Source organism: Notechis scutatus, chromosome 1 (assembly GCF_049901735.1).
Source record: "Notechis scutatus isolate UNSWTSFEM ecotype Mainland chromosome 1, rNotScu1.2, whole genome shotgun sequence".
NCBI lineage: Eukaryota > Metazoa > Chordata > Lepidosauria > Squamata > Elapidae > Notechis > Notechis scutatus.
The window spans coordinates 97,606,501-97,678,589 of NC_142009.1; the positions used below are offsets into that span (position 1 = coordinate 97,606,501).

At 35.4% G+C, this 72,089-nt stretch overlaps 1 protein-coding gene across 3 annotated transcripts; it reads right to left on the reverse strand.

Annotated features, from left to right (window-relative positions):
- Positions 1–5,479: 5,479 nt before the first annotated feature.
- Positions 5,480–51,669, reverse strand: RNF217 (ring finger protein 217). 3 transcript variants are annotated; one of them, XM_026666062.2, is made up of 6 exons: positions 50,820–51,669; positions 33,942–34,175; positions 27,332–27,496; positions 24,021–24,222; positions 13,673–13,744; positions 5,480–10,667 (listed from the first exon to the last, which is right to left on the reverse strand). In XM_026666062.2, the coding sequence occupies exons 1-6, from the start codon at positions 51,402–51,404 to the stop codon at positions 10,588–10,590; spliced, it is 1,338 nt and encodes a 445-aa protein (XP_026521847.1). In that variant the 5' UTR covers positions 51,405–51,669; the 3' UTR covers positions 5,480–10,587. The 3 variants fall into 3 exon arrangements, with proteins under 3 accessions (XP_026521847.1, XP_026521848.1, XP_087828639.1); XM_026666063.2 differs by having other exon boundaries at positions 13,660–13,744; positions 50,820–51,632; XM_087972513.1 differs by lacking the exon at positions 13,673–13,744 and having other exon boundaries at positions 50,820–51,626.
- Positions 51,670–72,089: the final 20,420 nt, after the last annotated feature.

Consider the following 72,089-nt stretch of genomic DNA (forward strand, 5'->3'; position numbering starts at 1 on the left):
AAGTCACTTTTTTCAGTGCCATTGTAACTTTGAACAGTCACTAAATGAACTGTTGTTAGGTGAAGACTACCTTTACGAACTGAATGCAAGCAATCCAAATGTTTCATCTGACAGTCTGGTCATGCTTTGCTTTGTCTTTACAGCGGATAAAACAACCTGAAAGACATTGTTTAAACTCAAACTCCTTGAGCCAGACTGAATAAACTGGGCAAAGGAGAAGGGTGCGAGCAACTGGCTCGCATTGTTGAAGCAGGTAAGAGTAAAAGGCATCCTTGCAAAGGAACACTCATTCAATTGCCTGTTTTAAGTTTGATGAAATCAACATACACAATCTGGTTAACGTAAAAAATGTTGCCAAAGTACCAGGTCACTCAGAAGGATCTTTAAAATATGCCTGGAACTCCAGGTTGTAGCTTAGATTTTTTTTTTTCTGCAGATCAAAGCTATGGCCTGTTTCAATGTTAATACTGCAGGCTTTTCTAAAGCCAGCTCAACTCAGACGTTAAGTGGAAAAGCCACAAGATTTGAAGGTTGAATTGATTCCAATTATTAGCTCATTAAATGTATTTTTAGTGTAATTAAATAGTGGAGTTAAAGCAACTGAATTGCTTTCTTCAGTTAATATGCTGTGTGCTAAACCGTGTAGCTCCTTGGATTCAATGACAAAAAGATGCTTGGGAGTATCTAGAATTGCCCACAATTCTTATAGCAACTATTGTACACAGAGAGAAATCATACCACTCCAAATCTGCAGACTGATTCCCAAAAGAGATACACCTTGTAGATAATAGAATAGAATAGAATAGAATAGAATAGAATACTTTATTGGCCAAGTGTGATTGGACACACAAGGAATTTGTCTTGGTGTAAATACTCTCAATATACATAAAGGAAAAGATACATTCATCAAGAGTCAAGAATCATACCTACAACGCTAAATGATAGTCATAGGGTACAATACGCAAACAAAACATACTAGGAAACAGTATATCAAAGTATACAAGCGACAAAGTTACAATCATACAGTCATAAGTGGGAGGGGATGGGTGATAAGGAGTGATGACAAGATTAACAGGAATAGTAGTGCAGACTTTGTAATAGTTGAACAGGGTTGAGGGAATTATTTGTTTAGCAGAGTGATGGCGTTTGGGAAAAAACTGTCCTTGTGTCCAGTTGTTCTGGAGTGCAATGCTCTATAGCGTTGTTTTGAGGGAAGGAGTTGAAACAGTTTATGTCTGGGTTGTGAGGAGTTTCTAAATATTTTCAAAGCCCTCTTTTTGACTCGTGTAGTATACAGGTCCTCGATTGAAGGCAGGTTGGTAGTAATTGTTTTTTCTGCAGTCCTAATTACTCTCTGAAGTCTGTGTCTGTCCTGTTGGGTTGCAGAACCAAAACAGACAGTTATAGAGATGCAGATGATAAGACTCAATGATTCCTCTGTAGAACTGTATCAGTAGCTCCTGAGGCAGTTTGAGCTTTCTGAGTTGGTGCTATATGCATGCTTCCACGCAGCTTTTTCTCTTTGAATCCAAAATACAGCTTTAATAAATCACTGCATCAAGAAGTCATTAAAGTAAAAATAAAATAGGTGGTTTTATCAAATCCTGAAGACTTCTCATGAATAATTTGGATTGTTTTGGAAAGCATTTTTTTTGGTTATAGATCTTGAAGTGCTGTAAATGCTGATGAAATGAGGACGGGACACAGAAATATTGCCGCTTTAAGACTGAGCATGCGTCCACAGGGTTTTAGCACTTTAAGAAGTTTTCTATATAAAGGCGGCCATGAGAGGGTGTATCTCTTTCTCCTTGTGTTCTGTCTCCATTGTGGTTCTCCGTGTAGAGTAAAGAAGATTGATTCATTGCCAGGTATTTGCCTATGTATATAGCTGTCTTGTATATAAACCATGGTTAAAAGACAAAGCCTCTGTGTGCTGTGTTTTGCTCCTGGTTGTCTCACAATAGTAGTCATGTTGCAATTATTTTACATATAATTGTTTGAGGTCAGCACTCTACTTGGCACCACCAATTCCACTTGTATTTAGCTGAATGTTACTAGAATGTTATTGCAATAAGGTTCTGCAAAGCATTCAAGAGAAGTGCTCTGCAAAATGTGTTGGCGCAAGTGAAACATACTCTTTAAGTATTAAAGCAGCTGCATCCTTTGTATAGAATACATAGCTACTTAACTGCAAGTCCAAAGTGCATGCATGAATACTTTCACTGGCTGTACCCATGCACAGAAAACTATGGACAGCCTTCAAAAGGTTGCAGCTGCCTTATAGCTTTCTGATTCTTCATTCATTTTTGCATGGTCCAACTACCCTTGTCAAAGAATTATTGGAAAGGGTTACACACAGAAAAATATAAGCAGAAGATAAAAAAATATGGTTCTATACTTGTTTCAGATTGCACCACCAAAACATTTTATATGAATGCATCCACATTTATGTATTTCTTTGACTCTGTGCAGTTTTTGTGAGAAAGGAAAATACATTTTTAGAATGCTTATAGATTTGTAGTATATAAAGTAGAAATATTTACTTAACTTCATATGCATATTAGGCTTTTTAACAATTGAGATTACAATGTGTGATGAACTTAACTCATGATAATTTCTTATTAAAAATGATGAAAACTAAATCAATTTAATGAAACAGGCATCCAATCAGTGGTTTCTTTTAAAAAGTTTATTAGGCTAATATTGCTATGAAAGTTAATGTGCAATTTAAAAAATACTTAATATTTCTGCATATAAATATCTATGTGTTGCTTGCCCAATATACAGTTTTTAGATCAAATTAATATGGACTATACATATTTATTGTGATTGAACTTTCTCATCTTAAGCACAAATAGACTTGAAGATCAATGGAAAACAAAAACAAAAGTATTCTTTAGGCTTCTGACCATTAATCAGCTGTTACTGATAACACTAATTACTGGAGTTGCTTTACACCATAAATAGCATTCAGTTTTCAAAACAGAAAATGAAAGACACAATTGTAACTGAACAGTTTTATGGTAACCAATTTTTTTAAAAAAAGTTAAACCTTCATTTTGTGTTAAAAAGTCCTGTCCAGCAGGACATACATTAGCAGCAGAATACTTTCCTTTTGTGTCTTGAATATTATATATATGTGCATGCACGGTCTGTTCAATTAAGGTATGATCTACATTCATCAGGACATGTTTATTTCAATACATGTAGTACATATGCAATATAGAAAAGAAACTGTACAGGCCACTTTTAAACCAAAAGGCACTTACTTAGAACAATATAAAACATTTTGGATGGAGCTTCAACCAACAACAACAACAATTAACAGCCATTGGCATTCCAATGTGAATGTTCAGAAATATACTGGGAAAATATTGCCTCAAATTCGTTAGTGAAATACATTACAAAGCTGTAACACAGTTGAGCCTAGAAAATATATTGCTTATTAATATGCTAAATCTGTATCTAAAACACTATAGATGAATCATCATAAAAGTTGAATGGCTATTATCCATTGATAATAGCACAAATTTCTAAATGGAACCCTTCCTGTAAAGAAGCAGTTTCCTAATATGCTGGGGACGAGTAATAATTATTGTGTTTATGTTCTTTCTTGTATTTCAAAAGTATTAAATGTTATTGGAAAACAACTCTTGGATGAAATGGAACTTCAGCCTCAGTCATCAAGTTAATTTTTATAAATAAAAATGACATAGGCAAAGATTAATGTCAATAAATACAAATATAGTATATGGCTGCTAGTACTTAGTGGATTTGCAAACTCTAGATCTTGGATTATGAGTAATTATCATGCTTTAGAAGGACAAGTTTTTCTTCATGTACAACTATTATGAAAAAGTAATCGATATAATGCAGGGGTGTCAAATTCACAGCCCACAGGGTGGATGCATCACGCGCTGGCCACCCCCACCCCGGTTTAGCGAAGGAGGAAAAAGCCACAATACATCCCATGACGATGACGTAACGATGTGAGTTTGACACCCCTGGGATAGTGGGATCATGGGTGGAAATGATGCTGAAAAAGGCCAGTGCAATGCTACAATTTCATTTTATCGTTTTATGAAGCATTTACTCCATTAACTGGCTTAATGGACGATTGGAAGTAATTTTGTAGTATACAATGCACACTATATTATTGATAAGTTGCTTACTTTTAAAAGTTCCATGCAAAGAAGTGATTTTATGCTAAAAGTGATAGTCGTTTAATTTGGATTAACAGGATATAAAAAGGAAGAGGAAAAGTAATACTTATCTAATTTACTTTTGTCCATGTTCTTTAGTATTATGAAAATACAGATGGAATATTTTGACAGTTTTCAGAACAATTACCAGCCTTAGGAATGATTTCATATGAAAGTCTCAAATTCAAAGTAATGGAAATTTATGGGATCACATAAAACATCTTACTGAATATTTCTAGTTAAATATTCAAATATACACAGTACCAAGATATTCAGAAGATGGAAAGGAATAATCCTATGCTCTTAGGATACAAAATATTTTTTAAGCAGCATGTGGATATACCTACTTTTTAAAAATCTATCTTCCATTATCTAGTGGCTACTTGTAATATTTTTTCAACTCAACATATGCATACCCATGCAGAAAAAAATGTAATATATGATTATCTATCTATCTATCTATCTATCTATCTATCTATCTATCTATCTATCTATCTATCCTAATTGATGAGATATCCCTACCAAAGAGAGGCACTCATACAAAGAGGGCTCATCCATTGAAAAAAACAAAATATCCCACTGGTTTAATTATATTGCCTTCTATTCATACTTTTTTAAAATCAGGAAATGGCAACTTATGACTGGGAACTTTTAAAATTTCCTGGCAACATAGCCGATTGTATCACTTAAGACTCCAAAATCTTGGCTCTTTGTGGGACATAGAGTGTTTTAAATCTCTCTCTCTCTCTCTCTCTCTCTCTCTCTCTCTCTCACCTCTCTCCTCTCTCTCTCTCTCTCTCATATATAATGGGGAAAGGGTCAGTGTGTGTGTGGGGGTGTTAAATGGTCTTATCCCAATGGGTTTTACTGAATACATTTTCACCTTTATTTTACCTCAAATTGCATTAAAGATCAAGAATTTTCACTCAAGGTTGCAAAATCTTTGCTTCATTCTCCATGGTTTTAAATCACTTTAATGGAATTACTGCATGTCTCTAATAATCCCCAGCATTATTAAAAATGTTCTTCACATCCACTTCATACAGAAAATATGGGTTAGAGGTAAAAATTGCAGGTGTATCCAGCTTTCCTCCCATTTCTCAGTAAAAATTCTATCATTGTATTCGCGAAAGCTGATCCTGACATGAGAGATTCCCTCCAGTTATTGGGAACTATAGAAGGGGCAGGAAAGATTAACTGCCACTAAATTAAAGTCTTTAATACAAACTTTTATAGAAAATTACAGAAAAAGAAAAATAGAGACACTGATTCTGAAACCAGAGGAGAACATAGATGTTTTTATTTTATTTTTACCATGGGAAGTGTACTGTTTCAGATTTACTTTGTGTCAATTAGTCCACCACTTCCTTTCAGAAATAATCTTTATGATTTTTATAATCAAATAAAGTCTATTACAACACAAATGTACATATAGGTCCAAGTGTAATTTTAACACATACTAGGTTATTTAAATAAACAAACAAATCACCTTGCCTTCTCACAGGATTTCATATACAACTTATTTGGAAATGTTACACAAAGAGAGAAGCTATGAAATTAGCACATAATATTGGCAATGCATTAAAAAGATTATGGGTGCCATAATCCTTTGCCCTTGAAACTTCTGTATATGACTGCAAGTGTAAATTAATGTTCTATGTACTCAGTAATAATTAGTATTCTACAGTTTGCAACATTCTGTATTCAGATCCTACTGCCATACACCTCAGAGAAGCAAATGAGTAAAGCAACAACTTACATAGCTGACATCTGTTGATGGAAAATGCAGTGATCTCCTCCCACGAGACAGAGCTGATTAGAATTACTATGCATTGTAACGGAGGATTTTCTTCTCTAGCATATTTTGCTAATACTAAGACACATCCAGAAAGACAACACAATTACATAAGCCCTTTAAAGGCATAAATCAGCACTCCTGAAGGGAAGTATAAATGGATGGGATACAACTATATATTTTAATAAAAGGTTACCTGACATATTTTCATAGATTAACATCAGTAAAACAACGTGTTCAATAATTCACTGCTTTTGTTGGATCCATCAAATTACAGGGCAGCTTTCTCTGTTTTTAACAAAAACTTTGTCATATTTAGAAAAAAAGCAGGCAAGCATCAATACAGATATCAACCATAATGCTACCTAAACCAAGATCATATTTCTTATAATTCGCTGAATGTCTTAGTAAAGACTGTACCAGAAATGGCAGTAGTGTTACATGACTACATCATCTTATTTTTTCATCTATTCATTACTTTAACATAGACAACATATTAAATGAATAGTTCTAAAGAAAGTGCTCTAGAAATAATATATATGTAGCCAAGAACTGCACTGCATTGTGATTATGGTTTTTATAAGGTAACTTCATTTACTGAAAATATCCAAATGCAGCACAATAGTTTGTTAGAATCAGAGAAAGCCTATTTGCGGAAACCAAACACAAGCTAAATATCAAATGGAGCCAGAATGTTAGTAATTTCTCCATTAAGATGAAATCCTCATGCAATTTTGTATTTTACTTTATATGCAAATACAATTCTATTTGGCAAATATATATTTGAAAAAGCGCTGGATAATCTAAGCTTCCTGGGGTTGACATATTTAGTTATATAGCAATCAGGACCTTAGAATAAATACTTGAGTGGCACAATATCATTCAAGCTTTTCTGATTGTTCACTGTCAAACTAAAGAAGAGTTGTATCCTAAAAAGGAAACTTTTAAATAATTTAAATATTTCAAGTCTTTTGCTCTGATAAAGTTACATTATATAAATAAAAATATTAAAGATGACTTCGTTACTATAAATAAGGAAAGGCTAGAAATATAGAGGACAAAAGTAATTTAAACTGGAATAACTTTTCTCAGAAAAGCACCAAAGAACAAGTCAGAAATTTTGAAAGAGAAACACAATATTTATCAGTCAAAAAACAATTCAGAAAAATAGAATTTTCTCCCAGAAACAATCCATAATTATTCAATGATTGTTAAACTGAACATGTTCACAGATATGTAGTTAAGGCTGACTGAAGTACAATTTGCAAAGATTAATCTTTAATCAACACTTTATAGAAAGCTTCTAATGCATATGTTTTTTTATGGGACAGTATAATCTCATTTTGGGGTGAATTCACTAAAGAATAACTACAGGATTTGACTGAAATATTTCTTCAAGCAGTATGTTTTGTGTTAAAAGAATTAGAATGAGAATAAAGCTTCAATTTTAATTTTTTACAGGCGTAATACGCATACATATTTGTGTCTTTTGTTTATTTTAATATATCAACTTTTTCAGTACCACCCAATTTATATCCAGGATGCCATTTTTAAAAAAGCAAAACAGACATGCATTTTGTCCAGCAAAAGTAATCCACTTATAGAACATTTGGCTTCCATAAATGAGATTATTTTATGTGGTCCCAAATGTGCCAAGATGAATGAAAAAGATCGCAGCATTTCATAAGGGTCCACTCTGATAGCTCAAATGCAGAATATGTACACAAAATCATTGATTGTTATCTCTATCAAGACCTGACATTGTATTCTAGCCAAATGGGCTATAGCTAATAAGCCAATTGTCTTTGCACATAATTTGCTCTTACATATGAAGGTTTCTAGACAAAATCCAAGAATTACTATACAGTAGGCTTTTATGTTTCACAAGGATAAAAGAAGGGGGAAAATATGAAGCATTGCAGGAAAAGATAATTCTTAAATCAAATGGAAGCCTTGGCGTTGCTTTAATGTATTCCACACTATAAACATCAAATCCAATCATAACTTGGATGTCTGAATGTTAGTAATACAAAAATGTTTTCACAAAAACATCTGACATTATAAGGAAGGACTAAAATCCCTGAGTAAATCAAAGACAATAGATATGTTTGGCCTGAGAAAACAATTATTTGGGATTAAGTATACAATCTTTTAAAAAAAGTTTAAGGCAACATTCAACTTTGAGAAACACTATTAAAGAAAAACATATTAAGCTAAAAATATATCAATAGTATATAGTTGAATGCAGATTTGCTTTGACAGCGGACCCATTGAAATCAAATTATCTAAGGTAGTCCTAACTAATTTAAAGACTGTTAATTTCAACAGATCTAAATCTATTCTTTTAATAAATAAAAATTATGTTAAAATGCAATGTCTCATTAGGGACTTCCCAAAATCAGTTTAATTTTAATGGATGAAAAGGCAGTAGTAAATTTGGGTATTATTTGCGGTTAATAGAAAATGACTGATGGCCATACAGAATTTAATGTGAACATATTTAACAAATTAGGGACATCAGTTTACTTCAGCTGACGCCAGGCAATGAATCCAGATTATATACTACAGTTGATTTTGTACTGATTAACAAACTGCTCCAAGTTTTGCTAAAATGTGTACATCTTCCCTTTCAGTATAATGGAGCCTATTAGCATTATTATAGACTGAATTCAAGAACAATTTACAAAATAGCCATTTTCGGTAATACTGTCTTACTTTTTTTTAAGGATGTCCAATAGTGACAAGAAGTATTAATACCTCAGACTGAATGGTGTTGTCCATAGAATGCAAATGAACATCTCAACACTGACTCATGGAAATGGAAAAGGTGATTTGGCCTCTCTCACTCAAGCCAAAACAACATGAGAGAGAGAGAGAGAGAGATTGCACTTGAGCTGCAGGTCTTCAATGAGGGAAAGATCTTTCATCTCACTGTAGAACTGCTTCAGTGACTTAAAGGCCACTTTTAAAATTAAGTTCCTAAGAACTGCATACCATGTTCTCCTTTCCCCCAACATTCTCTTCTATTTTACCTTGGACAAAACAGAAACACTTAAAAAATATATCCGTGATTGTTTTTATTTCTAAACCTGTTAACCTATTCTCATTTTTAAATTTTAAATCCAACATAAATGGTTATTATTTTAAAAGCAGACCAACAAGAAAAACACAATGTTATTTGGCTAACTGCTCTTGAAGTCAAACAAATGTATCATTCAATTTTGTTGTAATAGCTTTTAAGAAACTTAGAATTTTACTGGTAATCTTGGAATTCAATCACTTATATTCAGTATGTGTATATGGGCCAATTTAGGTATATAATAACCTACTTTATGACACTTGGTGCACACCAGAGAACTGTACAGAAGCATGAGCATGCTGAGTCCATACAAAAGCACAGAGATGTCACCCAATAGTCATTATCCTTCCCAACTTTTAGGGATAAGTCATGATATGGCAGACTAATCAGTAAGGTCCACATCTTCTTCCTCACCTTATGAAGAACCAGACCAACTGGCACTGTGTTTTAATTGGCCTTATATTAAGAACCTTTTCTGGAACTACAACATTTCTAGATGTTCCTAGGGAAGAACTGGAAACACAGTTTTAGACAAACTGATACAGTTTGGTGGAAATGTAATATATGTTGATTTCTTCAGAGCAAAGTGTTACTTTCTATAATGGACTTTGCTGAACACTGTGAAGAACTATCTGAAGGAAGATTATTTCTTTTCCTAGCTCTTCAAAACATCTTGATTTCTGTGGCATATTAGATTATGATCACTCTACTGTCTTCTGGTGCGGATATGTATGAAAAGCTTGCATTGCATCAGACACTACCGAACAACCACAAAGAGCAGGCTTTTTGTCTTTCTCTAATTAGGTTAGACACAGTGAATTCCTTATACAATTCAAAACACGATAAATGGATGACATTATCTCCCAAACATCCAAGCTAATTCTGCCAACTTTTTAAACAGTAGTAAAGTATGAGATATTGATGCTGTTCTAATCATTTCTCATTTCTATTCTGGATATCTGTCAACAGCTAATATTATGGTTCATTATTAGGCAAAATTTCACATCTAAGACAATTACTCCATTCAGTACCAGATGGATCCAATCATCATAGTGTTGATGACCATAAAAATCATTTAACATAATACTTTTAATCAACTGCCCACATGAAACCAACCTCTGAAGAGAAGTCACCTTCATTCGAATTGCTTCTGTAAAAGTTCCAGAATTATTATCAATAACTGGAGAAAATGTTGCTGAATTATATACTCCTTTCATGAGCTCATCAGTAGATAGGCATTTACAGTGCAGATATAAGCTGTTCAAGAAAGAAGAGCTGAACTAAACCTTAGGCAGTTGGCTTGGGAATTAAAAAAAAAACTTCTGAGGCCCCAGGTCTGAGCAAAATTCTGACTTGTCTTCAGTAGTGTACAGTGCAATAAGAATATGGCAGATGGCCCCCTAATCTCTGCCAGGGCTGTGATATCAAGATAGTTAACAAACACAATATTGCTGGTTGCTGTTATTTTGCATAAGCCTTGCAGGATCAGCTCCATTCAGATGCACAACTCTTCACTCGTACCAAGGCATTTCAGTTTGTGGTCTTTTCTTCTTCTTTTTACAAAGGCAATAGATGGGGAACACAAATAAACCTATTAAAAACAAGAGAAATCATTGCATTTTAAACATATGCCCACAATACCACTGTACACAAGTGTATTTTGAACTGGGATAAATGTATTCTGGTAAAGTAAAGAAAAATTCAGTAAGTGCACATAACTGTTATTCTCCAGAATCCTCATCTGGCACAGACCAAAATTATCCTACTTTGGGCATATTATGTGAAGATTCAGCTCTCTGGAAAAGGCTCTGAGGATGGGGAAAGTGAAAGGAAAGAGAAAATGATGACAAGGTGGCATGGCAGGGTGAATGGACTCAATTATAGGGACAATTATAGGGACAACACCATTGGGAAACTTGAAAAAACAAGTTATGGAAAGATCATCATTGAGAAAAAATATCAAGGTGATTGACTAAGAGCCGAAAACAACTTGATGTCACAAAATAAGAGTTGTGTGGAAAGAGTTCATAGTTTTAAATTTCTAGGAACTCATATTTCCGACAACCTTACTTGGTCGGTCCACACTATGGCCACTGCAAAGAAGGCCCAACAGCACCTGCACTTTCTGAGGCTGCTGAAAAAGAGTGGTCTGGGTGAGAAGTTGCTGGTTACTTTTTACCGTTCTACCATCGAGAGCATTTTGGCATACTGTGTAATGGTGTGGTATGCTGGATGCTCTGTAGTGGATAAGAAGATGCTCCAAAGTTATAAACACAGCACAAAAAATCATCAGTTGCTCTCTTTCTTCTTTGGAAGAGATTGCGAAGACCAGACTCCTCTCTATAGCACTAAAAATCTCCACAGACCATTCTCATCCTGGACATTCATATTTTGAACTGTTACCATCAGGGAGACGTTATAGGTGTCTTAAAATGAAGACTAATAGACTGAGAAACAGTTTCTTTTCCAAGGCAATAATTGTCTTGAATCAAATAGTACATTTGTGATTTAGTTCTATGTATAAAGTAGCATTTTAAAACTATCTAACTTAATATATGTTTTAAATAGGTTTTAGACTAGGTTTTTAATTATTATTATTATTATTACTTTAATTATTTTACTTTTTAAATAGTGTGATTGTGATGTGGTGTTTGGGGCACTGTGCTGGAGTAGCTTTCAAATTTCATCGTATTTTGAATGCAATGACAATAAAGGTTTTCTATTCTATTCTATAAGAAAATGCCTGCTTCAGAATACAGAATTTTAGAGCAACATTCTTTATTCAGATTACTATTGCTTTTCTTTCAAGAGCTCAGGATCATTATGCAGCACATTTTCCTGCAAAGTCTTCCCATAACCACAGGTGACTTAAACTGGCCCAGCCTAAAATCATCCAGTGGGTATCTACATGGCTGACGGGAAGATGGATTCATGAAATCATGAATAAAAATGATGATTCAGAAATAGCACCGAAAATATTAAAAGTAATTACTTTATAAAATATAAATATTATAACATTATAAAAATAAAAAGTTGTTATAGGATAACCAATACCTTTAATCTGTCTAAGAACAGTATTTGTTGACAAAGATACTTAGAAATGAATAATATTGGGTATTTGAAAACAATTGTAAACATTTCAGAAATTTTACTCTTGGAGTATAATTTCCAATTTCCAATCAGCTGAATGGCACTGGAAATTATGCAAATGAAGGCATTTGAAGACAGTTAATAACCAAGGTATTGCCTATATTCCCAAAAGATGAATTTACAGAATGTACAAAAAAATCACTCAGCTTTCCCTTCATGACTGAAGACATCTTTTTTTAAGTTTTGTCCTAAGAGATCTAGCAATATCTTTTTTAAATACATGAAGTGCAAGGGTTTTTTTTAACAGTGTAACAATCATATTTTACTTTATCTCTGACTTGGCATATAGAGGTGAAATTTATCCACAGATCACCATTAACATCCACCAATCCCACAGTTTTATCTTAAAATAAAAACAATCTAGAGAGAGCAAAACTCTCATTCTGCAAAGCAAGTGCCAGCCTCCAGCATCATCTATATTTCCAAGAAAGTAAAAATGATTAAGGAAAGTACTCCTGCCCTGCAGGCCAGATGCATCATGCGCTGCCCACGCCCAGTTTAGCAAAGGGGGAAAAAGTCCCGATATGTCACATGATGCCACCGTGACGTGAGTTTGACACCCCTGTCTAAATGGTTAGGGAAAGTACTTTGCCTGGAAGCATGCCCATCTACTCAGAAAATGAATACAAATCAGAGCAACAGGCTTTATTGGCATGATAGGTAGATTCTGAAATGGGGTTATAGCATGCATGGTAATCATTGTGGGTGGACAAAGCCACCATTTCATTTCAAGATTTATAAGGCTGCCCAACTCAGACAATGTGACTCCGAGTGACATACAACATTTATAACAGGTTCTTAATTCCAAATGTATCTTCTCACTATGACTTTTAGTTTTGGAAGAGAATTTTAAAATGTGCTGTTCATTAGTTTTTCAATGATTCGTGCTGAAATTACTTATTCTAATCTAACTCATGACTTTTTAAAAAATTATCTTCATATAATGATAGGAAGAAGATAGCAGTTTCAACTATATCTGTTGGGAAACAGAGTCAAGGTAAGTTGAAAAAGGAAGATGAATCAGAAAAAAAGTCATTATCTACCTATACTATTGAGATGTTACACTGGATCCGAATTCTTTCAATTCATGAAAACCTAATGTAACCTAAACTAATACAATCAGTGTTAAAGTGCAATTATGTGAACTGTTACTTCAAATATTAAATATAATCATTATCTGTCTTCCAGATGTGCAGTTACTGAATTGTATGGTGTGATTTATAGATAAATAAAAAGTTGAATTTCAGGAGATAGAGATAGAGATAGAGATAGATAGATAGATAGATAGATAGAGACAGTTAATTGTGATTTTAATTGAGTTTCCAATTCGATATCCAATTCCATATCTCTGAAACCTTTTTTCTTTCCCCATTTATAATTTCTTTGAATTCGATATGTTCCTGAGTTTGAAAATTATGTAATTCAAAACATACCTTTTTCTCTTACCTATTAGAACAACTACAGCTCCTACTACCAGTCCCAAAACCAATATTACTGGTGCAATAAGTAACTTCCCACCTGAAAAATAGAATTTTTTAAACATATTGTGAGATATTTCAAACTATGTTATTTTAATTTCTGCTGGGAACAAACTAATAAAAATAAGTGAACTAACATTAAAAATTTAAGGAATATGCATACCATTTACTTACATGAGAAAATGCTAAAATGTTTTGCCTTTTAATAATTACCCTTAATGAAAAAATATCATTTAATTTATGCAACTTATAGGCCATCCAACTCCAAAGACTGGAGATCATTGTTTCGTAAATCTAACTGCAGTTGCACACACTTCCTTGGGAATAACCAGGCTATGAGGATAAAACTGAACTTCCCTTATCTTCTCAATGGAAACTATCTTTTTTCTAGGATTAAATTTCAAAATTACTCATCAAAAACCACACTATTAATTCAATGTGTAATTGGCTCCTTACAAAACACCTTACAAAACCCAAAGGTAATTATCTTTTGAAATCATGGAATCTTCCACTTTGGGGTTTCTTTTCTCTCCAAAGAAAAGAGGCTAATAAAGGGTAAAAGTGAACAATCAGAATCTACTTTGTTTTTTTCTAAGAGTAGTTTAGAAATACAGTACGTATGAAATAGATGATCATTAGCACCTGCTTGTTATAATTGGTTAATCATATACCTGATTCCAATCCTACAAAATCCCTGACTTTGTGCAAGTGTAAGAATTGATGCTGTTTTAAAAGCAAGGGTGGTCCACACCAAATATTCATTTAATATGGATTTGTCTTTTCATTTACCTTACATTTTGTTAATCGATAAAAATTAACACTTGTTTCTGAAAGCATTCTTAATTTATAGCATTTTTGCACAAGTGCCTAAGACTGTTGCACAAGACAGTACATCCAAGGTATTTGCACTTTGCAGAACAAATCTACTGCTTGTCAAATATGAGCTATGCATATTTATTCTAGGTATCAGTCAAAAATCAAACACTGATTTCAAGGAAGCACATTCAAAAATTGAGCAAGTCACTGGCAGCTGTTTTTTTTTTAAGTAATGAAGAACATTTTCTGACACTTGTGAATAAAACTGATCTATATATCCAACACATTTTTGTCATAAATGTAAGCATTCTAATTGAATTTTAGTATATTAACTCATTGCACTTATTTTTAAAAAATGTGATGTTTCTCTTCCGCTGTTTGTTATTATTTTTACAATACAAATGTATACCCTTTATTCTAAATAGATGAAATTGCAAATATAACCATGTATTACTAGTATCTTTAATTTAGTTACAAAATACATTTAATCTACCAAATATTAAAGTTCCACAAAAAATATTGTCCTCAGAGAATGTGTGTGTGTGTGTGTGTGTGTGTGTGTGTATTTATTAATGGTAACATTACAACAATGGATTCCATCTCTCTATCTATCTATCTATCTATCTATCTATCTATCTATCTATCTATCTATCTATCTATCTATCTCTTAAGTTTTCGCAGGTACTTACATGTATGGTATTCAGCTTTGTTCGGGTATTTTCCCACGTCATTATATCATGCTTTGCTTGCACAAGTGCAAAGCCAAAAGCACCAGCCTGAAGATGGCAAGTGGGACCTCGTCGAAACATTGCCAAGATGCTCTCAATCTTACACGTGAAAAGACCCGAACATGCCAAAACCTGCATACCTGTACCCGTGAAAATCTACGAAAACAAATTATATATGTGTGTGTGTGTGTGTGTGTGTGTGTGTGTATGTATATGTATATGTGTGTATGTATATATATATATATATATATATATATATATATATATATATATATATATATATATATATATATATATAAATTTGTTTTCGTAGATTTTCATGGGTACAGGTATGCAAGTCTTGGCATGTTCGGGTCTTTTCACTTGTAAGATTGAGAGCATCTTGGAATGTTTGACGAGTCCCACTGCATCTTCAGGCTGGTGCTTTCAGCTTTGTACTTGTGCAGAGCAAAGCATGATCGAGCTGCCCTATATATACTGGTGGGGAGGTTGGCTATGTTGTCATTTGTTGATTGGTTGATGGATTTGATGTTTGCAGATTGGCTGGCTTTTTCATAAGAACATGTGTGGCTAAGGTATTGGCTGTGTGTCTATCAGCCTCCTTACAACACAGCCACACATGTTCTTACGAAAAAGCCAGCCAATCTGCAAACATCAACTCCATCAACCAATCAAGAAATGACAATACAGCCAACCTCCCCACCAGTATAAAAAGGGAGACAGCAGCTCCAATCACGCTTTGCTCACACAAGCACAAAGCCGAAAACACCAGCCTGAAGATGGTGAGTGGAACCTCGTCGAAATGTTGCCAAGATGCTCTCAATCTTACACGGGAAAAGACCCGAACATGCCAAGACCTGCGTGTGTCTGTCTGTCTGTCTGTCTGTCTGTCTGTCTGTCTGTCTGTCTGTCTGTCTGTCTGTCTGTCTGTCTGTCTGTCTGTCTATCTATCTATCTATCTATCTATCTATCTATCTATCTATCTATCTATCTATCTTTGGAATCCACTGCTGTAATATTACCGTTAAAATATTCGATGTTATTATTTTTGAAAAGTGCATAAATCCAAATACACAGAATCAATCCAGGGCTACAAAATATTGAAACTATTTCCAGAACCCCACATCTATTAGTCTTTTACTGCAAACAGAAGCCTTGCAACATTTTTCAGGGTCGCACATTTATTCTTGCACAAAGTGAAGTCAGCTCCACATCTTGGCATTCAACCAAGAGTTGGCTGTTCCAGAAAGTCTTTGGGGATTGATTATATGGATCCTGCCCTTGCAGTAGGCAATTGCTGTTGTAGGACTCTTCCTCTATGACTCAATGGCTAGAACAGAGATGAGCAATTAATTTTTCCATGGGTCCAGAACTAGGACTATTCTAGAAGGCCCCTGGCACCCTGCCCTACTCAGATGGTCAGTCTGGGACCATTTGTGGCCTGGATGTGGCCCATGGACTGTAAAAGGAACAGATCTGGACTAGAAAATGAACTCACTAGGTTCTGGCAGTGTTGTTTTGTTTCCCCAACTTAATTATTTCAATTTTACTTTTCTATTATGGGACACTAGTCAGTTTGTGCAATAAATGAACTTGTAGTGTTTTAATTATCATCTGATTTTAATGAATATTGTCAAGTACAATATTGTACTTCCTAACTTTAAACTATAAACTAACAATGGAAATGTCTGAAGGTGTATGAGTTAAAAATAAAAGGGCAGTTTTTGTTTGTTCAACACACTCTAAGTATAGAGGTAAAAGTATATAAATTTAAAACAGAAAATTTAAAATTCTATAAACATCTACCTTGATGGCCAACTATGGCCCGAATTTCCAACATGGTGCTTCCCTTGGTGACAGACAAGTTTCACTTGATTTACTCATTTATTTTACATCCACTTAATTGAAAAATAATAATTAGTGGAATGTTGGCATGTTATTACAAAAGTACCAATTTCAGGCAGAAATGAAGGCTTATTGGGCTCTGCATAGACCCCAGAAATATTCTTAGAAAGTAAAAACTGAGTTTTGTTTGAAAGTATGTTAACCTACAAATTTATTATTTAAATCTACTGAGACACAGAATATAAGTTATCCAGATAAAAAAGACATAACTCATAGCATAGTGAGTTATTTTGAAAGAGGAAAGAATCAGTTGGTAAAATGTAAATTAATTAATTACATACTATACACAAATCCTTTCTGTTACCTTTTTCTTTATCCTTTTATATATAAGGTGTAAATAGGATTTAAAAATACTTCCGTATGAGGTGTGGAAACAAAATACCATTCCTTCCACATTTTGTAATGCTTACTTTTGGATAAGAGGTTTTACTCCATTTCTATTGGTGATGACAGCTTTGTTTGTTTGTTTTTTAAATTAAAGTTAAGCTTATATTGCAAAAAATTTGATGACATTTAGCATCCTGAATTTCTCCCAACATTTATCTTAAATGCTCATTGCCATTTTAAATGTTCACTGAATATTCTGCTATATGCTGTTCTATGATTAATTTCATTTCAATTGTTTTATGTAAAAAGTTATTATCTTTTCTTTCCTGAGATCCTGTAGGGCAGACACTGTGTTGTAGAAAAAGCAGACAGCACCATTCTTGTTAAGCAAACAAGCCAGCAGACAGCACAGTGTACAGACAACACTACAGTAGGCAACAAAGAACAAAGCTGTTAAGAGATAAAGTAAACTTCCCCAATGGCTATTATCAGACTGCATTCCATCTATTGTACCATAAATGCCCAGGTCTTATAACATATTATATAACATGTTATCCAGTTGGTAAGTAGTGCAAGTCAGTTTGTATTGTATATATGTAAACAGTTAATAAAAGACTCTGTTTTCTGAGACATTGTCATCTGATCATGTGAGACAGATGCATTGGTGGTTGTTGAAGAAGATGCAATATAATCTTTTTTCTTTACAGCATTTTTGGTAAAAAAATAAATTTACCATAATAATTTGGTTCAAGTAGAATTGGAAGGTGTTGACTGGTGGTCAAAAATTATTCCGACAAATGACTTTATCCTTGCCCTCACTCCTCTCAATTTCCCTCTGCAATTCAAACTTGGTAAAGATAAAAAAATGAATAAGCTGACAAAAACAAAAGACCCAACATCCTGGATGATTCCTGTGGCATCTGCTCAGAGATTGGTCTTTAGACCATCATCAATATCTTAAATTCTATCCCTGAATGAGGGATCAGAAAGACTGAAACACTTGAATCACTGATTCAGCTAATGCAAAATAATTAAGGGAGTGAGAGGGTGAACTATGGACACTGATGGAATGGATGGACATCTAATAATCCTTAATATAATTATTGGGCATAAATAAATACCTGTGAATCAGATAAATATTTTTTTATTTTAAAAGATCAACAATATATAAAGGTAGGTAGAAGTATGATGAAGACTTATAAGCAGAAAGGAAAAAAAGGTGAAAACATGAGACCAATTAAAAGCCTACATGAAATAAATAGCTGATTGAAAAGCAAACATTCCCAGTTGATTAAAACAAAATATACTAACAGAGATTAATATGCACATGCCCATCCTGAGTATACTTTATATACTATAGTTTAGCCACCCCTGGCTCAAAAGGAAGTACTTGTGGCAATGTTAACAGAGCTATAACTTTATTTACCTGTTCAGAGGAAGTGATTATGCCACTAACTCAAGACATACAATTTCTATTCAGATTTGGTAAATACCACATCCTTCCCAAAAGTATGAAGAGAGATGTGGGGTACCAAAATGTATCTTTAAAAGCAGCCTGGGACTGGATAATTAGGTCCATTTGTATCTATATAGTCTGGATTCCAAACAATCTGTACAATATGATTTTACAATTTCTTAAAACCAATGCAGTCCTCAGAAATTTAAGTCATAATTTCTATATGACCATATTAGCTGACGCTAATCAGTTGTCATAACTACTTTAGCTCAATACCAATAAAACATTGGGGTCCTTGGGGTCCCAACTCCCATGAGGTACAGGAAATTTGTGTGCTGTTGGTTAAAGCTACTAGTGAAATGTTTTACATTTCATCTAACTGCATCAAAATTAATTCTTGTGATGAATTTTTTTCTGAATCTGCTACTCAGTTTATTACAGATATTAAACCAATATGCCAATATTAATAACCCTGCTCAAGCTTTTCCTTGGGATCTAAGTGTGGCTTTTAATAATGGACTTTTGCTATGTGTTTTAATCTAGGTAAAATTAATTCAATTTAGAAATAACTCCTTGAAGACACGGGGAGCACAACTACTCATTACAGTCACATGAAAATTGTCTTCAATGCTTATGACAGCACCACCCATGGGTAAAAATCAGAGAAATGTGCATTTGACACATCAAGGTTGAATTCCTAGATTACTCTACTATTCTGTCATTTGATGTCTGCAAACAATAAGGGAGATGACCTTGAGACAAATATGCAAGACTATTATATAAACAGAAACAGCTGATACATTCTTTAAATTCTGGGAAGCAAAGTATTATCTGGAAGATATTCAGGCGGGGATCTCTCTGATTCACTAAGAAGGAAGGGAGACAAAGCACTATGAGGCTTGCAAGATTCTGTTACTTTAGCCAGTCTCAATCTAGTTCTGATTTTCTTGTGGAACTGTTTTTCTGGTCTAGTTTGCCTAGTGTACCTACTCTAGAAAGTTGGGGAGATGGCTCTGATGGAAATATGAAATAACTGTTTCCTATATACAAAGGGTGCTGAACCATCTTTTAAGATCTAACAAATGAGAGTGCTCAGAAGTAGGTCAGATGTTAAAGTATGTGTGTGAGAGAGAGGGGAGGAGAAGGGAGGGAGGGAGAGAAGGTACAGCACAATCAGACTTGCACTATTCTGCTACTATGGACAATTTCAATAAAAGTAGTTCTAGTCAACCATGTCAGCTGACATTTACCTGCATCCTGCATTCTAGTGGGCTGACCTCTACCTATCTATTCTACCTACTTAGCCTGATCCACCTTCTTTATCTATCCAAATAAATATTTTCTGTGCTAATAATTCTAGATGCAAATCACCATCTCCTTTCTTTCTCTTCATGTTTACCACTCCATGTGCAAATACACTCACAAAATTTGCCTGTCTATCACACCTTATACTAGCAGTTTAAAGTGCAAATGCATGTATCATGCTTGCTTATCCCTTGCTTTCCTTGCCAGTGACTCTGTATACAAGTATATAGGATGCACCAATTTCTCCTTAACAGTTATGTAGTGAAAAGTGATAATCAAGACAGTGGATAAAGTGCTTCAAAAGAGAATTTGAACAAAGATACAAAACTAAGGATGTGTGCATACATGCATTTGCATGTGCACAGTAATATATTTAGATACTCCTCAACTTACAACCACAATTAGGACCAGAATCTCAGTTGTTGAGTGCAGTGGTACTTAAATTAGATACTATGTGACTGCTTTGTTCAATGACCGCAATCTTGGCACTTCCAGTTGCAGTAATTAAACAATTTCCTGGTCATTAAGTGGCCAGAGCAAAAGAGCTGCCTGCTAAAGCATTTCAGCTCTGCGCAGAGCTGAAATCCTCCTGACAGGCAGTTCCTTGGGAGTGAAAGGGCTGCTTGCCAGAGGGTTTCAGTTCTGTGTGGAGCTGAAATCCTCCTGGCAGGAAGCCCTTTCAAACTCAAATGTTTCAACTCTATTCCTGCAGCCCCACAAGGATTTTCCTCTCTTCTCCATCTCCTCCACTTGCAACCTTCCCCATGAACTTTCCAATTGGCTTTCAGCAGAAGCTGGCAGAGAAGATTGCAAATGGCAATTACATGATTGTACAATGCTTGGCAACCAGTCACGAATACTAGCCAGTTGTCAAATTCCCAAAATATGGTCATTTGACTGTGGAGGGAGGATACAGTGGACGTTTTGCAATGAATGTGCTTTATGGGCAGAAAAGCATCTTTCTGAGGTCCTTGTAACTTTGGTCATTAAATGATATTCCTATCTGCAATGACAAAATCAACAACACAACTGCAGAAGCAAGTCTATTTTCAGTTTGCAAATTATTCATCTATTGTCAGCATTAAATGGACTTTTCTGATATTTAAGAGACGGTTGGCTTATCTGGTTTATAAATAATATTTAATGAACAAAAAAACTTGCCCAAGAATCAACTGGGGATTCTTCACTGGACCAGAAATTTACAATAGCAGAAACAGGCAAATTATGAAATGTCTCTAATGCTTTTCTTTGTCAGAAACAGACTGTTGTGCAGTGTCACTATGAGCAGCTCACAAGCATGAAATGTACATAGTGGTGAAATAATGTGGGAGAAGTTGAGGGGTGGGGGGAAGCAAGATCTAAAAATCTTGCCTACACATTGCATGTCGAAGTGTAGTATGTCCACCTGGCCACCTAGAAGTTCGAAAACCTGCAAATGCTATTAAGATAAAGAGGTATCACTAAGACTGGCATATTAACAAGGACTTGAAAGGAGACCCCAAGTGGTAATCCCCAGGCATTGGTGATGTCACCAGCTAATCCTTTCAACCCGAAGTGTCTCAGTGCTTCCAACATAAATGTGATGCGAGTGTAGATTTTTAAAGCACTCTTATGAAGTATTTTTTACAACCCTCCTTTATCCAAACCCAGTACAACAAATGTAATTCCAGATCAAAATTCCAGCAATGTATCATATATAAATATACTTCATATACACAATACTTCAACAAGCATTGGAAATGTGCTCTCAGAATGCTTAATTTGTTAATTGTCCTAGCTCTGCCTAGACAGATGTATGCATATCTTGTTAATTAGAGAAATTAAATTTAGTCCTGGACTTATTTAAGAGTACATATTTCCTACTGATTACAGAGAGGATTATGCATGGACAAGGACTCAAGATCATTTAGTAATCTGTACATCTTTGTATCTCCTCTGAAGTTAAATCAATTGAAATCTGTTGAATGCCAAGTAGCTCCGTCCCCCACTATAAAGAAATGAATTCCGTGGTTTGTTTTACCTCTGAGTACAATACATAAGCAGTAATGCATCATCTGATCTATTATTTAATTCACTTAATTGGATTCAGATTCTGCAGAGCTTTAATATCTTAATACATTTGAAAGCACTGCATTTTACTAATTTCCAAAGCATCACTGGGATATGCAGTCTTGGCCAAAACATCAGCAAGTTTGGAACAGCATTTTGATTTTCAAAGCAGCTGGGCAAAAAGAAATTAGTTAACATTTCACCTTGCTCTTTGCCAGATAGTTTTAAAAAAGATGTTTCTTCTTGATGTTCCCCATGCTATAGTTTAGCAGACGAAGATACAGAAAAGGGAACAATACATGATAGAAATGCATTTTTTGGTAACTTGTCAATAAACTTGTTCTTTTGGTAACTTGTCAATAAATTCCCCCCTCCCCCCTTCAATTTATAAGGCAAGCTACATCATACCTAAGAACGATAGCTTCCACTGACAATTCACTTAATATTGCAGTAATTGTTTAATGGAATGGTCAGTACATTTATTTCATATTTCATTGAGTTACATTGGCAAGATCAAATGTACTACTGTTCCAGCTACTAGTATTATTATTAATGTGTCTCCTTAACACATTTTCTTTTCTACCCATTTCTCAATATTAGTACTGATTAGCATGTCTATAAAATCAAAGCACAAAAAGCAAGGTCCTTCCAACAATGCAGTAAAATTGTCAAGAAATTCCCCCTTAAATTTTCTTTTTAATAACTTTGAACCATAGGCAATCATCACTTAAGTTTAGACAAATATTTCAAAAACATCCAGTGTATTTTTTTAAAATTTATTTTAAACTCTGCTGCTAGGTTGTTATGTTTGCTGCTCCATCATGATCTTGTAAAGGCAAGCTACATCATACCTAAGAACCTGGCAAAAGAAATAAAAAGTTCTAACAGAGCTATTCTGCTACGCTACCCTGTATCACTGATTCTGATACGTATTATGAAAGTTCCATTAAAACACTAAAAAAATCAATACATCATATAACCATTCTATTTTTCTAACAGGGGGGCATCATGATCTGGACAAAACCCCTGTAGCTTGAAACTCATTATTTGTAATAGGAACACAACGTTTGGCAAGTATGAGACCCCCCTTAAGGTTATTTAATTATTCAATTTATTTTAACTTCTCCTGGAAGTCAAGGGGACTGTATGGGAGCATCTCCCATATAGAAACAGAGACGAGGGGCTGGCATAAATTAAGGAGGCAATGGGGTCAGAAAAATAGAAAATGGGTAAGCCTAGTTGTTTATTATTTTCTATAGATGCAATATGATTTTCATTTTTAAAAAAATTAAATCTGAAATGCATAGAAAATATTAGGATAAATCCATCATTATGTTAGCAGATCTAATTTCTCCATTCTATTGTGGAGGAAATCTGGGAGTTAAAGCCCATTATTCTTAAAGTTGCTAAGGTTGGATACCCCTGTTCTAGATTGTCAGATTCTCAAAATATATAACTGGCATCTAATTATGTATCTGTTAAGAAGTTCAAATCACATTTGTGCAATTCCTTATGCAACCTCAAGATGCACAGAATTAGAAAACCTGACAAACATACTTTAGGAAGAGATTCCCATGGTAATGAATCTTATGTTCGGAACAAAAATTTATAGTTAGAGGAAGTATGTTTATTATTCTACATGTAAATGAGCAATAAGCATCAGAGTTCCTATCAATGGCAATTACTTCATAGATGATATAATTTTCCAAAAGGTTTTATTACCCACTTACCACAGACAGAGCCTCTCACAAATCTCCTTAAATGTGGATTTCCAGGGAGGTAGCGGTATTTGCATCCAAAAACACTGAGGTTTGATGTGTGATCTCCAAAGAAACGAAGCTGGCGATATCTCTCCCCACAGCGGTAACAGAAGTTAGTGTTGCATTGTGAGCAAGTCATATGATCACAGCCTTCTGTTCTCTGAATATGAATCTAAAAGTAAAACAGGTGGGAGGGAAGGATAAAAATAATTGCTTTAAAAAAAGAAAGATTCCACCCAACATTAATTACGTCAATGGTTTTATGACAAATCATCCAACAAATTCTGAAGAAAGCTACTGTTGTATTAATAGGAGAAGCTAAAAGGCTGCTGCAATTAAGGTTTTTAAAATACTGCTGAAAGCCACAAAAAATCATAAACTTAAGAGACTGGTTATTTGCTCTACAACAATGACACAACTATAAGTTAAATCTAAGAAAAAACAAAATGCTGCAAAGTTAAGACATTCAAGAAAATTGACAAGACTTTTCAGCAATTCCCAAGCATTCAAAGCCTCTCATTCCCAGCCAAGGAGGAAAATTATTATCCCATAGACTACCAAACAGTTGCTAGAGAAACTTTCTGCCTAAATCTTTGGATCAAGTCATAGGTTTACATTTATACAGTGCCATTGGTATGTTTTGGAAGGTAATTTACAGTATGAGTCTATGCCCATATATACAGTACATAAACATCAACAAAGACTCTATGATGCACACAACTGATTTTAGAAAGGTTGAAATTTTGGATATTAAAATAAATATATTTAATACACATATACATATATGTCCCCAGCAAATTCAATGAAAACTTGGTTCTATTTTTTTTCTTAATTGATTGTATTTCTAGTTTATTAATGTTTGATTATTGAGCAAATCTATTTAGCTGTTTATCTATTTATCTATTATTTGGTCTGTTGTCCCAACTGGAAACCTGAGTGGCTCACAATAATAAAACAGAAAACAAATGGGCTAATTAGATTCAAAAAAATAAAATATATAAAGTCATAATTATTTATTTTAATCATTTTAAATCAACAAAACATAATCACTTAGTTTATACAAAAAGTCATAAAGAATATCTTAAAGTGTCGATGTTATCCTTTTAGAAGCAAATCAAGATTCTAGGTATTTTATTTTTTATTTTAAAATATTTCCTATCAGTACAGCAAAAATATTTTAAATTATGCCGAAAGTTAGCAAAGCAGTATTTTTGCACAACGTATTAAAAATTTAAACTACTAAAGCACATGACTAGTTGTATAACTTAACCAGGAATTAAAAATAAAATAATTCAACTGTTAAAATCCATCTCCTTAAAATTGTAGTATCTTCAAAGAATTTTTAAATTGCACTTGAAAGTTATGATCAAATTGATACAACTTCTGGTAAACTATTTATTTTGATCAAAAGCCTTTGAGGAAATTTGGTAAATAGCATGTGATAATTAATTCTAGTGCCACTTTATTGTGAATTTCCCCTTCCAGATAACAAAAATAAATTCAATATCTTTTGTTAGCTACCATATTTACTGTAGCAAATCACTGGAAAGCTAAGGTACTTCCTTTTTATGTAGCAGTATTTAAAACTTTGAGAAATGGTATCACAGTCCTGAATAACCCTTTATTTGAATTATGTACTGTACTCAATTTCATAACTTACAATTTTAAAACAGTAACCTTACCTTGACATTAAAAATAAAAATTGCAGACTAAATACAAATTGCTAACTAACCTAAGGAAGTAATCATTTGATATAATTTATAGCTTCTTCTGCAGTAACCCAATAGATTAATTTAGTTATAATAAACACTAGGAATGCATAGGAAAACAATGCTGAAAATTTGAAATGTCATGTTCAAATCAGGACAAAGTGTTTCCAAAATGTATTCCACTTTGATTTTATATAATGAATATGCAGTTTGTAAAAACAAGCAGAACCAGTTGGTAGAAACATGCAGCATATTATCACCGTTAGAACATAAAGCACAAGTTTGCTCAATAAAAATTCTTGTGTGTAGAAAGTTCATTTTCACTGAGTTTCAAATGAAGAAACTTGAGATACATTTTATTCCTGCAGACAGATTTTGAGTTCTGTATTCGTAAATGAATGAAATAATAGCTGTTTAGCATACAGGCTGCATTATCAGAATGTTTTATTTTCAGACTAGTATTTAATGACAGTATTTTTCTATTTACTGCCTAAAAGCTATTTATGCACTTTGTTGCAAACATTTTGCATTAATTTTACTTAAATTAATGCAAGAGTCTCACTGTTTCATTAACTTTCGGACAGCTCCTGAAAAATAAATTTTCATGTTCCAACTTTTCAATATATCTTACTTATTTAAGAGCCACAGTGGTGCATTGGTTAGAATGTAGTACTGCAGGATACTTCTGCTGACTACTGGCTGCTTGAAATTTTGCAATTTCAATCTCATCAGGCTCAAGGTTGACTCAGCCTTCCATGGGAAAGAAAGCAACCATCAAACAGTGATTTCCTCAAAATTTGGGGGGTTAAAATTTTGCAAGATTTGTTCATTTTATTTCAAGATGTTGAGTAATAAAAGGAAGCTCCAAATTGGTAAAGTCATGGGATGATGTTCATTTCTGAAAATATCATTGACACTTCATGTACAGTACGGAAACTAAACTACACTGTAATTCACCTGTTAAAAGCAAACTTTTTTTTTTTTTTTAAAAAAGAATGCTGTCATGAAAAAAATTTAAAAAATTATACAAAAGTGTTAAATGATTTTAATTAAAAAACATTTTCACATAACACTGTATTGCACTGGTCTTTAAGAAACATGGGACCAACCTTGGCAATTCAGTTCAGCTTTCATAATAACATTAATATTTTTTTAAAAAAACAACTGTTTTTCAATATTGCTAAATATAGATTTCATCAAAGAAGTTCAGTTGAAATTTCTTTCTCCAACTTCCAATCAGTAATATCTTGAAACAGAGAAATATTTTATCAAATATTATTACCCAGAATAGTGTATCCTCAGAACTTACCATTTAAATGTATCTTAGATTATTCTAAAAAAAACTTTGGGAAATGAAGGAAGGAAAGGTTATTTGGTTTCTTTTCCTGAGAAACAGAATGTTCACAGTTCTAAAAGGCATTGGTTCAATAAAAAAGGGTGATAAGAACTGTAATGTCAACAGATGAAAGGGATTGGTTTTCTCAGTTTGTTTCCTAGTAGGTGTTAGTTCTACTAATTGACTTTGCCCAGGCACCTCAAAGGGTACTGCAAGAACATGCACTGTCTTCTTACCTTGCATTTTGGACATTTTTGAGCATTTCTTTGCCCATGTTCAATTTCACTGGCCCAGTGACGTAGCAGTTTGTCTCCCTTTTTGAACTCTTTGCAGTTGACACCTTCGTGCCAAGGAGAGTGGCACTTAAAACACCACACAAATTGGCAGGTTGGACACTGGATCTGTTTAAGTAAAGAGCATAAAGCAATAAACATCTAAATAAATGGCCATTGAATGAGGCTGGGAAAGCATAACTCAGCTCCCCCTTGCACAAAAATGACAAAGAGGTAGATGGTGAAGGCATGTATCAGAAAAACCACCTAATACAGGTAGACCACAATTGAGCTCAAAATTTTTGTTGTTAAGTGAGCTTTGCCCCATTTTACAACCTTTTTGCCATGGTTATTAAATGAATCACTGCAGTTAATAACTTAATAACCCAGTTGTTAAATGAATCTGGCTTCCCCATAGACTTTGCTTATGAGAAGGTAACAAAAGATGATGACATGACCTTGGGACACAGCAATGGTGATAAATATGAACCACCTGCCAGGCATCTGAATTTTGATCACATGGCCAAGGGGATGCTGCACAGGTCATAACTGTAAAAAACAGTCATAAGGTACATTTTTCAGTGCCATTGTAACTTTGAATAGTCAATAAATGAACTGCTGTAAGTCAAGGACTACCTATAATACTGCAACTTCTCATTTACTCACACATTAAGATGAAGCTCTTAAGAAGCCTTACCGATTAGAGAAAAAGACATTTCATAAGGAATTAACTTTGCCGACAGCTTAAACCAATAAAATTCTCTTGAAATCAGAGTGTGGTCACTGGAAGCTGATTTATATAATTTATCTCCCTACCACATACTAATTCCAACTACTGTCGTACAAAACCTATTCTTATCACTAATATTAGTGCTCTAACCAAACTTGGAAGACAAAAAATAAAATATCTGTTTATTATTATTAGCCGATGGTGTTCATTTTATTTATCTTTCCATTGAGCACCAGCTTTTCTTAGGAAATTGAACAAATATACAAAAAGTTGGAAATTCTCATTATCAATCAATTGAACAATGATATCAGAAAACACTAATCAATATTCAAGCTTCAGTAGATATAGAAGACAGGCTTTCTTCCAAGTTAATTAAAAAAACTAAATTGTAATGTTTACATTAATTTACAGTTGTCGTGGTGATGCCCACTGTCTTTTTGGAATCTTGCACCCCTTGGCCCCAATGCCTGCCAATCAAAGGCTATGATCTTCAGTTTATCTATTATACCCCTAATAGATAGGATTGTCATCAAAGCCTATTTAATGAAAGAACATGCCTTCAATCTTACAACAAATGGGACAACAAATGTTACAACAAATCTTAAACAGTAAGAAGAATGCACTTGTTCATTGGCTGATAATAGACATCTGGGAATTTTGTTCACGCTTTATATCATATGTAAATCTTCCTCAAAACATATTTTCATCATGAAAACGTAATAGTGTTAAATACTATTCTTACAATATTTTGGTGGTAATCTTTAAAGAATACAGGAATCTGAGTTTTCAATAAGCACTATGGACCAAATACAATTACATAGTAATCTTTGTATGTGTATGTTTACTTTTCCTCTAAGGGAAGCAAATCTCATAAAATGAATAATAGAGACCGTCTGTTGAATGCTTTAGGTGTTTTGCTCCTAGGCAAAATAGGCAAACACATTCAGTCTTGCCTCTATTTCTCACCTGTTTTATGCCTTTATTTATTTATGTGCTGCCATCTTGTCCAGTGACGACTCTCCAACAGGTTTTAACTTTCATAAAAATTCAGAAAGTCAGCTCTGTTACATTGTATTGTAACATGCAAATAAAAAACTGGTGTCACATGTTTATCTTTCCTATCAAGATAATAAATTTATTTTCATATCGGAAGGCATTTTAATAGAACCCTATAGCTATTTGTCTGCAACAATCTGAGTATGATAAGGATTGTGGATTTGTTGCAATGGAACAAGTGTCTTGGTAAGATTCCATTAAGATTTCAGCAAGCATCCTATTATGACCTCTGATCAAAGCCAGTTCTCTTGCATGAGGTTTTGTATGCATAAGAATTTATACAGCTCTATATAGGCTTTAAAAATATTATATAGCAAAGCTGTTAGCAGAATATTAATGAAGCAGAGGTCAAGTTCATTATGTCTTGCTGGTCAAGATACAGATCTATTTTAATTTTTGAAACACATTTTAATGTATAATAGATGAGTGCTATGTGGCCAAGTCCTACTACTGCTTGAAATAATAGGCAAAATGTATGACACACAAAGAATAACCTCATAACTACAGTTCTTTTGTTCTAGTTCCTTCCCATAGCTATTGACGATGTCAGCATTGCGAGTTATATTTGTTTGAGTTTATGTTGCCTTTCATTCAGGAGTTCAAGGAGGCATAGATAAATCCCTATTTTCCTCTTACATAAATGAACCCCAGTGAAATGTTGTGTTTAAATTGTAACAGCATTGGGATTTCCATGTGCAAGACCCTCCCAGCCACCAAAGCTCACTGGAACAAGTTGCTATCTCTTAGCCCAATAATCCCAGATTTGAAAGAAAAAGAAAAATGGAATGCTTTCTGTGTTGACATGAATTTCTAGAGAAAAGACACAATAAATCAAATGAATGTTCCTCCTGGTAACATATATATGAGCAAATACACTATTCCTATATCATATTTTCAACAGAATATGTTATACAGTAGTTTTAAAAATTCGTAATATTGTTTGAATCAAGTCATGACATTTTCTTTTGCACTAATCAATAATGGAAATGCTTTGATTAGGCCTCTTGTTAGAAATTAGGTAACCAACTGGGTAATTATCCTTTCAACCTTGTCTTCTGCTTTTCCAAAATGCAATATTCTATCCTTGGTGGGAGCTGTTCAGCTGTACTCTGCTTCACATGCAGCAACTTAAAAAAAGCAGCTGACCTTTGAAATATTAATAATCATATGTAAATATGACCTAGTTGAGCAAGTTGTGCTCTTAATGTTCAACCAAAACCTACTTTTGCAACAGAGATATTTGGTCACTTGAACAATATGAGATAAATTTTAATATCAAATTAAACTTAGTCAGACATAAGCTGCTTGTAGAGCTATACCTGATAGTTCTTTATTATCATTAAACTGGCCAAGTATTTTTTAATGAATTGGCAATGTGCATTTGCATAGAAAAAGTGCAAAATATATAACCAATAAAACATTGAAGTAAAAGGAAATAACACTTACAGATTTATACTGCAAGCTTAACATGTACTATGTACTACAAAGTATTCTCCTTTTGGCTGTGTAGGAAACAGCTGGTATAATCTTACAAGATCAGCCATTGCAGAAATCTCTATATGCAAAGAATGGTAAAGCGTTTCAAAGAAAAATAGTAAATGGCTGTTATTTTTGATGTCAGCAAAACTGAATCCTTAAAAAATCTTTCTGCAGAAGAAAAGCAAATCATATATATCAGTATAAAATAGAGATGTTTAAATCTGTGCAAACGTTTATATTTTATATTGATATATATGATTTGCTTTTCTTCTGCAGAGATTTTTTAAGGATTCAGTTTTGCTGACATCAAAAATAAAAGCCATTTACTATCTTTCATTTCAACTGAAGGTTTAAATTAGGTGTAGATACTGTGCCTTAGCATATGAAAGACCACTATTCAAAGTACCAAGTATCAACATCTTCTGGAAGACTCAGCAAAGATGTCGTAAGTTCTATTCCAGATTGTTTCAGTAAGTGTCTGCAAGCCAAGCAACTTTGCTAGTATACTCTATGGAACAGATGCCTATGCATGCACACACACACACACAGCCTAGGAAAACCACTGAATCAAACACTTGATCCTTTGTAAGGCTACAAATACTTTATAGTGCTATATAGAGTGCTTTATAAAGTGTATAAAGTGCCTTGTACAACCTTACAGTTTATCTAATAGGATACAAAATCTAACTCAAAATATAACTTCTTGAATTGCTTATACCTTACAAAACTGACCAATGCAATCTTCATTGTATGTGTATCATATTATAATGTGTTCCTTCTCTACATCCTTACTACTGCTATCCATGTATTCCATGTCATACTCAATAAACCTAAGATTTAGCTTGGCTCCTCCAGATGATTTAGATTTAATTTTCCTCAACTCAATCAGCACAGTTAGTGATTAGGGAAACAAGTCTTGCAATATACAATATCCAGAGGGCACCAGATTGCCTATCCCCAAGGTTTTATGTGTGAAGACTTTCTTTTCCAACTGTGTTTCACATTGCTTTTTAACCTAGTATATCTGACAGGGTTGATGTTGTGTGTAAAAATGGGGGGAGAGGATGCTATTATATGCTGACATGAGGACTGCACAGAAATCTACAAATTGTAATTCAAGCATACACCCAAACTCTCTGTAAATTTCAAGCCTTATTTTAGGAAAACAAGATACACCCACCCTAATGTCATACTGACCGATTTTTTCCACTGGATGTCGTTCACGAACAACTGACATGCAAATTTAATTTTGATTTTCTTAAAATATAATGGATTTCCAAAGGATAATTCCACAAAATAGTTCAGGTATCATGAGCTGAATAAATTATGGTCCAAAGCTCACAAGCATTTGTAGATTTTCTTAAATCAGAGTTGGTCATTATGTCCATAGTAACAAGTTACATATTTGCAAGGCATAGCAACTATTAGGAAGTTAAGTGGGGGGGAAGCCTTTAAAGCAGCATTACTCAATGTGCTTGCCATATTGTCTAGACAACAACAGAATACAGAAGATTAGTTTAAGAAATGAAGGCGAGGGATGAGTAAGGATACAAGTCAATAACACATTCCTTTGAATCTGCTTTGTAATCCTTTCAATGTGATTTAAGAAAAACATTAATTCAAGAGAGAATGTAGAATATAAAGTACATTAGTCCTAAAACAAAAATTAAGAATACAAAAAAGATACATTCATTAAATGCCCTGTATTATAAAAATATTTTCAAAAAGTGTGCTTTTCCCAAGAACACTGAGCTTTTATCTAATTAATTACTAATTTTATATTATCGATATGATGAAATACTAAGATTATAAAATACAACCTAATAAATATTATATTAAAATGTAAACATTAGGGTTGTACAGAGTTTCCAATTCAGTTCCAAAAAATCCTTTTAGCGAATATGAGAACATTGTCTGAAACTTTTTAAAGCAGAGGCATCTTTTCCAAGGATCATGTGAATGTCTTGTACAGCTGCTATATATTTCTGTAAATAGAGTCAGTTGCTTTAAAGAGGGCTACATTTGTATTCCTGCACTTTTTGAAAAACATTTTTGGAATATAAGGAATTATTTCCAGGTGATTTATATAACATTATTCATGTCTAAGTGTGTACCTATCAATAATAGTTAGTGAGAAAGGCACTGGAACATTTAACTCTACTTAAACTGACTGATAATCTCAATTTTGGTCAACCAACAAAACAGTGGTGTTATGTAGAAGAAATCTTGATCACTTAATTTTTGGTGGGGCTTCTACGAAGATCTATGTTGAAAAACAAGCTAGCAAAACGTCCTACATACCATCTGAGCATTTTAAAAAAAAAGAACCTTAAATATCAGTTAGTACTTACTGTATCCTCCTGGGAATGAATTATCTTCAACTGAAAATTCTAAAATCAATGAGCATACCAATGTGTTTGAACTATGAGTTAATAATATATCAGAACCACATTAAATATTACAAGAAGAAAATTTGTTTTACATTTCTCTACCAGTCTCTAATTTGTAGTCCTGATCCTGTCGATCACTGAACCACTGATTCCAAATTTTGTTTTTACTATTATATAGTCTTTTAAATTACTCTAGCATTATTAAAAATAAAAGTCTAAGACAAAACTCTATGCTTATATTACTGATAATTCTTTTTATGTATATACAATGTTATAATCTGGAATTCTGCACATGCAGTATCTTACCATGTATATTTTAGTATGTATTTTTCCAAAAATATTCTGCACATATAACAACCTATCTATTATTGCCCCATTATACTAAGCTTATATCTCTGCATTCTTGTAGGTAAAATCTATTAAATACCTTATGGAATTTCATACCGAAGTGGCATGAAAAAATCAGAATAATCCCAAGAGGTAAAGTCCACCATGTACTTTGCGATGGTCAATTTCAGTGCAGTACCAAATCAAAAAAGTAAAGCTGGAAACTTTGTAAAATTCAGCTAGGTACTCATATAGTACAATACTTAAAATAAACATTGCAAAGACCACCAAATACTTCAGAGTGTAAAAACTGCCAAACTTCATAAAATATTGCAGGCCAGATGGCCATTTCCAAATGTAGACAAAAAGACATAACAAACATAAGGATTAACATGGCATCTGACTAGTTAGTCCAGATAGATTAATTGTTGACTAATACTGGGTATGAAGCTACATATTTGTAGTCTAAAAACACAGCTTACATGAGATTCCAGTAAGAGAAGAAATCCCATTTAAATGCCCACCATATCCTGGCCTAATTTTGCTGCTCACACTCTGCCATTTAATCCATAACTTGTGTGAGCATGCTCACTTTGTACTTGTTCTCCATTCTGGTAGGGTTCGGAATATGACCTTTCCTCTTGAAGGTTGTAAAGTGCTTGCATTGAGGGCATGGCTTGGTGCCTGAGCCGATACGGCCAAGTTCCAGGAAGTATTTATATTTGATGATGTCATCATGTGGCAAGTTGAAGAGGATGGTGGTTTCATCCAGATGTTCATTGCACTCTGTAATCGGACATGGGATATCTGCTTGCCCCACCTGCACCTGCATATAAACAGAAGAACATGTTGATAAGGTAATGTGTCACAAAAGTAACCTCATAGAACTAAATTCATCTTTTAAGTGAATAGCTAGTCCTAGTCCTCACTTAATACTGTCCTTGTTCAGTCACCATTCAAAGTTCTGATGGGGTTGAAAACGTAATTTTATGACTAACCTTCACACTTATGACCATCATAGCATTCCCACAGTCATGTGATAGAGCACAGGTGTCAAACTCGATCGCATCATATGACATATCGCAATGCATCGTGACATTTTTTTGCCTTGGCAAAGCCATGGTGGGCATGACCTGTGAGTAATGCATCTGGCCAGTGGCCCACCAGTTTGACACCCCCGTGATAGAAGTTTGGGTGCTTCACAACCATCAGGTATTTATGACCTTCACCATATCCTGCAATTACATGATCACCATTTGTGTGCTTCAAAGATAGCTTCCAACAAGCAAAGTCAACGGAGAAGCTAGCAAAAAAGTTTTAAGTTGGGTGGACAAGGTATCTTATTTATTGCATTGCTTAATGATGAAGTTGACAATCCCAATTGTGGTTATTAAATGAGGACTACCTGGTATAAGGCAATGGGGTTTAATTTAGAATCAATTTTATTGCATGTAAATACTATATTCATAAAATGAAAGAAAAAAACAAACCAGAATCTGTTAATATCATTATGGAATATTCTAATATAAGAATTAGAAGCTGTGGTCTCATAAGAGTCCAGAAGTTGCTTGGCTCAACAAAACAACCAATGCTCAGAGATTGTGGGGAGGCTTAATTTGTTAACATTTAAGGACAACCTCTGCCACCAACTTTGGGTAGACAATTTTTTTAAAAAAACTCTGCCTAAAAAATAAATTCAAATTCAAAATGAAAAATAAAGTTTTTAAATCTCTCATGTTTGCACAACTTAAATTTTAAAAAAAACCCTCAAGAATTATCAGCAATGCAGGCAAATTAATCTCTACTATGTAACAGTGAAAGCTAGATCTATCAAGTATATCTACATCCAGTGAAACAATGTAACAAAATTAGAAACATATATAAAAGCCAAGAAAAGCCACAACAGACAATCATGATAGAGGCTTAATCCAGGGCCTCAGGCTTGGTAACAAAAACCTTTCTTCAAGATCTTACAAAAAGGCCACCAAAGTCAGGGCAAGTCTAATCTCTAGGGCAATGATGTTTCAAATGGTAGGCACCACATCATAAACAGATCTCTACCTGGGTCCCTATGATGGGATGTGGATATGACTTTGTGTGGTGGGGACAAAGAGAGAGCTCCTAGCTGCATAAAGGACAAAGAAAGAAACTCCGAAAGAATTTAATCAGTTTGTAAAAAGAGGGTGAGAGATTTGAACTTTCGACTTAGAAGATTCTAAAAATGTAAAATAAAACAGAATTAGCTCATTATGTTTCCTGTCCAGTCTACCTAGAAAGGCTGACCAGTCCCATTAGATGACAGCACTTGATGGAATCGGACCATACCTCTCTTACTGGATGTTTAAAAAACAGGTTGAGGAGTCTCACAAGCCTTAAAATGCTTATTTTAGGATTTATTCTATTATGAGTATTTATGCTTCAACTACCATATGTTGTTTTGACCCAATTAAAATAAATGGGAAGAGATAAATGAAAAAAGTAGAAAAACAGAGGGTATCAAATCAATTTGTAAGAAAAAAAAACATTTGATTTCAATTAATTCCATATTTGTATTCCTCCTTTGTCTCTCTCACACAAATACTTTCAGCTAAGGCAGACAATAACTTAATCATAAAAAGAATAAATTTGAAATAATTTGAAAAAAATCTGGAGAGTTTTAGAAAAATATTCTCAAATATTACCAGTATATGCATGTTAAATAATCTATATATATTTTACCTTATTCAATTGGTGTTTTATTACTCTAATCTAAATAAATGAATTATTTTTTATATAAATGAATGAAGCATTCATATATTGTAATACAAATATTTATATTTCAATTACCATATATGAGCATTTCATTTTGACCAGATAAAAATAAATGGCAAAAGAGTTAAATCTTACTCAACCTATCAACCTATTAATCATAGGCAATATTTCTTTATTTTGAGCCCAAGTCAGGCCAGGTGTAGGAGAAATTAGCAGCATTACAAAGAAAAGAAGGTAAGATTGTACAGGACTCTATCTCCTATAAATCTTAACTTCAAAATCTAGTTATGAAACTTTTAAAATAATTACTTGTAAGTTTTAAAAAAATGCATTGTGAGTTCACTATGAAACAATGATACAAAGACTGCACCACTACAATATTGTATCCAACTATTTAGCTGTAAAATGTGGTTAATGATTAGGTTTGCAATATTATAAAACAATAGCAATAGCATTTATAGACTTATACAGGTAGTCCTCAACTTACAACAGTCCATTCAATGACCATTCAAAGTTACATCACTGAAAAAAGTGATTTATGATAATTTTTCACACTTACAACCTTTGTAGCATCCCTATGATCATGTGATCAAAATTCATATGCTTGGCAACTGGTTCATACTTAAGAATGTTCCTGTGTCCCAAGGTCATGTGATCATCATTTGCACTCTTTTGACAAACAAAATCAATGGGGAAGACAGATTCACTTAACAACTATGTTACTAACTTATCAACTGCAATGATTCACTGAACAACTGTGGCAGGACAGGTCGTAAAATGGGGCAAAAATCACTTAACGAAAGTTTTACCTAACAACAGAAATTTTGGACTCAATTGTGGTTGTAAGTCAAGGACTACCTGTTTACCACTTCACAGTGCTTTACTCTCTAAGCAGTCTACAGAGTCGGCATGGGTCCTCATTTACCATCCTCGGAAGGATGGAAGGCTGAGTCAAACTTGAGCCTCTCAGAATCAAACTCCTGGAGCGAGAAGTCAGTTAGCCTTCAGTGCTGCATTCTAACCATGGCTCAATGTAAAGTATATGCATCACACTAGCAAGAACTTGTTTTAAATTGGCCTGGTTTCTTCCTAATTTAAAATTGTTGATTTAAATCAGCATGAGTCCACCAAAGCTTTAGGTGCAGCACCCAGGGACTTCAAATATCCACTATCAAAATATAATGTGACAACAGCACAAAATAATTATGGGAAGCAATTATGTTGATAATGTTATAGGTCTGTGCAATAATTAGGGTCGGTTCAAAAGACAATTCACATGCATGCAAATACAGCAACTGCCTTCATATCATTAAAGTGGATGTGCGGATTTTCCAGGTTTGCACAGCTGCTAGAGGGCGGCTTCTACTACAGTTTACTGGCTGTACATTCTGGTAAACAGATGCTGCTTTAATGATGCCCAAACAGGGCTGCATTTGCATTCCAGAGTGTTTCAAAGCACAATTTCCAAAGTGAAACTCAAACACTTCACAGTCTTAATATTTCACTTTATATATTGTATAATGGGTGTGATGGCTTAGCAGTTAAAGATAATGAGCTTTGGGTTCGAAACCCAAACACTGTGTGACGGGGTGAGCTCCCGTTATTTGCTCCAGCTCCTGCCCACCTAGCAGTTTGAGCATGCAAATATGAGTAGATAAATAGGTACCACTTTGGTGGGAAGGCAACACCATTCCATGTACCTTGGCTTATAGTCATGCTGGCCATATGACCATGGAAAGGGTCTTCAGACAATGCTGGCTCCCTTGGCTAAGAAATGGAGATGAGCACCACCCCCTATAGTCAGACATGACTGGACAGGGGAAACTTTTACCTTTACCTTTTATATTGTACATTTTATCCTAGTGCCACTCATTACTTTGTAGAGTACAACCCAGCATGGCAATCAAAGGCCAAGAAAAGTTGCACATCATTGATTTAACTCTGAACATTTTGAAATTATGTCACCTCAACAGCTTTTAGAAGAACCATGCTTCAATAATTGTTGTATTAACCAGTGACTGAACCAGAAAGGTTTCAGCCTCTGGGTGCCCATTTTTGGCCTCCCTGCACCCCATTTTCAGTTTCACCGTGTCCAGTTTTTGGGCCACTCCAGGCGGTGGGGATTGCCACCCCTGCCGATTGCCACCACTGTTTGCCACCGCCAAATGGCGGTGATCGGCGGCAGCAATCCCTGCCACCTGGAATGGGCCGAAAACAGGACATGCAGAGGCCAAAAACGGGATGCGCGGAGGCGGCAATCCCCACAGCCTGGAACAGCTGATCGGTGGTATTCTGGGAGGCTGATCCAACCACCAATTAGCTGCTCATGCTAAATCAGGCTGTACTGAAGCTGACCAGGCTTTTTGCTGTAAGAAGGCAATTTTCTGGGAGGCAGAGTCAGATTTTTTTTTCTTGTTTTCCTCCCCAAAAGCTAGGTACGTCTTATGGTCTGGAGCGTCTTACAGTGCAAAAAATATGGTAAATGTCCAAACTATTCAAGCATGCAATTTTAATACAAAAATAAATTATTTGAAGACCAAAGTAAGGTTCAAAACTACCAAATGTATTATATGAAATAATACCATATGGAAACTTTACTTACATACTGTTTTAAGTATCTACTTGATATTTCAGAAGCAAAAACTATTTTAAAAAATCTTTAAAAACAGGAATCATGAGCAAATTGAGTGAGACACTAATAAGAGATTAGTTTCACATATCCCCATCTATCCACTATTGGCTATATAAAGTTGAGTTTAGAGAAAACTAACTATATATTATTTAAAAGCAAGTATCCTGCTAAACACTTGCAATAAAATATCTGCCCTGTAATATTTAGACCACTATGTATTATGTCAGCATACCAAAATGTGTTGAAAAGTCACAATATTTAGATACATTCATTTAACATCTGGGGTACAGAGCTCTTTGGGGCTAAGGATCATACTAATTTTGGAATGGGGTCGTGGGATCAAAAACCAAAAATAGGCTGAAGATAAAAAATGTTATTTAATTTAGAATTAGAATTAAATATAGATTTAATTTAATATTAGTATTGGGATATTCCTGATGCATTTTATAGTTCTCATTTTTAAAATCATATTTTAAAAATGCAGTTTGGCAACAATTTTTGGAAGGGCTTTAGGGGCCACACCCAACCTTTGGGACCCATATAACGCCCTAGAGATGTCATAATGTACATTTTTGCTTCACATTATAGCATTTAGAGAGGAATGTATCAGGTTCCACAGCTAGAATTGCCAGATAATCAGTCAAACAGGAGTGATAATAGCACTAATACTTCATATACAATTTAATATTAATACAGTAATCTCTACAGGTGTGGTAACAGTAAATTACTTGTCACTACACACACACACACACACTCACCACATGTACACACATATGCACACATACACCATAAGCCAGACAAGAAACACAGCTAGATGTAGTAATTCTACTTTATTGTGAGGCTACATTGATAGAATCTTCTAAGTACACCACTTTTAACCATTTGAACAATTAGGGTGGGTCCTTCCTAACGTTCTATTGGGAGGGAGTTCCTGCCTCTCTTGTCTGATCATTTCCTAGACAGCATCTCTTCCCTCTTTTTCCCCAAGGTCATCTACACATTCCATTACCGCTACAGAAATCAATGAGTATGTAGAAACATTAAAGCAGCAGTCATCAATAAAGCATGCTTTATTGTGCTGGAGTTGCAATTCCCACATAACATGGCAACCCCAACACAATTGTAAGGTGATAGCTTGGGGAAGGTTGCAATAGTATCAGCTGTATTTAAAATTTGAGTGCAAGGTAAATTAATTCAATGATCAGAATATAAATTAGTGGTAAGAGACAGTGAGTCACCACTGTCTGAATGTTCCCCTTGCTAGGATTCCCTCGTGTCTAGTTTATCAAGAAGCAAAACACCCTTTCAGTTAAAATAGTTCTTGCAACTGGCAACAAAATTTCTTTCTGCTGTAACTATTTTATTATTTTCTCCTTAGAAATTTTGTTTCCATGGAATGTGTCTAAATCAAAAATCAAAATTATTTGAATAGCAACTTTGATTTCTGTTTTCTTTTCAAGACAATTTAACATTGGAAACTGATTTTGAAACACAGAAAATATATCTTCCAATCTTATTATCTATCCCCTCATCTATAGATGAAACATATGTTATTTTATTTAGCACAGCATAAATATTTCTCATTTATTATATTTTCATAGCTTAAAGAACCCAACTTGGAATAGTACCACTCTTCTGAAATTTAATTAAAATTCAATCTGCTTCCAAACTTGAGACATAAAAACTTAATACTGTTTATCATAACTATAAAGTAATGTGAAAGTAGAACCTGTAAATTCTTTAATTCAATATTTGTAAAGAACTTCCCTTCCTATATCATTCTCCCAAAATTTTAAATATTCTGCACCAGACTGAGTACCAGTTCCAAAATGTCTTCATCTAAAAAACATTTTAATACAGAAGTTGAAATCATAAAATGTTCATCTAACATGAAACATCCTCACTTCTGTAGAATGTAGAATTATTCCAAAGAGAGCTTTCAGGAACACATATTGTATCATTTCAGTAACTGAAACTTATTTGGCAAAAAGTTAACACGCTGAGATTTAAATCCCAAGCAAGCTATTTCTGAATTAATGCATATCCTCTTAATGAAGCAAACAACATTTTGGTTGTCTTATTACTTTGGGGACATAACCACAGTCATCCTTGGATTAAGGACAGACAGACTTGAAAGAATGAACCGGTTTCCTCAGACAACCAATTCTGCATGAAATGAAATGGCTGAAAATAATTAGATAAATACAGTGTAATTTATTTTTTCTGAATCCTTATAGGAAAAGGAAAAACATTACTTTCTTTTTTTTAATGTCTAAGCAACTTGACAAGTCCTATATTAAAAGCACCTGAAGTGAAATGAAGTAGGGGAGGCAATGATTACTGAATGCTTGGAACCTTCCCCAAACAAACACATCAAACAAGAATATTGGAAAATATTATTTTTAAATAGAACTAAATTAACTGAAACAAATTTCTGAAGTAGAAGCAATTTAATACATTTTACATCAAACTTCCCTTATTGCTGAAAAGCCATACCTAGAAGGAAACAAACAACTTTTATAAACAGCCATCATCCATTGCTTTTGCCTTGTAGCAATTGTATTAAATGATAAAGATTTAAAGAACATTTGGTTTCTTAAAATAGAAAGAGTGACTACTTTTATTGGATTTGCGACAGTTTAGGATTCTGAGTGTAGAGTTTCTACTCAGCATAAAAAGACACAAAAAGAAAACAGAAAACAATACAACATATAATTTTATAATAAAACTAAGGGTTAGGAATAAAATACAATCAACTAGTCATAATTAACTACTTTAAAGTTGAAGGAAAAAATATAATCAGTTTAACTAGCAATGTCTTCCTAAAATGCCAAAAGGAAAGGTTATCATTTGAAGAAAAGGCTGTATCACAGGAAGGTGCTACAGCTTGTTCCCTCAGGGGAACAGTATATCTTAGAAAAACTTCCAACTTATAAGTCAAGTCAATACAGTAGAGACCAACCCAGTCCAGAGTTATTGTGGCAAACTGCTCTGGAGTTGAATGGGTTACAAATCCAGAGCCACACCATCCCAAAGGAGTTAAGACTCAATCTATCTCTGCCTTTCCAGGCCCAAGCAACCTGCAAGTATCTGCACAGATTTCAATGGCATTATCTTACGTACTGAAAATACCTAAGCCCATGCTTAGGAGAAGAATGACTTCATTTCATAACAGCGAAACCTATAACTTTCTCTCCATCATGATCAACTGGAGCCACCCCTGTTGGAATCATTGTTGAACAGTGCCTCCCATTCCAAATCCTTGGTGGCAAATCAGAAGGATTCCATAATTGACAGTACTAAAGGACAATGAGAGAGATCAACAGCGCTAGGAGCATCACATTTCCCTATATGGTTACCCACAATGAAAACAATGTTATCTCTGTACTGTGGCCAAGCTTGAAATCTGACTAAATTGAGTCTGATTTCTCCATGGCTCTCTAAATGGCAGTCCCATGACTTTCTTAAAAACCTTCCCTAAAAAAGAAGGTTGAAACCATAAGTTTCCAGAATGTCCATGTAAATGCAATAGAAGCACCTATTGCTTCCTTCAGGGAGGATGACCACTCCCTCTACTTAGCAATGCATTTATTGCCACCCCAATATAAGTTCCTAGCACCTCCCCAGAGACATTCACCAACTAGGAAGGGAAAAAATCCAGACTACATGCAATGCTGCAATCCACCCTGCCCAATTCCTTGGATATTACAGAATCAAACTCCTCACAGATAATCTGTTAAGATGTAGTCTCAGACACTTCCTCTGAATTTGCTCAGCTGACATCAAACTCCAAGCAAACCCAAGTGATTTTGTCCTCCTAAGAAATTGACCTCAATGGCCTTCCAGGCCATTCTTAACCATCCTTTTCAGCAACCAGTTAAATATCTCAGTGGAAATGTCATTATAGTCTCAGAAAACTCTTCAAGTGAGTCTGGAAACCGCATATTGCCACTGGATTACTTTTGGATAATGAACTTCCAACTTTTCATGTACCCGTATTAAATTACAAGTTTCCAACCACAACATTTTAGCTATATAGCATAATAGACCATAAGTGGTGTGGTTGGCAAGCTAAATATGTCTTTTTAAAATTAGGGTAACCCACCAAGTACAATCATGGCTTAATGTGCCTCTTCTTTTTCATTTAATGCCAGCAATGTTTTTAAAATGGTATTTGCTATGTTATTGAATCAAATAAGAAACAGCAAACAAGGGGAAAAAATGACTATTAACATTTTAAAAATCCCTTTCAAAATTGGCCTTGTCCAACCCATTTTGGAATGTGGTAATTATACTGATGTTGGAAGTTTTGCAATAAACCATTCATAGTTGAAACTATCCTGTGATGGATTATATAGTTCGGAATTATCAGTCAACAAAACCCAGGAGCAGAGGGGTTTGGGAAAGCTGGTGTATACTAGAATCATCTCTAGGTGAGATGGGCAGCATATAAATTTCACAACTAGATAAATAAAATACTAAGAATACTGTTTAACAAAGCAGTCATTGTTCAAACAAGTATGTACAAAGAGGAGTAATTTTTGTGGAAAAGGTCTCTCTCTCTCTTGCATTGAGCAAGGCCTATATTCACCAGCAGAAAAAGGGATAAAGGTGATCCTTGAGTTATAACTTGTTGTAACTGATCAAAGTTACAACAGTATTGAGAAATGTGACTTATGACCATTTTTCAGAGTTACAACTTTTGCAGCATCTCCACGATCATGTGATCAAAATTCAGGTGCTTGGCCACTGGTTCATATTTATGACTGAATCCCAAGATCATGTGATCACCTTTTGCAAACTTCTCCCAACCAAAGTCAGTGGAGAAGCCAGGTTTATTTAACAACCAACTACAGTGATTCACTTAACAACTGTGGCAAGAAAAGTCATAAAATGGGGCAAAACGTACTTAACAAATGTCTCATTTAACAACAGAAATTTTGGGCTCAATTGTGGTCATAAGTTGAGGACTACCTATATTACATTTGAATCTTCAAACCTGTCTTCCGTCAATTCAGTAAGAGCCCGCTATAAAAAACTGTGGTTAATTATCACTAAAAAGAACATGATAGCTAACACTATGGTAGTTCCTTTAATAGCACTGCTTCTGAAGAAATCTCAACCATTTCATTTAAAATTGCACCCCATATAAATCATTCCAAAAAGAATCAAACACAAAAACAGTAAGGTTAGGGGGTATGTCAAGCACTAAAGTTAGTGGTAAGTTAGAGTGCATTTGGTCTCTATACTCCATCTGGTTTGAAGTGGCTCCAGTTTGACTGAAATATCATGACTCCAAAAAAAGCACAACTTCTGTATAAGAAGGTAATTCCTCAGATTCAATGTAATTGCAACTCAAAATTGCTGGAAACTCAATTTTAAAAGCCTAGGCAGTCCATATAATGCAAAATATGTTGAGTTGAGCCATCACAGCACACTCTGAACAGTATATTGAACACAAGGCATCATTGTATAGAAAACATATGGACACACACAGAGTGTGTTTTCCATAGAGTGCATGGATATCAAGCATTCAACAGCATTCACAGATCTAGTATTACCAGTCTTTTAGGGAAGACTTGTGCAGCTTCAAGAATTATTGGAACAGATCTTTAAAAATGCTGTGTAAATGCAGTGAAGTACCTTAACACTTCATAGCATACATTTTAATCAATATTTGGGGGCTATTAATGCACACATTTATGTAATCGATTGAATCCCCACATGCCCTGAAGTTTGCTTGGTAAATTTGGCCAGTTGTTCTTCTTTGCCTTAAAGTAACACACCGAAATAACACCTTAAATTTATATGCTGTATATTTATATGCTCTTAAGGTAGTAGTTGTTGAAACATTTAGAAATAAAGAAGCAACAGAAAACAACACAAAAACAACAGCAATTCATGTAATACCCAAGGTAATTCATAGAGCTATCTTGATCCAATGACTATAAAGGACTATAATCTATAACTTGATAAGGGAAAGAAAGTAAAGCACAGCAAGAAAACACTTCATATATTGTATATGGCTGGAAATTAAAAAGGCCAATATATTTGCATTTTTTGTCATTACCCAAGCCTTATACACAAACAATTTAATTAAAAAAACCATTAAAGTTCAGTTAATAATTGGCTGGAAAAATTCTACTGAAGATGTGACTCAGCTTACTCAAAATGATGCCTATTTTTGCCTGGTGACTCCACAGGCTTCTATCTCCAGCTGCTCATTATTTGTCTGACATTACTGTAGTGTCATACTATTCTTTCAGTTCATTAATAGCATGCAGTATATGTTGTGGTTCGCCGGCAGCTGGCAGAGGTATTGGACAGCGAGGACGAAAGGGAACCAGTCAGGGAGTCTGGTGAGGACTTGGACGAGGGTCCTGCATCTGATGCAGGGATGGGGTCAGGACAATCTGAGAGTGGGGTGCTGCCTTTGGAGCTTTTGGAGTCTGGCAGCAGCGAAGCAGAGGACCCTGGGGAGCCTGTTCCCAGTGTGTGTGTGCGCAGAGCTGCTAAAAGGCGAGAGCAGCTGATGCAGAAGGGGCGACTTGGGAGTAAGGCCGGAAGGTGATTGCCCCTCCCATAAGGGATAAAAGTCAGTCCTCAATGATGAAGAGCTTTGCAGGAAGCAAAGCAATTCAGTAATCTCCGAGTCCTTCTTGAAGCTCTGTAGTCTGGTCAGTTTTTTCTAGGTTTTGGGTTGGTTTATGTTAGCCTGAATTGGACTTCTGTTTCCTGGCAACATTCAACAGCACTGAAAAGCATGCTCTTATCTGGAGGAACTGTGTCTAATGAGTTTTGGCTGGGAATGCAAGTAATTCCCAGCGTCACATTAAAAAAGGTTTTACTTTTAAATTCAGTTTGTGTTTTATCAAGTTTGACGAAGCCTGGATCAGAACGGTATACAGTATTTAATAAATTTAAATCTGAATAAATTTTCTTTTAAAGTTCAGTTGATATTCTTTGCACCTGTATTTGAAATTACAAGTCACTTGGGAATAAACTGTATTCTGTACAACATATATATCATGTAATGAATCTAATGTAACACATTACATGGAATTTTATTACAAATAATTAGTTCAAATTTTTAATATAGCATTTTTAATATATACTCTGTACACATTTCTTGTTATTCCAGCCTAGTGGAATTATGATAAAATATTTGAATTCTTTAATATACATACAGGTAGTCCTCAACATACAACAGTTCGTTTAGTGATCATTCAAGGTTACAACCATTTTTCACAGTTATGACCTGTACAACATCTCTAGGTCATGTGATCTAAATTCAGATGCTTGGCAGCTGTTCATATTTATGACATTGCAGTATCCTGGAGTCACATGATTTCATTTTGCAACCTTGTCAAGCAAAATCAATGAGGAAGCCAGATTCATTTAACAACCGAGTTACTAACTTATCAATGGCAGTGATTCACTTAACAATTGTGTCAAGAATGGTTGGCAAAATGGGGCAAAACTCACTTAATAAATGTTTCACTTAACAACAGAAATTTTGGGCTCAATTGAGGTTGTAAGTCAAGGACTACCTATAGTTGGAAAAGTTAAGCCTATCATTATTAAACAAAGTGTGCACAATTCACACGCACACACAAAACACAGAAATGTTTCTGGTGACACAGTCATTAGTCAGCGGCAGAACTGGAAAGTGAATATTTTTCCTTAAAAATCTTACAAAATTTGATTAAAGAGTGAAGCAGTTTGAAAATGTTTGCCAAAGATAGAGTTGGACATTTCCCCCCATCACTTGACATAATCCTGAAGACTGAAGCAGCTTTAAAATTACTTCTAGCTGAGATTGAAGTACATTCTATTCTTCTCACCAGAAATATCTAAAGAAAAAATTAAGAACATTCTTGCCGTAACATCCATTCCTTATTCAGTCGCTATACCTAAGGCATACAAGGGTCAATTCATTGCAGGCACCGTGTAGGTTCACATGTTAGATTAAGCTCAACTGTTCAACTGTATTTTGTTGAAACAAAAATACAATTGCCTGGTTTCACATATGGTCTTAAGCTTGTCAAACACTATAATAGCTGGATGAGCATAAAATGCTATGCCCAAAGCAAGCAAATAAAATTACAGCTTATTATGATGTCGCATTTTCTTATTGTATATTATTTGCCTTGTATTAATTTGCCAGTTGTTTCCTATTATTTGGTTGAAGACAGCACATGACCAACCCATGTTTTGAAGTATACTGCTTATATAATGTTATCATGCAAGATATTTCCTATTTCCTGGCCAGGCTATGCTGAAGGAGCTGCTGCAATTTTGTGTATCAAAAATGAGTCAAGACTCAATTGCTTTATACATACAGTTTCACCCTACCTAAACTAGCATGCATTTGTTCTACAGAAAGCAACAAAGCCAAGACCTGGGCTACACACAATGCACATCATGATTTTCATATATATATATTTTAAAAAATACATTTTTGTTTAATTATTTAGTATATTTACCCATTAAACAAACATTTGCTCAGGATTTTGCAAAGAGAGAACTTCTGACACCAATTGTCCAAAACAATATGCATTACTGTGGGTCACTATGACCTTGACTCAGTGCTTCTAGTATTCAAAAATACTTCAAGCCCAGCCCCATTTCAAGGGTCTTCAAGCGATCAAATTCAGATATGCCATCTCAACAGATTGTCTCTGAGTTTAAGTATCTTAAAAGTAATTGTTTGTCACTTCTGATGCCAAAAAAAAAGCAATCTTATTCAGTTCAATTTATTATTATTGGAGTAAAGACATATACCATTAAGAATTGGACTAAGTGAAAGCTTCATACTTAGCTAAAATCAACATCTGTATATATATAGTTCTACACAGTGGTATGAGTTTTAATTGACATTCATTAGTAACTGATAGCCCCCTTTCCCCAATTAGTATTTTAAACGTTTTATTGTGCTTTCTGGATTATGGCAAACACCTCTCTGTACTTCTAGAGCAAAGAAAGTCACAAATGATAAACAATGTAACTTTGACCTATTCCCAGAGATGTTGTAACATGGAAGGAATAAATATGAAGCTTTCAGAACATGTTATATACTATTTTTAACTTTCCTTCAATGTAAGAACTTACTAAGTGCCAGGAGTATAGTAAACATACAACTACATTATATAAGCATATAATAACTATTTTTCATTGTGTACAAAAAATGAAATAAAATTCATTTTTATAATTCAGATGTTTGTGTGTATCTGTTTAAAATTAAAATCAAACACAAAAAGATTTTTCAAGATCAATCTTGGTCAACTGCTTGGAATAATGTCACTAATGTCTCAAAATTGCCCAGTTTCCTCAGCCTCTGAGGGAATTGGGAAAACAAATATTAACTGGGAAATTTTATAGAATAAAACGAGGAAGTGTGCCTTTCAGTACCAGCAAGTCAACATTCCACCTATCCTGAAAGACCTGAATTTTCTATCAAGTTAAGTAAAAAACAAACTTTTTCAAAAGAGGAGCATCAAGACAAGCAACAAAACAAAACAAAAACATTAGCACCAAAACTAAGTATAGGATTTCATTTTTACTGGAACAAGAGAGCAAAGCCTCATATAAATGTAAAATATTAAATAACCTTTTGTTCAATTTCATATCCCAATGACTCAGTTTAAAGATACCACAAAAATGTAGTCATAAAGAGAACAGCTTTTTTGTCAATCATATAGATAAAACTGATGAAGTGCCTCAGGTTCTTTGATGTAAATAGGGAAGCGGAATTCAACTTCTTTATAGACTGTTAGATCATTTAACCACATCACTCTTACATAGCTTGCTCCTACATCATAGGGCTATTAACATATTAAAAAAAAATCTTTTCTCTTATCCTCTTTTCTCTCTGCATTTTGTCTGAAGATTCTTTTATTTCTGATCATTGTAATAGTAGTATTTTCAGATGAATAGAAAATATAAGAGCTTCAAATACATTGATACATATAGAAAATAGAAATAAATGATCACTTTGGTCTTTAAACATTCTTTTTGAATATAACAATACCTTCAACAGACCCTGATGGACAACAGCTATTCCACAGCATAAAGAGTATCTTGCTTAAATATATATCCAAGCTATTAGCTTGATTAAAACAGATTAGAAGTTTTAAACCAGAAAGTCAGTTACTGACTTGATTCACCTATCCTGCTAAGTCACACTTTATTAACTAAACTACAATTACCTGGGTTCACAATATTATGGTAATTCATAACATGATTTATGTAAAATCTATGTAATACATTTGCAAAAGATAGCTCATGGCTTAGCAGAATGTATGAACCTAACTCAAAACAAACCTTGGCTTAGACTAAGGTTTGAACTCAGCTAATCTCCCTTGTAAAATTATGGTGGTATTGTCAAATATGAGATAAAGAAAAAAATGCAAGCAAAAATGTCACCAACATGTTGATAGGAACACTTTTCAATAAGTAAACTAGCATTATAGAGGGCACAAACTTCATGCTAATTTTATTAATCTCTTTCATTCTTACAACCCCCCTTTTTCTTAACTAGCCCAAACAGTTTTGGAAAAAAACTGCAAAGCCTTTCCACCTACTGTAACTTTCAAGTTTTTTACCTCCTCCTTATAGAGGAATAAGTCCATTTATATCTTTTTTTTTTCTTTTACTATTCCTGCACTGATTTTAACTCTAAAAGAAATGCAAAATTAAACTCTGGTGAAGACAGTTGGGGGGGGGAGGGGGGGAGATCAAAACACAAAGTTAGAGAGAGAGAAATGCAGAAAAATGTGTGTTTGTGTGTCCCATAGGAGGAGCTGCAGTTATATGATTTGCAACAGAATTCAAGCATTGGAACAGCAATGGGTTGTTGATTTTGAGAAAAAAAAAAGAAAATTATTCACAAGAAAATGCCAAATGCCATTCCTTACAGCACTGAGTAAAGTAAAAAGTCTCCTGCAAGTTGAACTTGATTCTCAATGACTATGGCTAGGTCCATGTAGTTTTCTCCACAACAACATGGAAGAATTTGATGTTATCTTCTTTGAGGTTATTTCCACCTCCAACCCTCCCCCCACCCCCATTTATTCTATTCCTGTGGTTCTCGTCATGGACCTTCTTTAAATACCTTTTGTGGCCAAGGACTATGGCCAAGGACCCCCAAAGCTTGACTCAAGATTTAAATCTTAACGTTTCTTCGCAGTCCTCCCTATGATGACATCATGCCCCCCTCCCAGGGTTTTGCTGACCACAGGTTGAGAACCACTGTTCTATTCCATATCTCCCATCCATGCTCTAACCTGGTCTGTTCCAACCTAGAGTAAGTTCAGATTCGAAAAAGGCTGCATTATCTTCTCACTGCACTGCCTTCTTCAATGGCTTCTATGACGGATAAACAATCAGTCACCACTCTCTCCCCACAAAAGAAGCAGGAAGCTTCAAGAAAAGCATGACATTTTGTGTCCCTTCCCCTCATAAGTTTTACATGGTTGGACCAAAGAGAAATGAGAGGAGAAAAGAAGAACAGGAAATTCAGGGATGCAGGATATCGAACAGGAAGTTCATGTGTGTGTGGGGGGGGGGAAGTACTGATAGAAAAGGTATTAGTAAACCATGTGGAGTATAACAAGAAAAGATATTTGGCATTCAACTCAGGAAGAACATGCTGTAAAAGGGAAGGACGCTCCACATTTAAGAATCTCTAGGTTCAGGTATGAAATAGGAAAAACAAGACCAGTGGGAATCTAAGGGCTAGTTGAAGAAGATCGAGCCAGGTCTTCCCTGACTTCCAGACTGGCAGCTTCGTCCCCTAAACATACGTGTGCCTGCGGGTCGGGTGGAGAGTAGGTTTTGGCGGATTTGGGAAGGCAGCATTCTTGCCCATGTGCCGAGCGCTATAGAATCCCCCGCACGGATTTTACCGACGCCCGCAGGAGCGGCCAACTCGGGATCGCCCTCGGAGGCAAACAAGGGAAGGAGACCGCACGTCCCAGGGCCTTTTGGGAGGGGGAGGCATCACGCTTTCCCCCCCTCCCCCTCAGCCGCTCCGGGGAAAGGGAGAGAAGGGCAGGTCAAGGACAACTGCGCCAAAGCTGTACCCACTTGCGAGCTGAGATAGCGCTTGAGGCACGCTTCGCAGACGGGCTTCTTGCAACACGGCAGCGGCTTCAGGGGTTTCTCCTCCAGACAGACGCGGCAAGGCAGCACCAGGAGGGTCCCGGAGATCAGGCCGGAGAAAGATTCGGGCAGAAGGTACAGGTCCACCTCGACGTTGCCGGAAGGGGTTCCTTTTCCTCCAGCTCCCACTACGCTTGGCTGGGAGGAGGGCGGCGGCGAGACGGCGGGTGTGGGGTCTTCTTGTCGGCCCTCTTCTCCTGAAGTTGGAGGAGGAGAAGGAGACTCCTCGGTCACCGCAGGGTAGACGGGCCTCAGAGCAAACGGGTAGCTGTTGCTACTTGGTGCTTCCGAGCAAGGACCCTCTTCCAAGGGAGCCCCGCCGCCGTCGCCGGCCTCCTGGCCTTGAGCTTCAGCCGGCGGCGGTCCAACCTCGTCCTCTTGCTGTGGCCTTGGTGTCCTTCCACTGACTGTGGGGAGCGGAGGTTGAGTCTCCGTGGCCGGGAGACGCGGCTCGGGGGCGGCTCCGTCTGGCTCCGGCGGAGAGCTCGCCGTGCTAAGACGCTCCCCCATGCCCGCCGCCCCTGCAGCCACCCGCGCTGCTGCTTCCCATCCAGTTCCCAAGCCGGAACTGGCCTTCGCACCCAAACCGCGGGGTGGGGAAGAGAACTCCTTCCAGAGGCGACCGGCGGGACCTTCCCGGCAAAAGGAAGCCAAGGAGAAGCAGCAGCCACTTCGCAGCTCTCCGCGCCGAGGGCCCGACGCCCCAACGCGGCACCGCCTCCCCCTGCTCGACTCGCCGAGTTCAAAGAGGAGTAGCTCCGCCCACGCGCCGCGCGCGCACGACACACCGCCTCGTATTACCTACCTTCCTCTTTCGCGGGATTGTATCCAGCTCGCTGACGCGCCTAACCATTCCACACACATACACACATAAACACACACACCCCCGCCACCCTCTCTTCGACGTTTCCAAATTCAGTCACCGTAAAGCCACCTTTCTCTTACTTAGATGGTGTACGAATGGAACATGGGTACAGCCCTAAATTTCCCCTTTTCCCCCTCCCCTCCCGAAAGGGATTGTTTTCGAAAGAGCTTTAGAGCCTCCCTGAACTCGCCTCCTCATTTTATCAGTTTACTTTTCAGAGAGTTGAAGTTATGCAGGTCTAATCAAAGTGCGAGGGGAAGCGAGGGGCGGCGAATCAAGGTTGTTAATAAAACTGAATGAGCAGGATATATTATATGTTATTGGTATACTGTGTATTAAGATGCTCCTCGGGGATTTCCATCACGGGTTTACCTTACTTTATCTTACTGGCTGATTTTGCTTAACCAGGATGTGGTAAGGAAAGCTTATTCAATAAGGTCGTTTTAACCCCACGATCGGTTCAGTACATGAAAGAAATCAGACAACAGGGCTGCCGCCGAGACTAAGGAAGATCCGGAAAAAAACAAAAGGCAGCTGAGAAATGCTACTTTCTAGAGCAAAACAAACAAACAAACAAACAAACAAACCCTAACTTGATTCAAATGAGAAAAGTTATATTGGCTGGAAATAATGATTACATTAGAACTAAAATATAATAAAAAAGGTATAATAGAAACATATATGTATGTATGTATGTATGTATATATATATATATATATATATATATATATATATATATATATATATATATATATATATATACATACATACATACATACATACATACATACATACATATGTTTCTATTATACCTTTTTATTATATTTTAGTTCTAATGTAATCATTATATATATATATATATATATATATATATATATATATGTGTGTGTGTGTGTGTGTGTGTGTGTGTGTGTTAAGTTTTCACGGGTACTTACATGTATGGTATTCAGCTTTGTTCGGGTATTTTCCCACGTCATTATAGTTGTGCTTTTAAAGTTGTAGCAACGTTTTGGCAGAATCTCATCTGCCATCATCAGGCTTCAGAATCTCATCTGCCATCATCAGACGAACACAATACAGAATATATATATATATATATACAATATATATATGCAGAATATATATGCAGGTTTTGGCGTGTTTGGGTCTTTTCCCATGTAAGATTGAGAGTACATGGGAAAAGACCCGAACACGCCAAAACCTGCGTACCTGTACCAGTGAAAATCTACAAACACACACACACACACACACACACACACACACACACGCAAACAACAATTATTACAAGTAATATTTTTATTTATTTATTTATTTATTTGATTTGCCAATTGTTTACAAGATAATAAGTATAAGTGTATACATAGTTGTGAATACATGAAATGGGTACATATAAGAAAAATAAAAGAATAAGAGAAACAATAGGACAGGGACGGTAGGCACGTTGGTGCGCTTATGCACGCCCCCTACAGACCTCTTAGGAAAGGGGTGAGGTCAATAGTAGACAGTCTAAGGTTAAAGTTTTTGGGGTTTGGGGAAGAGACTACAGAGTCGGGTAGAGTATTCCAGACATTGACCACTCTATTGCTGAAGTCGTATTTCCTGCAATCAAGTTTGGTGCGGTTTACTTTGAGTTTGTATCTATTGTGTGCTCTTGTGTTGTTATGGTTGAAGCTGAAGTATTCATTGACAGGTAGGACATTGCAATGTATGATTTTATATACCATGCTTAAGTCAGACCGAAGACGGCGTAATTCAAGGTTTTCTAGTTCTAGAATTTCAAGTCTGGTGGCATAAGGTATTCTACAATGAGTAGAAGAGTGGAGAACTCTTCTTGTGAAATATTTCTGGACTTTCTCAATTGTGTTAATATCAGATACGTAATGAGGGTTCCAGACTGATGAACTGTATTCAAGTATTGGTCTAGCAAATGTTTTGTATGCTCTGGTTAGTAGTGTGATATTACCAGAGAAAAAGCTACGTAGGATTAGGTTAACAACTCTTAATGCCTTTTTGGCTATGTAGTTGCAGTGGGCTCTAGCACTTAGATCATTAGAGGTGAGTATTCCAAGGTCCTTTACAGAGCTTGGGTCATCAACAAGATCTTGGCTATTCAGCTTGTATTTTATTTTCTGATTTTTTTTTGCCAATATGTAGGACAGAGCATTTATTTGTTGAGATTTGTAGTTGCCATTTGTTTGACCATTCAGATACATAGTCAAGATCTTTTTGTAGGGTAGCAGTATTGTCTGTGGTATTGAACAGCTTTACATCATCAGCGAAGAGGTCGTTTATGTAGAGTATGAAGAGAGTTGGTCCTAGAACACTGCCCTGGGGGACACCACTATTGACAGGTACTGGATTTGATAGGACGCTCCCGATTTTGACCATTTGTTGTCTGTTTGACAGGAATGCTTCTATCCAGTTATTCAGTTGTCCAGAGATACCATAGGATTTTATTTTTAGGAGTAGTTTGTCGTGTACCACTGAATCAAAGGCTTTACAGAAGTCTATGTAGATTGCGTCTATTGCTTTGCCTTGGTCGAGTTATGTCGTCCATATGTTTTTGCAGTGTAAGAGTTGCAGATTAAGTATAGTTTTTTTCTGAAACCAAATTGTTTATTGGAGAGTAGGTTGTTTGTCTCTAAGTGGAGGATGATGGATTGGTTAAAAATTGATTCCATGACTTTACAGGTGACGCAGCATAAGGAGATTGGCCTGTAATTTTCAACTAGGCTTGGGTCTCCCTTTTTGAAGATGGGGTTGACTGTGGCTTGTGACCATAGGTTAGGCAAGGAGCTGGTCCTGAAAGATTTTTCAAAGATTATGCTTAGAGGTTTGGCTATGGCAGTGGATAGCTTTCTTAAGAAGTAGGCACATATTCCATCCGGTCCAATAGATAGAGATGGTTTTAGATTGCGTAGTGATTTTTTAACATTGTCTTCTGTGAAATCGATATGTATTAGATCATTGTTGTTATCTGTGGTATGGCTAGGAAATACTGGGCATGATCCATTGCTGTTTACAAATACTGAGCCGAAGAATGTGTTAAAGAGGTTGGCTTTAATGGTGTCGTCGTTGCAGTCTTTACCATCAGGTCCTATCAAGGGAGGGATGGACCTTGAGTCTTTTAGTTTGTTGTTTACAAAATTGTAAAAAGCACGGGTGGAATTGGTGCTTAGAAGGTTTTCCTCTTGTTTAATGTGATAATTGGTGCATTCGGTCTTTATCTGGTGGCATAAATTTTTGTATCGGTTTTTGAAATTGGCAACGTGACCAGATTTGTTTTTCCGCCTGAGTGATCTCTTTTTGGATTGAAGTTTCCTTATTGATATGGGTAATCTGCTTTTTTGTTTTGTTTTGGGAGTTGTTGTTGGAACATATAGTTTGATGACTCTTTTGACTTCAAGTAAAAATATGTTGTAATGGTCTTCAACGGTATTGCATCTAGTGAATAGAGATTGCCAATCAAGGGATGAGAGATCGTTGTCTATAAGATCATAGTTGCCTTTTTTGAAGTTATAATTGGGGATTACATCATTGTGGTGATTTTTGTGTGGACGTATGTTGAGACAAAAGTCAATCATATTGTGGTCACTACTGGAAAAGGGTTCTTTAGTTTGTATTCCGTAAATTAAATTCAAACTATTGCAGAAGATGAGATCGAGGCAGTTGTTTAGTCTAGTATTGTTGGTTACTAGTTGTTCCAGTCCCAGATTTGTAATAGCATTGTAGAAGGTTGTGTGTATGATTTCAGTTGTACAATCATTTAGGGTCCAGTCAATATGAGGCAGATTGAAATCACCAAGAAGGATAAAAAGGTATGGGCAGGATGCAGCCCATGTTAGTAATGTATTTAGCTTGTTTACATGTTCGATGTCATAATCAGGTGCTCTGTAACATAGTAAGAATCGAATTGTGATATTTAAGGATAGTTCACAGATGATGGTTTCAGGAAGGGCAAGCTCCTGGGTAACTTGGATATTTTTTAGATGTAAGGATTTTTTATAGAATATAGCAACACCACCTCCTCGATGATTTTCACGATCTGATCGGTAAACATGATAGTCTCTTACTGTGGTAATGGAGTCGGGGAGAGATGCATTGAGCCATGTTTCACAGACAAATATAATGTCGAAGTTAGCCATATTTAGGAGGAAGAGAAATTCAGGTATTTTATTCACGAGGCTTCTTGCATTGAGTAGTTTGCATTTAAGGCCGGCAGTAGTTGGAATTGAGGTAGTTGGAATTGCCTAGTCTTGAGTCTAGTCTACTCTCTGAGTTGGTGACCATCCAACTTTGAATGTCAATTGAAAAAGAAAGAAACTGAGGACTTGTCAAGCAGGACAAGTGGGAAGGTAGCACAGATGGCTTGAATTTTTAAATCAAAGCACTCTATTACCCTAATACATAAGAGTTTAAGCAAGTATAACAGTACATAGCAAAGGAAAAAGTTGTATTATCTCCATAAACTTAAAAACTTTTTGCAACTATCGTGTTTAAGAAAAATCCATTATATGTAACCTTTTGCGGAAGATGCTATTTCTTTATCAAGGGAATTAATTAACAGTGAACACATAGTAAATGGATAGAGTCCCACAGGACAAGCTTGGCAACAATATGAAATGCCTGAGAAAGTTAAGAAATGTATTAGATACAATTAAACAAAGGTGAAGTACACTTGAGTATTGTATGTATGTATGTATGTATGTATGTATGTATGTATGTATGTATGTATGTAGTAAGTATTATCTCATTCAGACAACTTGCAAAAAAGTAGATTAAAAATATTTTTGCTTTCAGTTTTAAGCTTTTTAGGATTGCACAATCTGTTGAAAACAAATGCTATTTTCGGGCAAATGCTTTTCAATATGTTTCATTATAAGATAAGAGAAATCAAAAATCCCCATAAGCTATTAGACAACATAATTCTAACTGTACATATGTGCAGATGGATCTTAGAAATCATAGCCCTATATTCAGGTGAATAGAACAGCAGTCAACTAATGCAATAAAATATACTTTATTCCAATTATATAATTTACATTTGCTATACATACTCATTCTACCCAACAAGAAGGTTAAATGAATTGGGTAGATCTCGACAAAATCTATTCAGTTCAGCATTCAGTTTCCATAATGACTAACAAAATGCTTATAATTCCCCTATAAACAGGATGTGACTGCAGTCCTGCCTATGATTGCAGCAAATGCTTCAAACACATGTTTTCCTAGGATCATATGTCAGGACAGCCATGCAAGTCCCAAAAAACCCACAGCTGCTTTAAAATGTTTCTATCACAAGTATTCCTCAAGTGTCCTATCAGAATCACATTTTGCCTTCCAGATCCTGATCCTGTACAACTCACATTTATATTAAGAGGTATTTTGCCTTTAATACTGGTGGTTGTATGTAGTCACTGATTGATTTATCCTTCAGGAATGGATCCCAGAGAGTTGCAGTCACTATTTTATGGTTAGAAATTCCAGTCTTTTAAAGATCATGAGGAAAGCCCTCTTTTCCACTTGACTTTCTCAGATTCTGGAATTAAGAGAGAGGAACATATTCCCCATAACAGACGTAATTTTAAACACGTGCTTACCTTTTTCTTAATCTGGAAAATTCTAAATCTTCTTGCAACCTACATCTTCCAAGAGGCATTGCTAAAAAGAAATGAAGGGATTTGAGATTAAAGTTGATTCATCCAAAAATATATATATTTATATTTTTTAAAATAAATTTATTGATGATTATATTATACAAATAAAATTAATTAAATACATAGTTCAAAAATAAATTTAAAAATAAAATTTAAAATGTGCAAAAACAGGGAAAAGAAAAGGATGCAAAGAGAAGCCTCTCCCTTCATCCCCAGCAAGTATAATCAACATTAACAACTTATCTCTATCTCTTCAAATACAACCAAACACCTCTTCATCCCATACCCACCCCATTCTCTATAGGTCTACATGTGACACCTCATCTCTCCATTTTGATCAGCAAAAATGCAGTAAGGCTTAGCAGAAACATGATTACAAACTTTACCCATTATACCATTTCGAATACATTATTTGGGGAATCCAAGTGTTCTAAATTATATATGAGAGTTCATTCACCTACATGATACAGTCCTGTGGTTATCTGATACCTTTTTGGAATGGGATTTTAATACATATAAGTAGAGTTGTGGCAAAAAATTTAAATTTTAAACATATTTATATGATATTTAACTATACACTCAAATTCTTTGTGTACTTAGTCTCAACAAGTTGGTGAATTAATAATGGCTTAAATGACAGCTTATATGGAAAGATCTTAGTTTTTCCTATATGAATATTTAATTTTGCCCATGCTTAATTTTTTACATTGGTGCTTTGTCATTGATGCTGAAATATTCCCATGACATGCTTAGCCATTGTCTGTTTAGATCTAGTATGAGAGTTCAACTTGGACCACTGATTAAATTATTAAAAAAGATCCTAATAATACTATCTTCTCTTAATAAACAAAAACAAAAACAAAAAAATACCTTTAGCTGTAGCTGTTATTCATATTCAGATTGGGATTAATTTGTTTTCTAATTGCCAGGGAGAAAAAAGTATGACAAATAGAGCTAGAAACATGTAAATATCATATATCCTGGTTTGACTGGCTTTGTCCCAGCTTTACATTCCAGTCCTGGAATCTCAGAAGGTAGGACTGTAGGACTGTGAAGATGGAGCTCAGATTTTAGTCAACTGTTGCATTTTCCCCCTGCACAGTGGAACCAGTTTTGTAAGATGGCTAAACCTGTGTTATCCTTTTGCTTCCAGAAGTGCAGGTTTAAACTATTTCAGCTTCCTGTCCCCTGGCCTTTAAATAAAAGGAGAGGGTTCACTGGTGGATTTAAAACATTCAAAGCATGTCAACTAATCAATAAACCACAGCTAACTATGGTGTGGTGTGTTTTGCCACTGGACTGATGGGTAAGTGGCTTATTCATCTTGTGCACTCATATCATTTGTTGCTAGGCTCCTATATACTGTATATTTCTTCATTGCCCTTTCTTTGACATCAATCTGTTAAACAAATATAATGATTTCCAAAGGATCTGTCAGGTAGGTTGGTTGGTTGACAGAAGACTCTGCCGTGCTGAATGCTTCAAGAGAGATGTGAATTACTGAAACCTGTGAGATTTGAAATCACGGTTTGACAGCAATAGAAACAATGCTTTGATTTATATACTGTTTCAAAGTACTTTACAGCCCTCTCTAAGTGGTTTACAGAGTCAGCATATTGCCCCCAATAATCTGAGTCCTCATTTTATCGGTCTTGGAAGGATGGAAGGCTGAGTCAACGTTCAGCCAGTCAGGATCTAGGACCAACTCTCTTCATAATCTACATAAACGACCTTTGTGATCATATCAAGAGCAATTGCGTTCTCTTCGCTGATGATGTAAAGCTGTTCAATACCACAGACAATACTACTACCCTTCAAAAAGATCTAGACTATGTATCTGAATGGTCTAACATATGGCAACTCCAAATCTCAACAAATAAATGCTCTGTCTTACATATTGGTAAAAAAAATCAGAAAATAAAATACAAGCTGAATAACCGTCCCTGAACAATTGACAAATCAAATAAATAAATAAATAAATAAATAAATAGGATCGAACTCCTGTAGTAAGCAATGGGTTAGCCTGCAGTACTGCATTCTAACCACTGCACCACCACGGCTCTTGAATCTTGATGCCTTTTTATTTAAATATCTATGAACTACTGAAATCTAGTACATGTTTAGGATTCCCAGATTGGAGTACTGTAATTAGCCCTTCTCTACGGGCATATTTTGAAACATTCCAAGCACTAATAAAGTTACTTTAGACCTACGCTTCATATCCTCTCCACAAACGTGAGCAAAAAGGAAACTGTGTGCAACTCATAGGGAACCAGTGACCAAAGAGCATGCCAAGGAAAAGAGGGGCTGGCTGCAAGTGAGGAATTCCCCTTTCATGCACTAAGGCAGGTCTCCTTGGCAAAAGGGGATTGAACTGGTACTGAAGAATGTGAATGATCTGAAAGTGAGCTGTCTTGTGATTCTCAGACCGAGAAGGGAATTTCATGTTGCAGGAAGAAATGTTTCTAAGCTTGCACAATCATGTTGCACGCTCAAGTTCTTTCTGGCAGAAGTAAATAAGTGCTTTCTGAATATGATATAGCTCATGAAGTTTCTTTGAAAATTATCATACAGCGCAGGCATGCCTGTGTGTTAATATATAATGATCTGGAAATTCATTTATATTGTAGATGAAGATTGAGAGAGTTATCTATAAAAATAGTAGCCTATTCTTCATTTTTCTCAAATTAAATACTATCTAATAATGCAAAATCTGAAGATTAAGATCCTTGTTTTGATTTACCTTTTCTGCAAGTATGAATGAGGATGTCATTCCTACCAGTGATCCAGGTATTATCTATTTAACAGAGATCCATTTAACGGAACATCTAATGCTGCCCTGATGAGAAGTCTGAAAGGAAAAAAAGTGTGTTTATTTTCTAGATGCTGGTTTCTGACCCTACAGAGGCCCATTTCCTGAACTCTTATTTGTCCTGAGGATGGTGTAATTTCAGATATCTTTGTGAGATTTCCTTTTTCCTGCTTGGAATTTGAGATCAACTCTGTATTCTCAATTTGGAGCCGCACAATTTATTCTTTCCCTAAATTGTGATTTGTAGCCCATTCTTCCTTTGCTAACACGATGTGTGATGATGGCCCAAATGTTAAGCCAACCTGCTGATGATCTTATTTCATCTCTGTATCAACATAAAGACTTTATATAAGTTCTTTGATTCCTTTTCAGAAAAGAAAGCTTTTACTGTAGACAGCAGGGCATTGTTTCTGAGGTCTCCAGAGAAATTTGAGCACTTTCAGCTGCTGGCTCAGGGAAACCAAATATAGGCGAGTTTAGGATTTACTTCCCTGAAATGCACAGGGTTGTATATTATGTTGCTACATTGTATATAAAGGCTCTGTTCAGACATAAGTTGGCTTAGAAGTTCTTTGGTGAAGGATCGTATTCAGAGACAAACACAGAGTTCCTTTACCTTGGGGTCTTAATTTGCACTTTTGGCTAAGAAGTATTATCATCATTTTAAATCACTGGCTTTAAAGCTCTCCAGAGATTCTTAAGGGATTACTGGGATTCCTCAGAGGCACACTTCCCTGATAGGCAACTTGCCAATTGCTCATTCTTGTTCACTGCACAGACCCAGAAGAGTTTGAGGTACAGTATATGGTCTTCTAAATGTGATCTATCACTGTTCCATAATTGTTAACCAACCTGGCCATTATCTGGCCAGAAGGAATTAAGATAGGGGTGGCTAGGTCAAGTCACAATGGTAAGCCTAATATTCCCAGTTGATTGAGGCTCACATTGATCTGGAACTGAAACATGGCCTCATAATTTAGAATAAATTAGGGCCAGATCAGTAACTCATCAGAGGTTTATGTTAGGATAGGTGCAGAGTAACCCATGTATAAAAAAATATGCACATGGAAAACGGTTTATGAGAACAGTTATGAAGAAATATACAGCCACACAGAGTTGAACAATGTTTACTTGAAGAAATAGCACAGTCCAATAAACAGTCCATGTCATACACATTTTTAACAGTCCAGAAATATCCAGTTATAAAGTCTTCTTTCATCTAGTTATAAAGTCTTCTTACTGGTTCCATGTCTTTTACAGCAGACAAATATCAAACCATAATACAACAAATAACCTTCGATATCAACAGAATATCAAAATAAACAGGGTTAGTCAGTATCGGTCCGTAGTCAGTCAGTATCAGTATCAAGGGAGATCTTCAGTGAAAAAGAGAAAGAGAATTAAACCATGATCTATAGCTCCCTCTTATGGCAACTTGTAGCATAATTAAACAACCAGAACACAGCATAATACATTACAATATTTTTCCTTAAAGCTACAAACATATATATTTGTAGTTTATATATTGTCAACCCAACTACATTATTTACATATACATAACAGTTTGCATGGCACAGCTGGAAGATTATGGAACAAAACTTCCTTTCAGACTTAGTCTATACTCATTCTGAAATGTTGCCACTACTGGTGACCTAATAACAATAACAACAACAATAGCTGATACAAGCTGGATTTGCTGGACCTGGCATTTTTATTATATAAAATAGTATTTTTAATACCAGAAGTGTTACGTTGTAGGTAGAAGAAATTATCCAAATAATTATTGCCTCTGTGATTAGCATTGCTTTTAGTCTGTACAGCATCTCATTACAAAATGAGAGACATCACAAATTCTGATCCTTCAAATTTTGAAGTGATAATCCTTTTTTTTAAAAAAACCTTATACTTTAAAGAATTTATATAAAAGCCTTTTATAACCAAGACTGAACATTTCAGTCTTTGGTTAACAAACAGGAAGTGGTTGGAAACTTTCAGTATTCTGTGCAAAATTGTTTTCCATTTTCCATGCTCACAAGATTACATGACTAATAGTGTTAATAACAATTTAGTGATATAAATATTAATACTGAGTTATTAATGTTTTGAGGGAAGTCTAATTGAATGTAAGTCAATGGGAATTATTTTTGAATATATATAGGTGCACAATGTACAATTTGCAGTAAAAAGGACAGCACATGCTATCTTACTTTTTACAAATAATTATCAAGTTATCAAATTCAGTATACAAATTATCTGGAAAACTGTTAAAGGACCACTTTTACCTCACAAAAATTAAATGAATGGAATTTGGAAGTCTCTAATGATTGCAAATCTATACTGCAACAGCAACCGTGGACATAAAATTCAAATAAACAAGCATCTGCTACACAACACCCAGAGGTGGTATTCAACAGGTTCTGACCAGTTCTGGAGAACCAGTAGTGGAAATTTTGAGTAGTTCGGAGAACCGACAAATACCGCCTCTGACTGGAGATGTTACAGCAAGGGTCTTCAAACTTTGCAAGTTTAAGACTTGTGGACTTCAGCTCCCAGAATTCCTGAACTAACATGACTGGAGGAGGAATTCTGGGAGTTGAAGTCCACAAGTCTTAAAGCTGTCAAATTTGAAGACCCCTGTTTTACAGTATCCTTCCCCTGCCACACCCACCAAGCCACACCCACAGAACCGGTAGTAAAAAAAAATTGAATCCCACCACTGACAATACCCCTTACAATTGTTGATAAGAAAGACAAAAACGTCTGGTTAGAGGACATTGCAATACCTGGAGACTATGATGGAATGTGCACTTGTAGCAGCAGAGGGAGAGTATTTTGCTAACAAAGAGTTTCCCCCCAAAGAGACCTAGATTAAGAGACTGTCCAATTCCAAGATGGATAGGGGAGGGTGGAAGAGGTTTTGGAAAGCCACACTAGAATCTCTCAGGATGACTCTACTAAGTTATAAAGTTAAAACTTTAATTTGGCAAGATTATTTTATTTTTATTTATTTATTTATTTGATTTGCCAATTGTTTACAAGATAATAAGTATAAGTGTATACATAGTTGTGAATACATGAAATGGGTACATATAAGAAAAATAAAAGAAGAATAAGAGAAACAATAGGACAGGGACGGTAGGCACGTTGGTGCGCTTATGCACGCCCCTACAGACCTCTTAGGAAAGGGGTGAGGTCAATAGTAGACAGTCTAAGGTTAAAGTTTTTGGGTTTGGGGAAGAAACTACAGAGTCGGGTAGAGTATTCCAGACATTGACCACTCTATTGCTGAAGTCGTATTTCCTGCAATCAAGTTTGGTGCGGTTAACTTTGAGTTTGTATCTATTGTGTGCTCTTGTGTTGTTATGGTTGAAGCTGAAGTATTCATTGACAGGTAGGACATTGCAATGTATGATTTTATATACCATGCTTAAATCAGACCGAAGACGGCGTAATTCAAGGTTTTCTAGTTCTAGAATTTCAAATCTGGTGGCATAAGGTATTCTACAACGAGTAGAGGAGTGGAGAACTCTTCTTGTGAAATATTTCTGGACTTTCTCAATTGTGCTAATATCAGATACGTAATGTGGGTTCCAGACTGATGAACTGTATTCGAGTATTGGTCTAGCAAATGTTTTGTATGCTCTGGTTAGTAGTGTGATATTACCAGAGAAAAAGCTACGTAGGATTAGGTTAACAACTCTTAATGCCTTTTTGGCTATGTAGTTGCAGTGGGCTCTAGCACTTAGATCATTAGAGGTGAGTATTCCAAGGTCCTTTACAGAGCTTGGGTCATCAACAAGATCTTGACTATTCAGCTTGTATTTTATTTTCTGATTTTTTTGCCAATATGTAAGACAGAGCATTTATTTGTTGAGATTTGAAGTTGCCATTTTTTTGACCATTCTGATACATAGTCAAGATCTTTTTGTAGGGTAGCAGTATTGTCTGTGGTATTGAACAGCTTTACATCATCAGCGAAAAGAACGCAATTGCTCTTAATATGATCACAGAGGTCATTTATGTAGAGTATGAAGAGAGTTGGTCCTAGAACACTGCCTTGGGGACACCACTATTGACAGGTACAGAATTTGATAGGACGCTCCCAATTTTGACCATTTGTTGTCTGTTTGCCAGGAATGCTTCTATCCAGTTATTCAGTTGTCCAGAGATACCATAGGATTTTATTTTTAGGAGTAGTTTGTCGTGTACCACTGAATCAAAGGCTTTACAGAAGTCTATGTAGATTGCGTCTATTGCTTTGCCCTGGTCGAGTTGTGTCGTCCATATGTTTTTGCAGTGTAAGAGTTGCAGATTACAGGATAGTTTTTTTCTGAAACCAAATTGTTTATTGGAGAGTAGGTTGTTTGTCTCTAAGTGGAGGATGATGGATTGGTTAATAATTGATTCCATGACTTTACAGGTGACGCAGCATAAGGAGATTGATCTGTAATTTTCAACTAGGCTTGGGTCTCCCTTTTTGAAGATGGGGATGACTGTGGCTTGTGACCATAGGTTAGGCAAGGAGCTGGTCCTGAAAGATTTTTCAAAGATTATGCTTAGAGGTTTGGCTATGGCAGTGGATAGCTTTTTTAAGAAGTAGGCACATATTCCATCCGGTCCAATAGATAGAGATGGTTTTAGATTGCGTAGTGCTTTTTCAACATTGTCTTCTGTAAAATCGATATGTATTAGATCATTGTTGTTATCTGTGGTACGGCTAGAAAATACTGGGCATGATCCATTGCTGTTTACAAATACTGAGCCGAAGAATGTGTTAAAGATGTTGGCTTTAATGGTGTCGTCGTTGCAGTCTTTACCATCAGGTCCTATCAAGGGTGGGATAGACCTTGAGTCTTTGAGTTTGTTGTATACAAAATTGTAAAAAGCACGGGTGGAATTGGTGCTTAGAAGGTTTTCCTCTTTTTAATGTGATAATTGATGCATTCGGTCTTTATCTGGTGGCATAAATTTTTGTATTGGCTTTTGAAATTGGCAACGTGACCAGATTTGTTTTTCCGCCAGAGTGATCTCTTTTTGGATTGAAGTTTCCTTATTGTTATGGGTAATCTGCTTTTTGTTTTGTTTTGGGAGTTGTTGTTGGTACATATAGTTTGATGACTCTTTTGACTTCAAGTAAAAATATGTTGTAATGGTCTTCAACAGTATTGCATCCAGTGAATAGAGATTGAATAGAGATTAAGTCCATTAGATGCCAGCAAATAAAGGATTGCATTTGATTGGATTTTACTGTTTCATGTCTGGACTGACAGCAGAATAGAAAAGAAAAAAACTGGATAAAATCACAAAATATAAAGACCTCTCAACAGAAGTAGAACAACTGTGGCAAAAGGAAGCAACTATAGCACCAATAGTAGTAGGAGCCTTGGGTGCAATTCCAGAACATCTGGAGCATTGATCATCAGCATTGACAAAGTCATCATCAATCAATTGCAAAAGGCAGCTTTCCTTGCAAAAGCTTACATGCTGCCTTTAATATTGTTAAACAGCATCATCTCTGCCCCAGGGCTTTGGAAAAGACTTGGGCTTTGGATAAAATACCAAATCCAGTCCAAACATCTGGCTGACTGGGTAACCAATAATAATAATAATAATAATATGATTGCCTTAGAATCTGAGAACAAGCCAAATGCACTGTAAAGATGATTGAAAAGGTTAACAGGGGAAGGTTCTTTCCTCATATATTTTTTTCTAATTTTATGTAATTGGTTTAAAATTAATTCTGACAGGCTTCTCATAATTTTCTAAGATACTTGGCAGCTTGTACATGATGCTCTAGGCTAATCATATTCTTCCATTATTAAACTAAGCCATTCAGATGAAATTAAGTAGCTGAACTGGTAATACCTAGAAGCCTGTTTTGCTTGGCTGGTTGCATGGACTGTACCTTCTAGTTCCATGATTAGACACAGGTAATAATCAGATTAGGGCAACTGAAAGTTATTGTACCTTCATAACATCTTGCTCAGTAAACCTAATCACCTGAACATGTCCAGTTGAAGTAAATGGACTCAGATTAATCAGATCTGTGAAATATAGTTCTACTCTGGATTGAAAAGCATAGAATTCTTCTATGTAAATAATAAAACTAAAAGTAAAAAGAATTTTGAGGAGAATTTGACATGACTTTTAGCTTCACAATCTTTATCAGGTAATTTCACTCATCATAAATAAAGACCAGCAATTAAAGCCTGACAAAGAAGTATTTTAGAACTACCAGAGTACATAGAAATCAAATTGACTACATCATTACTAAAAGGAGATAAAAGATCTTAATTATAGCTTTAAATACATAGTCAGGTGCTGGCTGTAGAACTGACCATGAAGTGTTCATTGGTAAGTTTCAAGTTAAGGGGGGGAAAAAACTTATCAAAATATGATCTTGAACATATATTTACCATTTTCAAGGAGAAATCTGGAATTTCTTTCAGATGTATACCACCCACCCGAGTATCAATGTGAAACAGACAGTTAAATAATTTAAACAAATAAATTCTTCAACCTCATTGACAGTGTTTCTTGGCAATACACTTAATGATTCTTCAATAACTTTTTTTGAAATGGAAACTGGATAGAGCAGCTGACCCCAACTAGATCTTTTGGGATTGCAAGTTCCAGAATTCTGGAAGTTTTTTCATGCTAGCTGGGAATTTGGTGACTGGTACACTTTAAGGCAGGGCCGGGAAAAAGTCACGATACATTATGTGATGACGCTGTGACCATGCAAGTTTGACACCCCTGCTTTAAGGCACCAAATGAGAAAGAATGGCCTAATATCCCTGATGGTTGTAGAATATTGAACCCATTTCAGTATTTTTCCCAGCACATGACATTTTATTTTCTCCATTAAAAGAGGAGTCATTCAGGTATATGGGGGGGGGGGGGATAATAAACATACTTTTGAGATGGGAATATTTTTTCTGATAATTCCAATTTTCAAATGAAACCTGAACCAATTATAAGAGCTTCTGCTTCTGAGTTATATGCTGGTAGTAGAATGCTGTGGCCTGGTTTTTGATGTACATACATAACAAATAGCCTTGTTCCTAAATTAAAACAAAAACAAACTGATTAAAGATTATTTAAAAGCCCTCATCTGGCAAAAATACAGTCATGTTAAAACTTTGTTTCAAAGATGCTTCTAGTCTTTTATAAACTTTGTCTTTTTCTGCCATCATTTCCTACCATTTTCCCTTGAAATATACTGTGTGTTAGGTATATTTGAGATGATTAAACTTTAGAATAGTTATTTTTGGTCTAATATAACATTCTGTAAAGATCATGTTAGTCCTAGAGCTCCCTCTGGTGTATATTTGGTTAGTATGGAAAGCATTACAATAATTAAGGCTATTGTTCCCTATTATTTATTCATTCTTTTGGTTATGGTTGTTTGATATGATACGAGCACTTGATCAGTCCTTCTAGCCATGAACTAAGGTAGTAACATGCAAGATGGAGAACCATTGAGAAATAAGATGGAGGCATCAGTATATTTGGAGAAACGGAAAGATATACAAAAGTAGAAATATTAGGGAAGATAAACTCACATATACAAAATATCACTCTTCCCCATCCATATCCCAAAGAGGTCTGACCATTAATCCTCAAGAAGTATCAGTACCAGATGGAACAATGAGTAAAACTGATAGAGGGCAATGCAGCTGGCTAAGATCAGAAATCTCTTACTGGCTAATACATCTGTAATAATTGATAGAAAGCTACAGGCTCACCACCTGTATTCCCTAGTCCAGTTAAAACTTCACTCAGAGAAATAAAAATTATCATGGGGAAAAAGTTAAGTCCAGTTGCAAGAAAGAAAGTATTGAAATATCATGTAAAGAAATCTGGCTTGTATCTGCTAGGTATTTGAGGCAGTTAGTTGTGATAGCCATCATGAAAAATATTCTGGTTTCTTTAGTAAATTCCTTTTTAAAATTAATAACCTCAATCAACTCACAAAATGTATTTTATCCCAAACTACTTCTTAGAAAAATGTGATGGGGAAATGTACACAAGGTGTTCTTTTTCCAGCTTTTCTGAAAAGGACAAAGAAGAACACCAAGAAACTTCTTCCAAATTTAGCTCCTACAGTTGAACCTGTTGTCACTTTCTTTCTTTCTCATGTCTCCTTCTTTGTTACATCTTTAATGCCAAAAGCAAAAAGCTAAAGTAATGAAACAAACAAACATTATTGTGTAAATGTTCCAGTTTACTAGGGGAATTTTGCTTTCACAGGAACCCCAGTGGGTTATGGGGAAAAGGTAAGCAAGGTCAGGGAAAAAAAACAAAAAACTTCTGAACTACTTTTTTTTGCCATTCATTGCAGAACATCCTGCTGAAAACGTGGAAGAATGTGTGTGTTTTAAACGTGTGTAAAATGCCCTGAATAACTAATAAGTAACAATGATGTCAAGAGCTTTCATCTGATCTTTCCAGTATGTGGTAATGGTCAGAAAAGTATATAATGTTCAGGCAAAATACTTCAAGAATATAGCTAGATGAGAGAGAGAGAGAGAGAGAGAGAGAGAGAGAGGGAGAGGGAGAAGAGAAGGAGGGAGGGAGGGAGAGAGAGAGAATATTATTTTTACAAATAATTCAAGGCAGCAAATATATCCAAAACATTATCCTCTTCCTATTTTCCCCACAACAACCTTGTGGTATAGTTTGGACAGAGAGAGAATGATTGGGCCAAAGTCACTCAGCTGGCTTTCATGGCAGCACTTGAACTCATAGTCTCCTGCTTTCTAACCTGGTGCCTTAAATACTAGACCAAGCTGGCTCTCAGTAATGTTTATGAGATATTTGCCATGAATAGCATGAACTAATTCTGGCATGTGTTTCCCAATATCATGTTTATCTCTACCTCTGTCATTTTCACTTTTTTCTCCCTCTCTCTCTTTTTCCTTCATGTAAATTATCCTTCTTCTCAGATTTGAGTTTTGGGAAGAGGTGATATGTTTTCTCTTGAGTATTATAGTAACTCTTCTAATTTGTAAAGCTTTTGATTATCTACCATTATCATGAATGTAGCTGCAGTTTTACATTTCTGAAATATGATTTTTATCAGATAATTGTTACTTTATTCCTGAACTTGGAAGGGAACATTTTCTTATCTCTGGAGCCTAACAACTCATAGATACTTGGCCTTTTAAAATTCCATTTAGTTTACTAAATATATATATTAATTTGCTAGGGCAGCATTCTTATTTATGCTAACAAATCTACCTTGAAATAAAAATGCATAGCATAATTTAAATGAATCGGATTAATAGCTTTTGTTGCCTCAAGTTAATTGATACTAATCCTTTCATGGGTATTCTGTAATTGATAGTAATCTTCTCCATGGGTATTCTCTTACCATACGGTTTCTGACTTTATGTTATTAAAATGCTGTTTAAAACATTACCTTTTAAGGTTCAATAGAATGCAGGATATCAGAGTTGACAATGTTACAAAAGAAACAAGAAAGGAAGGAAAGAGCAGATGAAACAACTTTAAACAGGAAAGAAAGAACCATTTATTGTGAGAGGCAATGTTTAAAACAACAACTTGCATCTAGCTACATTTCAGAGGCATTTTGGAAAAGTTTACCTGAATACTCAGGATAAAACCTGGAAAGTTGGGAGTAAACATGCAGATTTGTAGAAATGCCATATTTTAAAAAGAGACGGATTAATATTTTAGCTTGCCAATAGGTGGTGCTGGCAAATCAAAAAGAATTATTTAGTTCTTTTAATTCTGCAATACAAATAACTGAACTGCTAAACGTCTTCCTAATTCCAGCTAATTTCAACATTCCTATAAAGTTTAACACGTTTTATTGTGTTTTGCCAATATTTGTTATTGCAGGTATATTTTCTAGGGAAAAACTCTATTTTGAATAACAAATAAACAAATTTATACAGAAGTAGAAATCTGTTCTCTATCAAAATTGGAATTGAAAATATTTATATTCTGTTTCTACATTTATGTAATTGTTATTTAAATACATATCCCCCCCCCCATACACACACACCCTTCAGCACAGTGGTGGGATTCAATTTTTTTACTACCGGTTCTGTGGAAGTGGCTTGGTGGGCGTAGCAGGGGAAGGATACTGTAAAATCTCCAGTCAGAGGTGGTATTTGCCAGTTCTCTGAACTACTCAAATTTTCCACTACCAGTTCTCCAGAACTGGTCAGAGCCTGCTGAATAGCACCTTTGCTTCAGCAATATTGTTCTCAGGAAGGAAAAAAGTCAATTACAAAAAGTTAAACCACTAAGAATACTACTTTAAAAAATCCAAAGTACAAAAGCTAGAACATAAAAATTTAATAGAGAAGGAATGACTATACTGTACTTTAGTGCTATAAAGCAATTCAGTAACATTCTATAATTCTAAGGGAACAAAGAAAATCCATCGGGCATGGGAAATTTATTTTTCAAATTTCTTCTCTCTTTCAATGTCCAGTCCCAGTTTTGTATAACATTGCTTCCAGAAAAACAACCCTTTGGGTAGGTAATCTATTTGGGCACTGCTGATGGATCAGCCAACAGAGATGCCATGAGCTGGAGAAATGTACATATAGTTGATTTAGAGAGAAAGACAAAAAACCTTCATCTATTGATGCAACCATTGTCTTGGCCCCAGTACCAAAATATTGCAATTGCAATCATCACTGATGGTTTTCAACTTCTCAAATCTATTGCCCTGAATTTCCTTGTAAGTCTCCCCTCCAGGTTCTAACCAGGCCTGAACTCCTTAATAATGGCAAATAGGTTCTGCAAACTGTTGCTGAATTATAAAAGAAACTCTCAACTTGCCCAGCCCAAAATTACAGTTCCTGGAAAATTGGCTATATAGAAATTCAGGTTCTTTAACTTATATTAATAGCATAGTGCCATAACCCAACACTGAGTTATTCAGAGTATGCATATCTATCTCAAAACTCAAAATAACACTGAGTTATTCAGAGCATGCATATCTATCTCAAAACTGCTCAGGCAGAGTAATAGTTAGGCACTATGAATCTGAGTCGAAAAGACATACTGAGCTACCTAGGTGTCTAATGGAAATGATGGATTGAAGAACATTCTTAAACTCTAAATCTGGTTCTTGTGCAAATGACAATTCATTTCAGATAGAGTGAGAATTATTTAATCAGTAGAATCACAATAACTAGTTTGTTCATAGTGTCTGAAATGTATCTCAATTTACTGGCCCTCCTTTACTTATCTCTTTGGAAAATACAGTGAGCAACATGTGGTCCAGCAGGTGTTCCTGCAGCCTATCATCTTTCATTATGTACCATGCTAGATAGCATAGATGACATTTATCATTCAGATATATCTAGATCACTTGTTGGCTAGTTCTACATAAGCAATAATAAGAACATCCGGATCATAAAAAAGTGGAGTTAGCAGAAAGATTGTGCTATTTTTGTGCCCTTGCAAGAAGCAAACACTTTTCTGCATTATTCAAGATTCAATTATTCTTCTACCTTTTTAAAAATGCCCTTTTTATGTAAAAGTTACAAAGCAGATATCACTTCAAATTCTAATTAAATGTCATATTGTGTTTAGGGCAGTGGTGGGATTCAAATTTTTTTACTACCGGTTCTGTGGATGTGGCCTGGTGGGCGTGGCAGGGGAAGGATATGGCAAAATCTCCATTTCTACCCCACTCCAGAGGAAGGATACTGCAAAATGCCATTCCCTCCCCACCCCACTAACCTGCTTTCCAGCTCCTTCTCTTGTGCAGGGCAACAAAAGAAGACTCAGCCGATGAGCTGGGACTTGGGAGGCAGAGAATAGATGGGGGCGGGGCCAATCAGGTGGTATTACGAACTACTCAAAATTTCTGC

Coding starts and splice junctions, on each gene's coding strand:
- RNF217 (XM_026666062.2), bottom strand. CDS start 51,404: ATGGGGGAGCGTCTTAGCACGGCGAGCTCTCCGCCGGAGCCAGACGGA. Junction 34,176..50,819: donor AGCGCTATCTCAGCTCGCAA/GTGGGTACAGCT, acceptor GTTTATATGCAG/GTGCAGGTGGGGCAAGCAGA. Junction 24,223..27,331: donor AAAAATGTCCAAAATGCAAG/GTAAGAAGACAG, acceptor TTTTACTTTTAG/ATTCATATTCAGAGAACAGA.